Raw genomic sequence first — 71,732 nt, forward strand, 5'->3', positions numbered from 1 at the left:
CTGTTTTTAATTGCAGTGTGGCGATAACGACTATGTGGGTTTGATAAAACTTGTTATAACAAATAAATATAATTATTATCACCGAGAGAAAGAGAGAGACAATGCATTTGATAATAAAGAAATAATTATTACTGAGAGATAGAGAGAGAGAGACACTTATTGCACATAATAACAAAAAAATTATTAAAATAAACTAAATTTAAAGAAATAATTATTAAATAAATTAAATTTTATAAAGTAATTATGTACTTACATTCACACATGTCTATAGTTTTCCCACCAGTTGCCTGTCAACCGGGTAACCCGACTTCCATTTACCCTTATTATTTCATGGAAAATATAATCACGATTTGCAATAGGTGTTTGAAATTGCATTATAAGACTGTACGGAGTCTTTTCAAACGATAACGGACACTTATCGCAATCGTGAATATGGAATATTTTTTTTCCATCAAACAATAAATGTAAAATAGAACCCAAAGTTAAACGATAATACAACCCGTACCCTGTGTACACCCCAAACCAGTGCTCCATTGTCACCCAAAACCACAGCTCTTCATGTACCTGTGAAATTGTATACAATACAATAATATGAATATATAAATAAAAAATAATATTATGAATATATAAATAAGAAAAATTATATCTTCCTTTATCAGCATCTGAAACACAAACACAAAATAATTATCATATTGAAAAAATTGAATATGTACCTGCGACGTTCTGTATAGATGAAGAAGTCGCTTATCCTCATCATGTGGTGGCGATAGAATAAGATTTCTTAACACCACTATCCATGATAGGTATGTCAATGATGGTGCTGAAGGCATTTTGAAGTGAAGAAAAAGTTACGATAATGAAGAGAGAGTTACGACAGTGAAGCAAGTTGTGATATTTTGAAAACTGAATAATTTAAATTTATAATTACATCTGAAAATAGCTTTAAAAGATAGAAAATCGTCTGTCTTTCTTTATGCAACTTATCAACGGAACTTGCATTCAGATAAAAATAATTGGACAATAAAACAAGTAAATTTTATATTAATTTTTTAAGAGATAAGAAATAATATTCGAAACTTTATTCATTCTTGCGTTAACACTCAATCATAACACAGTTTTACATACGGTAGGGTACATACATAATATTAGAGTACATACGTTTTACAGGGTTACCAGAAACGGTAACAAAAAGACACCGTTATAGCCACATATGAAAAGTCCATTACTTTCCTACCTGATCCTAGCTATGCATGGGTTCAGGAACGAGGGTATTGATGATATGGTTAGATGTGACCATTGTCGAATACGCTTGTGGAAGTGGGAAGAGATGGACCATCCATATGTTGAACATAAACGGTGTATGCCATCTTGCCCGTTTTTCGGTTAACCTTTTAAATTGTAAATCGGTCCTTTTCAGGGCCTCCCTAAACCCCCCGAATCGATTACACATTAAATCTTTAACCGATCTACACATGTGTAGATCGATTAATGTTTTATCATTGTTATCCATACGGCCGGGGTGCCAAGGCCGGGATATAAGAGTGGTGAGGCGGGTAAAATAAAGAAATAAAGATCCTTTTTCTTCCTAATCCTATCCAAACACACTAAATACGGTAAGTACAACAATGAACGTCAAGGCGTCAATAGATAAAGAGCTCCATCGTCAGGCGCGTCGAAACTGCCCTACAAGACGCGTTGAACTTAAAAGTATTTCAGACCTATATCAAGCTGCCCTTGTTGAGGTGATACCGTATGTTAAATCGAACAAAGGTTATCGTTACATACTAACGATGATAAATTGTTTTTCTAAACTAGCATTTGCGTACCGGTTAAAAACAAAACCGGTACGGAGATCGCTAAAGCTCTCAAACCTATTTTGGATAAACACAAGATGCGTAATTTTCAAACCGATTTGGGTAAAGAGTTTTACAATCCGAAGGTTACACGACTATTACATTCGTACAATATAAATCACTATTCCACACATTCGGATAAAAAAGCATCGATAGTCGAACGATTTAATCGAACACTGAAAACGATGAAGTGGAGAAAATTTACCGAACAAGGAACTTACAAGTGGTTAGAATTACTACCAAAATTGATCGCAAAATATAACAACACCGACCATCGGACTCTCGGAATGAAACCGAAAGATGTAAATAAGCAAAACCAAGCCGCTGTTCTACAGCGTTTGAATACAGTACTCTATCAAAAGCTTACTATACCGAAATTCAATGTCGGTGATCGAGTACGTATAAGCAAATTTAAAAAGACATTCGCCAAAGGATATTTACTGAATTGGTCGAACGAAATATTTATCGTACATAAAGTACACGATAATACGCGACCGTGTACTTACACGCTGATTGATATTCATGGTGAGGTGGTGAGCGGTAAATTTTACGCTGAAGAGCTCACAAAAACAAACGTTACAAATAATGTGTATTTAGTCGAGAAAGTCTTACGGAGAAAAGGCGATAAGCTATTTGTAAAGTGGCAAGGGTTTGATGGAAAACACAACAGTTGAATACATAAGGAGAGCGATATCAACGGTGGACGGTATAAAGAGATCAGTTGATAACCGGTAACAATGGCAAGCATACACACCTACAAGGACGGTATACCGTACGCTAACGTGATACATTTTAGACAAAAATCAGAAAACAACTTGTGTTCCAAATATTTTAGCGACCGTCAGATGTTTTGCGTTAACTACGTTTGCCGTAAAGTGAACTACTGTGAAAATAAAGACCGATGATGTTGGCGACATGTAAAAAGAATGAATCGTTACTATCCGTTGGTTGTTTTGTTGATGATTACTAGCGAAGGCAAGATTTTCAATAAGCGTATATGGATAAAATTCTTAGAAGAATGCGACAAGTACGAAATGCCTATCGAACTGGTGATCTACGATAAAAACATGTTCAACACAACAGTCCGACACGGATGGAACTTTATTTCAAGATTTAGACCCTCTCCGCTCGTGTACAAAAAGCCTTTAATTGGAACTTCGAAATCGTCATGTATCTATGGACTACACAAACGTTTACGTGCACATGTTGGAATACGGTAGTGGTATAGAAGGAGCGAGATTCTGTATAGTGATCACGGAACGAACTATTCCGATAAGACCGCCAAAACGTTGTACCGCTTAGCGTTATCATACTGTAGAAATTGTTTTGTGGACACGGCTTACGAAGTACAATTTACCGACGAAGTACCGGAAACATTACTGATAAGACGCGGAGGATTACCGTTCGACATCGTGAACAACAGGACTCAGACGCTCTTTTCTGGTGAGTTTCTAAACGAAGCGCTACCTACATTGCAGTTATACGCTGATGTGTTCGGATTGAGGTACAACGAACGACGCGAACTGTTTGAAATCCAAAACGAAGATTTGCTGCGAAAATTGTGCGAATATGCAGGCGCGAAACCGGACAAATTTTGGTTGTTGAATAGCTATCTGTTACATTTACATTTGGGAGGAGACCGTCATCCGATCAGAAGACTTTCCGCACGGTACTTGACAAAGGTCCCACAACGCGATCACTCAACGGTTGTGGATATTCCACTGTGGTTGGAAATATAAAAAGAGCTGTTGTCTTTAAAGACACAAACACAAAACTGTTGATACCGTCTATTGATCAGGGTGTAACGCAATATTACCGCGAATTGTGCAATACCAATCACCGTTCGGTGAGAATGAATGTTTCGTTAATCGATGTTATACGTTTCCTACGGAGAACCAAAAAACATGCAGTGTTCTTTAGATCGGTGTAACTAGGATGGTGATGTGATCGACTGTATTCCGATCATTCGTAACCACGATGTCAAACAAGAACGAGGTCGATATGTCATCGTCGTCTGCGAAGTTGGCAATGGAAATCGATAGAATACGAGATTCGATTATACAAAAACATAGCGCTATTACAAAAGAAATAACGGGATCGGAATAAGTAATGGAAAAGCATTTTAAGCCTATTGTCGATCCGCTTCGCGAACTTAATCAATCGTTTAAACAAAAGTACGATGTTAAAAAAGAGGAAGAAGAGGATGCAAAGGAGGAGGTGGATGAGACACCGACGGTTATGAGAAGACTCTTTAAAACACCGCTGTCGGAAAAACAGTTCGTCAAACCTGTAGACCCATCGACGCCGAAAACACTGGGTTTTCGTGCAGAACATTTCTTGGATCTAGCCGTAACGGATAAAAGTAAGAAAATAGACAACGTCTATGGAGTGACAAACATTGACAATCAATGGATGATCGGAACAAAACCACTCGTGCTCAAAGGAAATAAAATAGTTATCGACAACAAGACGTATAGCGGTTCCAAAGGTTTATATCAATTCATTTTTTTGAATGAACCTGTAGATTATACAACCAATAAATAACCAACCAATTAAATAATTATAAGAAAATATTAGAAACTACTGAGGCGCATAAAAGTCAAAATACCGGTCGCATAATTTCCAGTCGATCATTAAAATACAAGAATATTATCAAAAGACTGTTTCCTCGATCGCATCTTTCATCGGAAAGTGGACAAGACGACGAAAGTTTAATAACCGGATCGGGTCTGTTAATGAGAACGAAGAAAACGGTAAGACCGGATTACTTTTACTGGGACGATCCGAATGAACTGTGCGATAGACTGCGACTTTTAGTGGTTTTGAAGTGTGTGGTTCATACCGGACATAATAACGAAATATTTTCGATCATAGAAGAACTGCAAGAAGGCGGATTCATAAAGGAGGTTAGTAGAGGAAAAGTTTTATTTTAAACAGTCTGAAGATGAGTATCGACAAGTTCGGACGTTCTCGCGTTGGGGGTGCACGCGCAACCACTCAACCACCAACTAGTATTGTTGAAACGTTTGACAAAACCGCCGACGGGAATTTCGATATAAAAAAACGATGTTTGTACAACGTTGGATCGCCTGTTGAAGATGAGGATGGTACAACATTTGGTTACGTTAAGAAAATGCTCGTAAAGCAAAGCGAATTGAATAAAAATACTTACCGTTGGTTTTAACGATGGACAACTACGCACTCTCCTTTTCAAAGAGGCAATTGAGCGATATCGCTGATCCAATTGAAAAAACAGACGTCGTAACTGTCGACTATTTACGGAAAAACCTTTTCGATAAAAATGAAATAATTAACGCGAGAGGATGCGTTATTGCAAATGCTGGTGCACCAATTAATAGTACGGATCTCACTACAAAGTAATATGTAGACAATGTGGAGTCAAATCAACAAAAATTATTGTTTAAAGTGACAGATGGGATTTTAACGAGCAAAAACGGTATTGTGGATATCCAAAAAAGTGTTATAACGAACGCCTAGGCACCTGTACAGTTGAATGACGTCGCGACTAAAGGATATGTCAATATAATGAGGCACAAGTACGTAAAGCATAGCGATCTAAATGATATATTCTTACCGCCAGTTATACCATCAGATGACAACGCAGTCAATTTTGGACATAAGCGAATATGTAAAGTCCTTGATCCTATCGAAAAGATGGACGTTGTTACTCTCAACTATTTACGAACAAACCTTTTCGATGAAAAGAAGATAGTTGACGCTAGAGAATCTGCTATCACTAACGCTGGCATACCTAAGAATAGCACCGATCTCCCTATAAAGTCCTACGTGGACGATATGGAATTACATCTACAAAAATTACTTACTACGACTAAGGGATATATCGATGACACACTATTTAAGTTTTACAAATTTCTATTAAACATTAACATCGACGCTAACAGCCACTTAAATAAAAAAATGCTTATGCGTATATTAACCATTGACAAACATCACCAAAGCGATTCTGCAAACAGATCTAAATAGTAAAAATACAAAGGAGGACGAGGATGTGACAAAAAACATGGTGCGTCCTCCAGTCGTTGATCCGATCACTGATAAGACATTGAAGAAGGAGGTGGAGGATGTGAATAAAAGTATGATACGTCCTCCGGTCTTGGCTTCAAAAATAGATACGACGACGACAACGACGATGAAGAAGGATGAGGAGGATGTGAATAAAAATATGATACGCCCTCCGATCTCGAATTCGAAAATAGATACGGCGAAGAAGGATGATGTGAATAAAAATATGGTACGACTGCCGAACACGGATCCAATGTAAGATGGTGGAACGTTGTAAACAAGTTCATTGTCTGTCCAACATGGCAAGAGTGAGGAGGTCAAAACGTTCTCCTGTTCGAAAGGGTAAGGCGAGAAGATCTAAACGAATAGCCATTAAACGAATAACGATCTTAAACGAGGCGGTGGACTGTTAACAACTCTAACAGCAGGAGCTGCAGGGGCGTTAGGATCTTAAATTGGTGATAAAGCATTAAAAGGTGGTGGGTACGGTTGTAAACAAAGGGATCTATTTATTACCGATAGAGTTACATTTTCCAGGATATCAGTACTGCGGACCGGGGACGAATTTTAAAAAAACGATTAAAGATAGGTGATCCTGGTATAAACAAATTGGACGCTGCTTGTAAAGAACACGATATCGCATACTCTACGTACAGCGATAACGAAAGAAGAGCGGCAGCAGATCGTAAATTAGCCGATAGCGCTTGGGAAAGAGATAAAGCTAAGGATTCGAGTATCGAAGAAAAGGCAACGGCATGAGCGGTTACAACGCGATGAAGTTAAAAGCAATGTTCGGTGGTGGAAGAGTAAAAAGACGAAGAAGACGATCAAAAAGGAATAATATAAAAAGTCTTGTTGAAATGATGAAACGAAAAGCGGGCGGGGATTATACCTTAAGCCCTATCCTTTGACCGGATCGGGGATAGGCGGTAAAAAAAAACATCGTCATCGTCGCCGTCGTCGTCGTCTCCAATAAAGGGAATACCAGTGCGACCGCTATCGAATATAGAACTCTTGTGGTACGCGAGAAAACTAAATATAGCCGATTTTCAAGGAGTCTTCATGTTGGACGCATTACCCAAACAACCGAAGATTAACGAATCTGCGATAGTTAATCTTGATCGCAGTACCGGTTTTTGAAACACACTGGGTATGTTATAGAAAACGTGGACGGATGGCGGACTATTTTGATAGTTTTGGTAATCTAACGAATTGATGGGTTATTTTCCATTCGATTCGATTATAAATTTAAATTGTAACGCCAGACAGAGTATAAATACGGTTATCTGTGGTCATTTATATCTTGAATTTCTCAGTCGTGATTCGTCAGCCTACAAATAAACATGTTCTGCATAAGTGGAAATACGCCGTTATTACACGATACATTCTTTCCACCATTGGATTTGTCTGATGGCGATTGGGAATTGGCGTTGATAAACCTAACCCACATACAACTCGATTCCGAATGTCGAAGAGGGAATCAACAACACAGTTACTGTTGTTCCAAAGAAACCTCAAAAACCGATTAAGCTGACACTACCGACCGGATCGTCGAAGTGGATGATATCGCTAAACGCTTGAGCGATGAACTCAAAGACAAACACAAAATAGATTTACTTATGCGACCGAATAACAATACGTTAAAATGCGAACTTGCAGTGCTACGTTCGATCTGACATCAACCGATAGTTTGGCAGCGCTGTTGGGTTTTGAGAAAACTAATCTAGCGGCGATTATATGGGACGAGTCATCGTAGCCGGTTACCATTAACAACGTGAACACCATACGGGTCGAATACAACCTTATACGAGGCTCCTATACGAACGGATCAGAGGGACACGTGTTGCACGAATTCACGCTAAGCGTCCCGCCTGGTTTCAAAATAATCGAATCGCCGAAGAATATAATATATCTACCGGTGAATACAAGGAGCTTAGACGAGATCGGTATAAAGTTTACCGATCAAGACGGAAAACCGATAAATTTCCGCGGTGAAACCATAATGGTGAGATTGCATTTACAAAGGAAAACGAAGTAAAAGGAAAGCCAACAGATGGGGTTAATATACAATAGCGGTGGTAGTAGTAGCGAAACGACAAGCAAACCGATCAGTCGACATGCAAACACCAAAGCGTTAACATCGCATAACGTGTTGTTTCTTCAGAAACTTGGTTTTACAGTTTTGGTGAACCGTAATGGCAGCAATAGGGGAGAATATGTTGGACGTCGGTGAAAGTGTTTCTTTCGACAACACGATCACCCAGTACGAATATCATACCCACCTACTGTACGCTTTATCGACTTACAACAACAACGATGAAAGCTGGATACCAATACACCAACAGGATGTGTACACGTTACCGCATAAAAGCTATTTGATTGACGAAGAGACGCTAACTACTAAGGCAGGCGATAAAAAGGCAACAGAATCGTGGTTAACAAACAATGCGATACCATTTCTCTTCGAGGAGATACGATATGAGATAAACGGAACGGAGTTGTGTCGTGTACAAAAGTTAGGAATAACGACAACGATAAAGAATATTCTATCGTTGCGTAAAAGCGAAGAATATATTTTGGAAAATTTCGGGTGGAAGTTCAAAGCGTCGGATAAATTCGATTAGGATGAAGCCACTGGAAGATTTTGCTTCTACGTACCGTTGGGTATGCTGATGGGTTTTTCCGAAGACTACAAACACATAATATTGAACGTCAAACAAGAATTGGTTTTGCTTAGATCTTCCAGCGACTTGAACGCATTAGTGTCTTCCAAAGAGGCCTCCGATTCCAAGTTGAAAGTGACTAAGGTAGCGTGGAAAATTCCGTATGTTCACGTTGCCGATATGCAATTGTTGAAGGTAGTAGAACGAAATAGGCCTTTAGCGATAGCTTTTCGTACATGGCAAATCCACGAATATCCGGCTCTACCACAAACAAACATAAACTCATGGACGGCAAAGACATGTGCGCAAACGGAGAAACCGAGATATGTGATATTCGGATTACAGACGGACAGAAAGAATAAAGCTACAAAATCACTGACACTCTTCGATATGTGCGAATTGGTAAACGTTTATCTGTATTTGAATTCGCAATACTATCCATACGACAATCTACAGGGTGATGTGAATATGATGTATGAAATGTTCGCCAGCTTTCGGACCGGTTATTACAGCAAACCGGAGGACGAGTGTCCCGCTTACAGTTTGGTGAATTTCAAGACCAGTGTACCGTTAATAGTTATCGACATTTCCGTCAGAACGAATCGGTTAACACAGGAACCGTAGATGTACGTATAGATTTCGAGACCAAAAACAATATACCAGCCCACACGACCGCCTACTGTCTCATTATACATGATAGCATCGTCACATACACTTCGCTTACGGGAATAGTGAGAAAGCTTATGTAATGCGGGAGGTATTTAAAATCGATCAATTCTGAGGAGGAGGTGGACGGAGAGAAGAAGATAAAAAGCAAATACTGACAGCATGGCAACGGTTTACGAAATGGTTGATAACAGTGGGTGTATTTAAACCGGCGTTGCAGTTGGTATAATTGTAACACTATTAATGGGCGACTTTTCGCATGAATCGTGTAAAACGATGAAACCGATACGATGTAGAGTGGTTTTTTCTGCACCATCGTCGGTTAAAATTCCGTTAATATGGTGTAATTCATCATCCGTGGAAGTGTTGCCCATTTTTACAACGCTACCGTATCACTATCATCTTCAAAAACAAGTCTGTCGACAGTATTAGCAACATCACAGCGAAGCTAATAAATAGTGTTACCAATAGTAAACGCTTCCAATATCTCATTACATGCACATGATTTTGATATTGACAAAACCACATTGAAGAAAACCATGGTGAATATAACGTCATTATTACCTTTAGCGAAAGCAACAGTGTTACCAATAGTAAACGCTACCAATATCTCATTACCTAACATAACGTTACATGCACATGATGATGATGAATATGATGGATTTCTAAAGGATGAATAAGAGGTCTAGGTGGTTACCCCCACCGCTTCTACTTTGAAAGTATAAAAAGGCTTAATCCGACTGCGAACACAAATCAGTAGTTGTTGAGCATTCGTCATGGAAGGAGAAGGTGTTTATTCGCTAGACGGCATTCAATCATTTCTATTCATGGAAGAAACTTTACATAACATCGAAAACCATCCTGAAGTTACAAAACCGACTGAGAAGGAGGTAAAATCGAAACCAACAAAGATCCGCAAAAGGAGAAAACCGCGTAGTAAATCTTATGATAAACCTTCTTCAGTTGAACAGACGATCACAAAGACCAAGACCAATAAGAAGAAGAAGAAGGACACAAAGAAGGCTGATAAGGGGAAGGAGAACGAAGGTATATCCCCCACCATCATTGTGATTTCATAGACAGGTGTTATGTTCGCAGTTCGCTACGATATACACCAAAAGGCTGGAAAAAGTGGAATTTTTGCGTCAGTTTCATAACAATGTTCGTCAGATACCGGACGACGCACCGAAACCGAATTCAAATTATATCGTAAATTGTCCGTACCACACGCACAAGGTGAGTGGAAAATGTGCGTTACAAACCGGTTGTTTCTACATGGAGTGGTTGAATTTGTGTAAAAAGCCGTTGGATCTGGTGAGGGAAGCCGATCGATTGCGATCGTTTGTGAACACAAACGCGGAAAACAAAGAGGAATTGGAAAAAAACGGTTATTACTATTCCTTTAATGAATTGTGCGTAAAATGTTGTTGGTATAACGAACGGATGGATGTGCATCACCACTCAACTCGTTGTCAAAACTGCATCAAGGAAAACGTACCGCTTTCGTTTGAACATGTTGTTCCACGTCGAGTACCGCTGTAGAGCTCAGTCTGCTGCATGATGTTGATGAATCAACATCTTTGGTTGGAGATCTCAATTATAGTTATAGCCTTCCATCTTGGTTTTATGCCAGGAATATTATTTATGCTTGCACTGAAGCACGTGCAAACATTTGTAAAAAAAAACAATAAATAAAAAAAATATAAAAAGAAATTCGAGTGTTTTACAGTAGGCCTTTTGGCGAGAGATTTCACTCATGTAAAAAAAAATCTCAACGTGCCACGGTTACTACCTCGTGGGTGGTGGGGAAACGTAACCGTTTTTCTTATTTAACTGTGTAAAAATAGCAATTGGGAAATGCAGGAAGTACACAGTCGATATCAACCGCACTGATAAGATATATATATTTGTCACTCTGCTCGTTACAACATTCATTTCACAACACAGCTGTACATTAAACGAACATGCACGCTATGGTACGTGCAAATATATACGAAGTGTTATGAGAAAATCCGTTCGCCTGTACAGTTATTGATGGTAACAAACTCTACCGGTTGTTTTGCAAAATTGCCGTGGAAACAGGGGGTAAGAAGGCAAATCACACCTGCAATTGCCATTCGAGTGTGCACCGCGAATGTCAAGATGGACACCGTAGCATTTATTAACGTTTCAACGATGAATATTGTTTTCTAAAGAAGATACCGTTCAATGGGTTGACCGATCTTGATATCGGTGTGAGCTACGTACTGTTGGAAATGAGAAAAATATTTACTCAATACGGCGAGCTCGTATTTGCGTAATATTGTTCGACAGCGAATCGGATGAACCGGACTGCTTTCAAACCTTATTACCAAAGACGTATGCAAACAGATTTACTGACGATGAATTGACCTTGTAAAAAATCGTTCGATGAAATTAACTTATTACGGAAAGAAAAAACTCGTCAACGGTGACGTTGACGAGTTCAACGAGGATATAAAAATAAGTTTGTAAAATCTTTTACGAGTGTTTGTAGGCCTATTGGGGAGAGATATCACTGTCATAAAAAAAATCTCAACGCGCCGCAGTTGCTACCTCTTGGGTGGTGTGGAAACGCAACTCGAACAAATGTATTTTTTTGTGGTGGCAAAGCTTTTTAAGAGACTCATAAAATTTCTTTCATCCTCTCGCGAATGTACCTTTAACTGAGAGGCTTTAAGTCGATTAAATTCTTAAATGTACATAATTATAATTTTGTATAACAGTCTTTTTTGCTTTATTGTTTTGTCTTTATAGGTCTTCGGTTTTCATTATTATTATTGTTTGTTAAAGTGTGTAATACTGAAAAATCTCACCAATATTTGGATCGATATTTTCTTTATTATCGCACTCTATGTCGTACATATAAATTTCTCGTTGGTAGCGAGATCCATTGTGCATAGCGTTCAGTGTACTGTCTCTTTTTTAAATACTTGCTAACAGAACGTGATAAAAAAAATAACGAGTTTGTGGTTGATTTGTGATTACTGTTGTATAAGGAAAAACTAATTTTTAATTGGCACGACTGAATGCAAGTTGTAGATAAGCAATGAAATATTACTTATCACATTGCTGATAAGCAATTTCAAACTTGTTCGTATGCGGTTAATTGGAAAGAAATAAAATTATTTTTAATTATTTATCGCGTTGATAAGAAAAAAAATAATTGACTCAACCGGATGTGGTTAGTTGATAAGCAAGTAAAAATATATTTTTGCGGTTGATACGCAATTAAAATAAATGTTATTCGTCGATTCTTGGAATACCGAATGCGGATGCTGATAAGCAGATGTGAGTGGGTACAAATAGCCATTCGTAACCACCCTAGTCTCATTCTAAAGCTAACTCTTGGACAAATCATCATCATCATCATCATCATCATCATCATCATCATCATCATCATCATCATCATCATCATCATCATCATCATCCTATTTTATGGGAAGAGCACAGTGTGTCGTTTACGAGATGGCGAAGAACCAACATTCAATGTATATTTACCAAGACGTTTTGCCGATACACTTAATGAGGATGAGTTTGATACAATGGTAAATATGAAACTAAACTTTATATTTAAAGGACGCATTGTTAAAGCTTTCGACGTGGTATTTGAGTAATAATTAACAGGTAGCTATTTAAACTATCCTTTTCAGGACAACAACACATTAAACAAACAACACAAAATTACACATACATACACAAAACAAAAAACACTTTAAACCCCTATACAATAAATTGTAGCTAATTGTTGTTTTAAAAAAAACAAAAAAAAACGATATTTATTTACATTTATTGAATGTAGTGGTGAGGCCCGCGACATGATGTGGTAATAGATTTATCTACTATCGGATTATGTTGCAAATGGTGAGGAGAATGTTTAACAAAAACGGGTTTAGTTCTCTGTTCTGTTTTTAAAATTTCTTGCGAGCGTCTTAGTCGTCTGCTAACGACAATAAATTTATTTGTGCTTCAGCATTCGGCGTGAACGGTTGAACATTGGGACAATGAATATTTTATTATATGTACAGCTTTTGTGTTACATTATAATTACTGTAGAATGTCACGATTCGTTATTATACGAAACGTATATGCAAACGTTAGCTTTTCGGTGTAAAATACCGCAACAAAGATCCGTACCGGTAATGAGTCTTTCAAAAGATTTAAATTCTCAAAGATTTACTTTCAGACCGGTTTATGTCGTTCTACATCGTTGTGATATAGGTTCGGGTTGTTGTCATCAGAGTCCTGAATTCGTATGCCAATCAGATGTTGATAATAGCGAAGAAGTGATGTTAGAAATTAACATCACAGAACAGTTTATTAATAACACTTTGAAAATGTATCATAGAAAAATTGTAGCTTCAAATCATACAAAATGCACTTGTCAGGATATCACTATACCTATCAAATGAATTTTCCGAATTGTGGAGGGGAGGTTATGATGTTCTGATTGGTTGATAGCAGGGTGTGGTAGTTGTGTTGGTGGTGGGAGGATGTGCGAGTGGGGGGAAGCTTAGAAATATAGTGTAACTGAGTGAAGTAGTTTATTCGTTGAGAAACGTTCAAGGTGTAAACATGAATCAGTCTAGTGAAGAAGATGTATGCGTGCCCGTCGGTGACCAAAATCTGATGCCTATGTGTTTTAAATTAAAACACAGTTACCTATTGTATATATTGTCGATTTATTTGAACATGATTTCGATAAAAACGGTGATAACTTGACTGTAGTGGTTTTCAATGATGATGATTTCGGATATGGACGAAAATATTATTGCGAATTTGAATGCGGTGAAAAAGCTATCACAGTATTCACAGCAAAGAAGTACTGTTTTCTGGATTCTACGGTGACGACGGTAACGTAAAGGCATTCAAATTAAATCTTTCGTCGAATATGAAGTTGAATGCGACGGTGTTAAAAAATCTCAATACGTCGCATCGAAAAAATAACGTACTCGCTGTAAACGTGTTTGCTGCAAATGAAAAAAGAAGAGTAACTGCTAATGTAGCGTCGGACGGAGGACTTTTCTTCAGGACGCGCGATGAGGGAGATTGTTCTAACAACGACGGTGATGATGATACCCAACCGCTGGTGGCATACGACAGAAATGAAAATTCAGAAATCGATTACGTTAAAACCAATCGATGTATGAGAGGACGTCATATCGCTTCTCTTTATTTCATTTTATACAAGAATACGAAACGCAAAGAAGAGGATAAAGAAAACCGTCAATGATCGTCTGCCCGAATTTTTTAATTTCTCTTATGTTTAAATAAGTCTTTTTAAGGACTACAAAACATTACACAATCAACACAAAATTACACACACACAAAACAAAAACACTTTAACCCCCTATACAATAAATTTTAACTAACTATTGTTTTTTAAAAAAATAAACGATATTTAACTGTTTTTTGAAAAACGATATTTAATTACTTTTATTGATTGCAATGGTTCTAAGGCCTGCGAAATGATCTGGTAATAGATTATCTACTATCGGATTATGTAGCAAATGGTGAGAACAGTGTTTAAATATTTTTCACAACTTATGTATGCGTAACATTTTTTTTTCATGTTACTTCATGGTATTTCTTTACAAGACCATGTTGCTATAAATATCAAACGCCGATGATGGATACTGGTAAACTTGCAACTGTTTCTCATACATACATGAATGTTAACGGGTTTTTTCAGATAGATGTGCAAGTTTATCGTTAGCCATCATCTGCGTTTGATGTTTATCGTATCGCGGTCTTGTAAAGACATATCATGAAGATTTTTTTTTTGTTGAGTGTTTTGTAGACCTAATGGGGAGAGATATCCACATGTGGAAATGCAATAACACTGTAAACCCCCTATACAGTAATGGAAGACTATTTTTTAGAAATAAAATTTAGTCGATCGGCATTACTGGATGAAGGTTTCAAGGCCTGCGGTGTATTCCGACGTTAGATTCACCATCTGCTGTCGATTTATACTCGCAAATGGTGAGGAGAGTGTTACAAATTCATTTAATAACCTTTTTTCTTTTACAGAAACAGACACAATTGGAATTAACCGGTTACAACAATACACAAGTTTGTATTAGTGACTTGATAATTATCAAAAAAATTTCCTTATCGCATCCGCTCTTATTAGAATCGACGATCCAGTTCGCACGTACACACTAACGGCTTGTGCGCATGCGCCGATTCGAATTCCAACGCTGCGATTGGTCAATTGGACAACTTTAGACCACGTCGGATCCACAATTCTTCAGTCGAGCGCTGCATCTGGTACGGTAAACATCCTGCGTCACTCCGCTGACGCACGCACGCAAACACACACGCACACACCGCCTCACGGTGCAATCTACGACGAGAACCTCTCTCTATCGCGGTGACGACTCCCGGTGCTGCCACCGCAACAACCAGGAACATCCTCGAGGTAAGTCTAATGTTTTATTCACATACACACACTGACAATCGTATCATAAAAAACACGACTGCAGCGCCAATGACAGACACCAATAACTTCATTAAAAAATCAACGACTTACATAGAACAAATTTCACTCACGCCGACCCTCATCAACCGTAGCCGAACGGTCTACGACGTCAGTCAACCACAACAAACAACCAACCGTCCTCCGTTCGAAACCTACACAATCCACATTTTTTTTCACTTCAACAGCTGTTCAACACTGCTACCAACCTTTGAAATGTTACCTCTATTATTTAATACAAAATATACAACCACGTTGGCAACACTGACACAATACAAATCAAGTTGGCATCACTGACAGGCTGCTAGTGCCACTGAGTCACTATCGAAGACGGCGGCCATCCGCCATCTTGGATTTTGGCGCTAGTATGCCTATTTCCGTACTACTTTCTACCTCCATAGTCTTTTCTCGTCCTATTTTTATATTCAGTGGTCCATCTACTTTATTTCTATTGCATTTCATTGTTTTTGTTTTTTTCTTATGTATTTTCATGTGGTAGTTTATCCATACCATTCATTGTTTCTTCTAAATCTTTTTTACTCTCACCTAGAATTGTTATATCATCAGTAAATCGTAGCATTTTTATCTTTTAACCTTGCACTGTTATTCTTGATTTAAACTGTTCTTTAACATCATTAACTGATATTCCTATGTAAAGATTAAAAAGTAACAACTCCCTTTTTTTATACTGCTTCTTTCTTATGCTCTTTGATTATTACTGTTACGAATTGCCTCCTGTAAATACTAGCAATTGTTCTTCTATCTCTATACTTGAACCCTAAATTTTTTAAAATACTGTAAATTTTAAACCAGTTTACATTATCAAATGCATTTTCTTAGTCTATAAATGCCATAAAGCATGTGAAATGCTATATTTTTATGGACCCTTCTTCTTCACTCAGGGTACTGTAACGGGCATTTCATATCTTGACGTTCTGGAGCAGTTTGCGTTGTTACAAATTGAGCATAGGCATCCTAATATCCTCTTCCAGCAAATGGGGCTTCCCGCATTGCCTCTTTGAGGTAAGGGAAAGGCTAGATGAGACGTTTCCTGTTAAGTAAAGTAGCATACATCCAGGAGCTGCATGAGAGCGTTCGGAGTGCCATTTAAATCATCATACAAGAAATGCTTCAACGAACATGGCAAGAAATCGCCTATCTGCTGGATATCCTTCGTTTAACTAGTGGGGCACATATGGAAGTGGTGTGATTTTTATTTCCTTGTACGAAGTAAAGGAACTATTGTGATCGCGAAAACTAATGGTCAAAATATCCATTTTGACCATCCCTGAATCCATTTTGGCTAGTATCGGCGTGACGTCTGTACGTACGTATGTATCTCGCAAACTCAAAAACGATTAGCTGTAGGATTTTGAAATTTTGGATTTAGGATTATTGTAACATCTAGTTGTGCATCTCCCTTTTTGTTTGCAATCGACTGAACCAAAAGTGTCCAGAAAAGCCCAAATTTCAAAACAAAAATTAGATTTTGGACTTTTTTTTAACTGCAGTAATAAACCCTCACTGAGAGCTTTTCAATGATCTATCATAACTGGTACTTATTTTGATTGGTTCGAGAGTTACATCCAAATAAAATTTTAATGAATGAAATATTTGAATTAAGGGAAGGCACATCGGTTCGAATCAGACTTTTCTCCTTTTTTTTTTGCTAATTTTTATTTTTTAATTTAAATATATTGATTTATTAATACGTTAACCTCTGATTGTAAAACGATTTTTAAGATAAATAATAATTCAATAATAACAATAAAAAAAATATATATGAAAAATATCTGATGTTATTAATGAAATAAAATTTTATGTAATTTTTATTTTAAATAATTGTGTAAATGTAATTTAATAAGCGAACAAGGAAGTCATGCGGTGTCCATGTCAATTTTTTGTTATAAGATAAGATAGGCTTTTATTAAATTTTTGTTTCATATCAATATGTGTATTATTTTGGAAGATATAGTTAAATAAAAATAGGGCATTTCAAATGGGAGACTCTGTAATTTTATCTAGAATTGCTTTCACATTAATTTCAAATAAAAGATGTCACTTTGTAAACAGTACATTTGTAAGCTGTGCGGCGTTAAATAAGGTCCATTTTTTAGTATATGACTTAATTTTTGTTCTGATTTGGTTCCATTGTGATTTTGTATTATACTAGCAAATACTTCCCGTTTTAATTTTCAAAATTGGAAGATTGGTTGCGAAGATATAACATTTCCGAATAACCGTGATCTATTAGATCCGAGAGTGTACCTTATGCATACAAAAGCTAGCTTTCAACCTGCTAACAAATACCGCGTCTGAATTTTGAAAATCGGACTATTGTTTGCAGAGATATTATAATAGCACCCCATTGCACCGCACAAAATAGCGCCCCAGGGGCAACCCGTTTGTTATCAGTTGATTGTAATGATCGGTCTAGCCTCGCAGAGATGTTCGCATTACCTCAGCAGTCTAGTGTCACACGCAGTCCCAGTCGGGAATCCCATTATTATTAAACGGAAATCTTTATTAAACAGACATTTTTTAAATCTATTTAATATTATTTCATTTTATTTAATGTAAATATAATATTTTAAAGTTTTATGTTATTCGGGAACAACATATTAAGTAAATAGATTTAATAAATGAAATGAACAAGGGATTTTCCAAAGTTTGCAATAAAAACCTAAATTGTGTATTTTCCTATCACCGAAGGTATATTATAGGAAGAAAAAAAACACAAAGAAATCATATAACAGTTCTAAAATATTTTATTTCTTTTTGTTAATGTTCTACTAATATGGTTTCTTAGATAGAATAATTTATATCATTTAAAGTTATGAGGAATTAAATATTGTAAAGAAATTTTAAAAACTCTATTGCAATTTATTCTTCCGCTGAATATTTTCAGCAAAATTAACCATAAAATTAAACATTGACATATGATTTCTTTTTGACAATATTCAATCAACTTTTTTTTTGTTGGTGTTTAGAGATTTATCAAAAATAAAGAAATAATTATAATAGTATAAAAAAATGGTTGTTAATAAAAATAACTTAATACAAATTTTATTTATATTTATTTTATGGTGAACATACAACGGACTGATAAAGCAGAGACAAAAAAAAAATAGTGCTCATGTTCAGTTGAAGTCCCAGAAAAAGTCTAAGAGGAGATGTTATGTGGGTGTGCTGGATTTAGGCAGTAATTGGTCAATTACGTAGTGAAGGAGTGGAATCCCAAGTCATTTTTTCGTTTCTAATATGTAAACACACTTATAAAACATTGCACTAGAGTAAAAATAAATTTATGGAGAAATAAAGTACGTAACTGATTATTTGTGAGAACCGTGTTAAAAAATTAATGTCTGCAATAAGAAACATTATTAAAGCAAAATTTACGTAGTGATGAAAATGTGGGTATTAAATGCAGGAAAGGTTATTAATTAATGCGGTAGTTATTTGGATTTTTTGTGCAAAATGTATGAAAAAAGAACGTTTGATTATATACGTTTTTATGACTTGATAGACAGTTTTTATTACAAAGTTTATTCTTAATAAGAGTACCTGTTTTCATATAGAGTGGTCACGTGCTAGCATAAAAAATTCGCAGAAGCTGTAAAAGTTACTCCAGAGAAAAACTTTGTGTTACCTTGGAACGTCCTCATTTCCCCCTAAAACAAGAAAAAAAGTGAATTAAAAATGTATTATGGATAACCTAACAATCAGATTATGAAAAATTTAAATATAAAAAGAGAATTTCTAATTTTGATAGGACATAAGGTTCAACTTCAGAAAAATTTGTAAATCATGAAGAGCCATCAGAGTTTTGAAATAAATAAATATATATAGATGTATGGTGATTCAAAATTCCACGACAGCCCTTTGGAAGTTGATTTGGGAATTAATGTAGGGAAAAAAGGTCCCTATAATCATATATTAGGAAACGCTTTGTTTTTGATTTACGGTTGATTACATTTACATATTAAATACTTCACCTTGATTTCTGCTTCTAGGATAAAATAAAATCGTACTGAAATTCTTGAAATAAATATTAGGGGATAAATTAAATAATTGTGTATATTTTTGATTTAAAAAAACAATAAAACAGGTCCCAGAACTGTATCCTTAGTAGCTATTGATAAAATTGCTGCAAAGCCCAGAAAATTGGATTTGAAAAAACTTTTATTATTGGTTAGAAAGATCACTTGTCAGAACTTAAAAATGTTTTCCAGAAAAATTGTTTCTAATTTTCTTATTTTTTCTCCTGTACTTTATATTAATTGAATTCGCAGAGAATAAATTAAGAAATAATATTACAACAATTTTTCAAAAATGTTAAAAACTTACTTTATACGTAGTCATACTTTAATCAAATTATTAACATACATTGCATGCGTTTAGTTAGTAGTTAATTTAGATTTCAAAAGATAACACCATGCATAGAAATTTCTAATATATTTATAAAATATCAAACAAATTTTCAATCATCTGTGTATATGTACACACACACACACACACACACACACACATATATATATATATATATATATATATATATATATATATATATATATATATATACATACTGTATATATTATATGAGTGATGACGAAATGTCAAATTTGAAACCACAAAAACTCCCGTACCAAGTTTTTGTATTTTTTTAATGTTAAACGGCTCTCGGACGTCATCTGTGACCCCAAAAATCCCGCATAACCGTTTTTAAAATTTTGCAACTTTTTACATCCACACCCTTAATTTATCCCCGTACAGAAGGAAGTTTGCAAAAGTAAAGGTGGAATATTTTATTGTCATCCGATCTTAGTAACTGTGCAAAATTTCATCAATAGGGGCAATGTCAGGAAGTGTGTTAATTTAAGGATGCAAGATTTGAGGACAAACATGAAAAGAAAACATTTTGAATTAAGGAAAGCAAGTAAAAATTGTTTTGCTTAGAAGTTTGTTTTTATTTTTATAAAATTTATTTTGGCACTTTTCCTTTTATAATTAATTCATGTATCTTTACGTATATTCAGTCGAATTTGGTGTGAAACGTTTGTAGTGTATGATATATGTCAAACATTACAGGGATTCGAACTCGGGACCTTCCGGTGAGAAACAGATAAGCAATCACTCCACTGTAGGTTACACAGAACAATAATCAGGGAGAGTGGTTTATATTATAGAAATAAAATTCTGCGTTCACAGACAATTTTCTAATCAAATTTAAAAAATTAATAAGAAATAATAATTAAAAATGTTTAGTAACAAAATATAAATATTAAAATATTAAAAACAGGACTGCCAAAGAAAAACCATTACTGACAAACATTGCTCTTTAATAAAGGATAATTAAGAGAGTGGGGGTGAAAATTTTGTATTTAGAATAATTTTTTTTTCTAATTTTTAAATTTTTTTATTCGTATTTATATATCCCATGGTACTTCTGATAACGTAAGGATTCCAATGCGGAGTCGGTTCTCCAGCTCCTAAATCTACATCTAAATCGGTTCTCCCGTTTAGCTGCTACAGTGGAACAAACATACATACATACACCAAAATAAAAATACATTACAGTCTTTTTGAGCTACGTAAGAGTTTCTGCGGTTAAGATGTACTTCTTAAATTACTGACGGACACAAAACCTTTTAAAAAAATTATGATGTTTCATGTTTATAATTTTTGTATACAATACCAAAAATTCTTAATTACAAAAAAAAAAAATGTTTGGTCTATATTTTCTTCATTTTGAAGGAGGATGTTCAGGTACCACTGAAGAAAACCTGCAAGTTTGTAGGTATTAATGCTTAGATTGCAGTCTTATCCCCAATCTTATCTAAAACGGCCACCAAAATGGAACCAGAGAAATTCTTATATAAAGTCTCCTTTAGTTCAGAAAAAAAATACGTAGAAGTTAAATAGAAATAGAGAGATAAGATAAAACATGTTAAAGAGAAATGATACCAACCAGATTCATCAGTTATCGATTTGACTTTTTTTATATTGTCTATGACACTGCCTGTAACTTAAGGATTCCAACGCGGTGTCATACATCTAAATCGGTTCAGCCGTTGAGATGCTGCGGTAGAACAAACATACATACATATACTCTAAATACGTTACACTAATAGATATTTTTCGGAATATACCCCCCCCAAAAAAAAAACACAATTTTTTAACCAGTGGGACAAAAATCGATTTTTAATATCCAATAAGAATTGAGTGGAAATATACATGTTTCAAAATAGCAGAAAATAACTCAAAATTGCAGGAATATAGCAGGAAATATTAACAATAACCAGGATGGAGAAATAACCCATTAATCCGATAAAACAGTAACATGCTGGTTTATACAGGTCATTTTAAAATTCTCCATAATAACATTTTAAAAATATAAGCATTATTGCTTATAATTATACTAGGTGTGTGAGAAAAGTAATGAGATTGACTTTTTACTTACCAAAGTTTTTATTTTTTTCGAACAACAATATTATCCCCCTTCAAAGTAGTTCCCTTGGGCAGCTACACACCGGCGGAGTCGTTGTTCCCACTCCTGGTAGCAGCGCTGGAAGGCTTCAACTGGTAGGGCTTTTAACTGGTCGGTCACAGTCTTTTGAATGCTCTCCAGAGTTCCAAAATTACGTCCTTTTAAGACACGTTTCAATTTCGGGAAAAGGAAAAGTCACAAGAACTCAAATCAGGTGAATAGGGGGGGGGGGGTTGAGGAACCGTAGGAATGCGCTTTGAGGTCAAAAATTCGCTAATGGAAATAGCCGTGTGACACGGGGCATTGTCATGATTAAGCATCCACTTGTCTGCAATGTCTGGTCTCAGGCGAATCGCTCTTTTCCTGAGCCTTTCAAAAACACCTTTGTAAAACACTTGGTTGACAGTTTGTCCTGGAGGAACAAATTCTTTACAAATTCACGATACCCCTACTGTCAAAAAAGCAAATCAGCATGGTTTTGATCTTTGATTTGCTCATTCGACATTTTTTCGGTCGAGGAGATGACGGAGTGTGCCACTCTTCGTTTTGCCGCTTTGCTTCAGGATCGTACTCAAATATCCAGGATTCATCACCTGTGATCACACGATTGAAGAATTTTTGGTCATTGTCAATTCTCTCAAGAAGATCAACACATACATTTCTTCGATTGTCCTGTTCCGTTGTGAGGTTTTTTGGTAGAAACCTTTCGCATGTCCAAATCATCTGTCAAAATCTGATGTATGGTGAAAGTGTTTAAATTTAACTGTTCACTCATCATCCTTATTGTTAAATGACGGTCTGATCTCACAAGAACCCTCACACGCTCAACGTTTTCGTCAGATTTTGAAGTTGAAAGTCTCTCTGAACGAGGTTGATCTTAAACGTGTTCTCGGCCTGCCAAAAATGATTTGTGCCAGCGGAAAACTTGTGCTCTTGATAAGCAATGTTCCCCATAGGCCTGTTTCAACGTTTCAAGGATCACACTCGAGGATTCCCCTAGTTTAATACAAAACTTGATTGCACAACGTTGCTCTAAATCCCGACGATCCATTTTTGTAACGCACAACAAAAACACAACTTCACTGATGGCGCTGTCAAAAATAATGTGTTGGCAAATGGAGTTGAAACTCGTACTGAGCATGTGGAAGGGATGAACAAACCGGTCAGAGCGGTAAATACAGCGTTGCCAGATCGCTCGCAGTGTAACCAATCTCATTACTTTTCTCACACACCTCGTAAATATAAATTATAAATATAATCAATAAAACTTAACCTACCCTCTCTTCGATCGCTAACCTCGACTAATTAACAGTAATATTTTGATTATTTAAATAATACATAATAATAAATAATTACTGAATTTATTATTTAAATATTCAAAATATTACTGTTAATTAGTCGAAGTTAGTGAGCGTAGGTTAAATTTGGTTGATTATGTTTATAAAATAAATAAATATGAATGGTTATACCTGGTTATTGGGTTACTTTTCCAACAGGTTATTCTCAGTTATCGAATATAATATTTTCAGTTATATAATAATGTAATATTAAGAGTAATATTTTTAAGGTGAGAAACGAAAAACTATCAATTTTGATATTTTTTTTTGAAACATGCATATTCCCTCCTAATTGTTAATGGATATTAAAAATACATCGCTTTTTGGCCGATTGGTTAAAAAATTAAGCGTTTTTTTTGCCGGGGGGGATTTCGAAAAAGATCCACGCTAATTTTTGGGCAGTCGTGTAAAAACCTGTTGATATAGAATTCCAAAGGTAAATTATAGAGTCCAACATTTATTTCTTCTTCAGACAACCGCAATTCCTCAGACCGACCGTCAAACTGGAAGTTTTTTACACGAAATTAAAGTCGTTCGGGGATGATTTTCATCATAAAAATAATTCATTAATTGAGAATTATCATGAAAACTCATCTACTTTTGCCATGATCAGAGATGAAATACAAAACGTGTGGAGGGGTCAAAATCCAACATTAAATATTTTTTTCACCCGGCTCTGAACGGCTTCATTAATAAGATCGTTGCTTTCAAGCTAGTGATGAAGGAGCCGAATGAAAGTTTCAAAAAAATTTTCTGAAAGCTCATTTACATATAAATAAATAAATATATATATGTGTTTAATCATATTTCGTTATACATTTCGATGATTGCACGAATTTAAAATTAATTTTATCTTACTAAAAATGAATTATTTGGTTCAAGCATTTGTAAGTTTAAAAAGCGTGTTGTAGTATAGAGTACATTTTCTGATAATCCTAAATGAGAGGAGGGGAACACACGTATTCAATCAGTCGAATTGACGAAAAAAAAGCATATATGTTCGAATTCATCGGTACAGCTATTCTGAGAAATTTTTATTTACGTTCTGGGAATGTAAGTTTATAAGAAGATAGAAAAGATGAAGTGGTTTATGCGCCTAATTATAATTTTTCTACTAAATAATACAGCAATAAAAATCATTTAAGTACCTGATAAGCAATTTACTATTTATTCTTTTGGATAGAGTTTCGTTCGAGTAGTTAAAGACTTGAGTTACCGGTAAGTTTATATTAAAAGTGTTTATTTTTATGTTTACTTCTCTAAAGTAGAATATTTTAAGATAATTTTATTTTATTAATTTTAAATACAAATTATTTAAAAGTACAGTTAAACTATTAGAAACAACATTCACATTAATTAATTTAAAAAATTTAATATTTTTCTAAACTAAAAACTTAAATTTCAAAATGTAAACTTTTATATGTAAAGTTTAGATCAATTATTGCACTGTGTAATACAAATGTGCCAATATGTATTATACATATCGCAGTTTTAAAAAAAAAATTATATATATAAATAAATATTATGTATTTTTATTTTGCAGAAATTTATAAGGAATAAAACTGGAGTTAATGATTTAAAATTTATTGTAACCGTTAGACAAATTTAAAGACAATTTTAATATTATGTTTTAAACTACAAAGCTAATCAAATTTTATTGTTTTAATACAATACACTATTAGCTAGGACTTTTATTTTTAAAAAATAATTTTTTTTTAATTAACAAATGCATATCGTATTCATTAAAGATGGTTGAATATGTAACACGTACTGTTGTGTGTGTTTAGCTAATTATATGTTTTGCATTTATAATTCCACGTTTCTTTAACAAAAATGTAAAACTTTATGCTCATTACGTTTTAAACATTTAACACAGATATATTTTTCGAATTAGTGTACGAAACTTATTTTTGTCAATGAAACAAAATTGAATGTCCGTGGATGCGAATATCACTTTCGAACTTATTATTTGTTACGAAACTTTTTTATTTTGATCCGATTAATTCTTACAGTATATAGAATTTTAAAAATAAGAGGGAATATCACCTTGCTCCTTCTGATAAGACATTTGGCTTGAATTTTTTTTTTTAATTTAGTAGACGTTTTATAACAGATTTACACATAAAACGTCTACGTGTAAGCGCAACAGTCTTACACATATGATATTGGAACCCCATTTTTCCGTTCAAAATGAAGATTTTTGGGAAACGATAACTTCCTGAAAGACATAATGATGAAAAACTTTCTAGGCAGTCTCATTTCTCGCAGGAAATAAAAAAAATCCAGACGGTACGAAATAAAGAAAAATTATTTAATCGTTAAAAGGCTGTGTTTAATTTTCTGCCCTAACATTCTTTTGTTTGTTAAGTGCACACTGAACGAGCAAATGTTGAAAATGTATTTTTCTTCTGAAGAGATCGCCCACTGGTAAATGTTACAGTCGAGAACCAGCAGATAATTGCTAAGATATCAGTTGTTACAGGCAATGCCTGTTTAATACTAGTTTATTATCAATGTTTCGATAAACAAGTGTCGTCGACCACTTTCAACCTCATACAAATAGCAAAGTAATTGTAATTCGAAATAATGGTGTCAAGTTGATATAAACAAAGTCATCTAAGCAAAAACTCATTTTTCTTAAAATTTTAGACATATTTGATACAATATACCACATGCTATCAAAAATTACATCACGTTCATCTTCGACATTTAACGATCTGTAAAATGTTCTAACAACTCTGTGGTATCAAGAGATTTTTATCGGTTACTTTATCTCTTAAACGACAAAATTTTGATAACTTTTTATTTTGTTTTAAAAAATTATCATAATGGTATATAATAATTTTTTTAACAAACAAATATGAGTAATCTTTTCGTTTTTTATTGCAATCCCATTATTACGCAAATAAAATTGAATCCAATGCCAATATATTCCATTGTTTTTAACTTATTTTTTAGGTAGTTATATTTAATTAATAATTCGTATGAAAAGAGAGATTTAATATACGGAAAATTTTCAAATTTTGTTAACGTTACCACAATCAATAATATTATTAAGTAAATCCGACAGATAGTATCATCTAATCTCGCAGTATTAAATCCGAAATGTTTTCACAAAATTGAAGAAAAATTAATTAATTAATGACTTTTTTGAAAAATCTTCTTTTTTTTGAAACTCATATGAAAATTGCGATTGAAAAATTGAACACACGCCAATTAAATTTTTCTTCCTTGATTTTTATCATCAGATTTTGTACATTTAGAAGATTTTTTTCTCGGTAACGATTATTTTTTAAAAATAATCACTGCTGCAGTTACAGTTCGCTCTCGGTCTTCACTCCAACATTTAAAAGCTTTTTTTTGATTATGCTTTTTCGGCCGGAAAGTTGTGGGGGATGTAATTATTTCGTAATAATTATTTCATAGCTTAAGTGTTTGTAGGAGATTCATGGTCAAGTCAGTTGTACTACACAAGGAGTCGAGTTGATCGTGGTTGAGGCCGGTCATAAATACGAATTGAAATTCTTAGTTTGAATTAATCAATTGAGTTTAAATTGTATAGTTGGCTAGATCCGGGCATAATCTGATACGAGTCGAGTTGTTTCTTCATCATCATAACTCTACGTATCTCTTTATACTCGTAAGTACGGCACCAAGGATTAAGGGTAGTGCCTAGCAATATTCAAATAATATAGGGTTGTTAGTTTTATCAATTAGATAAAACTTCTGAGTATGTGTTCCATATGATTAAATTTACAATTTTATTGAAAAAAATAAGGTAGTATTATTGTTGCTTTTATCTTTTTTAATTGTTAAATCTGAATGTTCAAAAAATTTAGTTGTTTAATGGAAAATTCCAGATTTCTCAGCTGTTTCATCCTCCCTCCCTGCTACACACAGAATCATAAAATTAAAAATTTTAAGATTTAATATCTTTTTATAAAAACAAAAATAACCTCACTGAATTTTTGAAGAATTACAAAAGTTTGTTTAATGTCAATTTATATAATAAATATTAAAAAATAATCGTACAAAATTTAAGCAGTCAACAAGTAGATACTGGATAAATAAGTATCATTACATTATATCTCTCTATCAGAGTTTTAAACAGAGGTGGGAATCTCCTCTAATTAGAAGTATCGCAGCTAAGAGTGGCGGAGCGAGTCAGTTCCTTTCCTTCAGATATATGTACAATCATCTGATGATTGTTGCAATAGTTAGATAAAAGTATATAATAACGCAGAAGTTAGATAAAAGTAAATAAGGATTAATTAACGTACGTTCACTACGTTGCGACCAACAAATATCAGGTTCATAGTCGAAGAATATGACTGTATGGGATCATATTTCGATTACGTGATAATATCTTCTGTATGCGGTTTGATAGCGTGGATTATTTTTGATATTAGTTAATCATTCAAACTTAGTCTTGTAACTGGAAATATTATTCATTATATTTGTGGTATATGAAAAATTTAAAGGCTTACTGTGGATTTGATCTTACGATCATTCGGATGAAACATGAAAAATTGGTAAACGGTAAAAAATTAAAAGTGTTTTATCACGATCTTGTTTTGTCATTGTGTTGCATACGGAAATTTTTTGAATATCGAGCTCTAATTTAGAAAAACAATTTGAAAATCAGAGTAAAATTAACAATATTAGATGCACGTAAATAAGTAAAAGATGTTCGTATGCAATAATTATTCATATAACACGGAGTAAAGAAGGAATTAACAATGATTCTGTCCGAATAGTATTATTAACATTTTATTTAACCAAGAAACCCTTCATATGTAGATAAAATTTCAAATAGTGAACTCTTGGAAACTTAGAATAAATAATAACTTATCTAGAATTTGTATGATAACTTTTGTATGATAATGGTGTACTGATAAGACAATTTACCGACTTAGTAACAACTTGCATAACTTTGGATAAAAAAGGCAAATATTGAAATCATAGTATTTTTCCTGAATGCTCGATTAAACAGTAAAGTACAGTAGTACGCTAAATTTTAAACATTTTAGTTAAGTGGTTTTATAAAAAAAATAAACGCATAGACACACAAACCATCATAATTGTTTGAATAAAATTTAAAAAAGTATCCATTATTATCAGTACCGATTGCATTCATGAACATGAAAATGATTTTCATTAAAATATTTCAGAAATCTGAATAGGGCTTTAATTAATTTTTTTTAGAATTCCTCTTCTTTTACTTTTTTAAACTCATTCTTTTATGAATACTTTTTCTTCTTATTTTTCATTTACAATGATCAGTATGTTGTTAATAACTATCATGTTAATAACGTAAATAAATATTATTTAAAAATTTATTTTTGTAGTTAGTCGTATACCCCTTATATTAAAAAAATTCCTTTTATTTAATTTCATACAAAAAATTATTACAAGAAAAAAAATTATGTAAATCTATTAAAGGGACAATAACAAAACAATTTTTGGCATTTTTTTCCAGATTTTTCCTGTCGTATCAGAATGGATGCTCAACTAGAGGATAGAAAAGGAGCATTAAAAGGTGACTTACCTAATTCTAATCATAATAATAGCAATGGAAGCGGAGGCACACTGCGATCAACATTAGCACAAGTGAGTTTTGGATGAATTATTCTATCATATGAACTTATGATTTAATTATAATATCGCTGAATTTATGATTTAACCCTACTAAAATTTAAAAAAAATATTGATTCACTATCAATTTCCCGTAAAATCTATGAAAGTTTTGATAAAATTAATTAATTAATTAATAGTGATTTGTTTTTATGATTAAATTTATATTGATTGATGTCATGAGATATGATTAATTACACCTTAAATACCTGTTCAAGTCGTTTAATGTAATAGGAAGACTGTTATTCCCTGAATTGGGTGATGATAAGTTTTTTATATTTTGTTTAAATAAACAGGAGAATTTTAGTATCTGTAAAATTGAATTAATTTTCCATTTTTTTTTCTTTTGTCCCGAGACAAATTTTGAACAATAGCACGTGTTTCAACAAAAATTGCCAGGATCATTCTATACTATTACATAAAGAGGAAGAGGGTTTTTGTCTGTTCGGGATAAAAATAAAAAACTACTCGATCAGTCGCAACCTAACTTTTACCCATGTTTCTTGGCATCACTGAGAAGGTTTTTAGATATATTTCATTTTAAAAAATCTCGAATACATGTATAGTAATGGAAGTTTGCCGGTTTTATTCAGACCTAGGGTCTAGCTCCCTTGAAGATTAAGATGTTAAAAATATTCACTATTTTTTCACTCCCAAGGAGGGTGAAGTTATGAATTAAAGACATTCATTAAGGAAAAAAACTGATGTGGACAGCACATGACCTCCTTGTACGCCCGTTAAATTAAATGCACACATTTTTTTTTTTAAAGAAAAGTACATCAAATTTTATTTCATTAATAACTTCTGATATTTTTTCTTAGTTATATTTTTATTGTTATTATTGATTATTATTCATCGTAAAACGTTTTTAAAATCGGAGGTTAATAATTATTAATAAATCAATATATTTAAACTAAAGAAAAAAGTTAAAAGAAAGGAAATGAAGTCTGATTCGAACCGATGTGAATCCAGGTTCAGGCTAGATGGGTCGGCTAGTCATGAAATATTTGGATTAAATATGTTTGTTCTTTGAGGAGGAAAACTGGCTGAATGTATTTGCAATAGTACTAGCTATCAAGGGGTTAAAAGTGTTGTTTCAACACCATCAGAGACCTAAATTGGATATTACTTCTTTATAATCTATCCTTAATTAAAAATAAACCAAAATAAAATTATTATAAACTTAAGAATTTTTGAAATGAAATAAAGTTTAAAATGTATCTAAGGATCTAGAAGTTTTTCAAATTTGATTTATTTTTACATTGTTGAAGAAAATAAAATAGTTATTTATATACTTTTAATGTTATTTGTAATTTACGAGCACAAATTTGGATAAAAATATTTAAAAAAACGGTAAACAAGAGATAAAATATGTTTATATAATTATAACTATATTCTTGTAAATTATTATTAAAGTTAATAATAATAATTCTGTTAATAAGGGTTTCCAGTTGGTCCAATATCTCATGTATACGGTTGGTTTACCCTTTTTTCCGGCGCTGAAAGAGGTTTAAAGCGGCTTGTTAAATTTGTTGTACGGCTCAATGTGAACATATGCTTGGGTTTTGGTCTGGACAAATGCCGAGTCAATGGCTTCATATTGAAGGATATTGAGTGCCTATGATGGGTGTCCAAGTTTAATGTTATTTGTGGAGTGTGGTAAAACGTACAGATATCTTGACTTTTCTTGGAGGATGTGAGATTGAACGATGGCCATGAGAATAGGCTTTAGCATCTAGCTTCAAAAGTCAAATTAAGGCTGCCATGAATTCCCAGTTGAGTGGTTTTAATGAAATCAAAGGAATAAACATATTGCAATTCCGGAAAATACGAGTAGTTTCAGTATTCCAAAGTGGGCAAAAACAGATCTCGAGGTCCTAAACCGTATCATCCGCGTGATATTTACGTAGATCCACGCTCATTATAGCGTGAGTCAGTTGAACGATTTCATTTAACCAGGAAGAAAAATGGGAGAGGGGTTTTTGATTTCCTTCAGCTACATACAAAACAGTTGCAGAACCTCAGGGATTTCATTAGAGAAGACAGCATACTTAGTTTACTCCACTGGGAGATAGTAGAGGTGATATTCGCTAACTTCCCTAAATGAGGATGATTTCCAATTCTTGGCTGTGGCCTCACGTGAAGCAAATTCGCGCAGTCTTTCATCTGATGTTGAAGGCTCCACGCTGCAGACATGCTTTGTACATGTCTAGAAGCAGACGTGGCCACTAGCTTGAGAACCTCGCTTGGTATACCGTCGGGAACAGGGCTTTTCTGACTATCAGCGCCGTAGAACTCCCTCCAGCTCTTCTATCGAGAAGAGCGGGAAGTCATCAAAATCCCGTTCGTCACGAACCGAGTGGGTGGAACGTCTTAGGGATGTACTCCTCTTTAGCCTCGACTAGTGAGACCTCCAGTCGCCGACTCACTATCCTGTAAGCCAGCCCCCAAGGGTCTCTGTCCACGGTCTCCATCAATTCTTGCCAGCAGCGTGCCTTGCTCATGTTGATGTCCCGATAGAACCGCTTCTTCGCCGCCTTTGCTCAGTTGACCTGGCGTTCATGCCCGAGCGAGTCCTTGCAAGTTGCGCCACTACTCTCAGCCGAAGACAATCTAGCCCAACTCTGCAATCTCCAGTGCCTCGGCCCTCCATGGGGCATGGAGCTGTCGAATGCAGAAGCGATCAGCCGCATCGTCGAAGCAACCACGGGTCCAGCGACAGCGGTCCTCCCTGTCAGTTATGTTCACATGGGTTATCGCCCCTGAGGAGAACTTCTCTGTGAACACTGTTACAGGAAGACAAAAAACGTATCTATGGAATAATAAGAAAATAATAATTTTATTAAGTTAATGAACGTGAATTTAATAAAAAATAATATTATTCATTCTTTTCATATTTTTATACTATCTGAAATTCATACTATCCAAACAGACCTTCTCTTTTGTTCTTAGGTTTTGAAGTTCCTCTTTCATCTGCTGCATTCTGTTTTGTTTTTCAGTTTCCAAATTTTATTAAAAATTTGTTTATATAGTCTTTTTGGATTCATTTAGATTATGTCTGAGGAATTTCATTTTTCTTATTCTAATTGCAGTTTCCAAATATTCTTGGGTCTTATAAATTTCCTTATCTGATTTTAGGCTATACTTAATTTGATTTTCTAGACCATCAGATTTGCTGTTTCAATTCTGTAGAATATTTTATTTACAATGTATACTTAATTTTGATTTTTTCTCATTGCTTAATAGAATGTTTAAGAAAATTAAATTGTTAAAAGACTGTTTTTAAATTCTACAGACAAAAAAAGTGTTAATAGAATGTGAAGAAATTTAGAATGAATGCTTCAAAGGCTATAAAGTATTTGTAGAAATACTACAAGTACCTAGTCAGAAATTAAGTTGGATTACATTAGTGAAATGAAACAAGTTTTCTCAAAATGGTATATCTGTGTGAGAGTATCATTTTCTGTATTAGGTTGTACAAATTGTTTGTAAGAATTCAGGATAGTAAATGGAGGTGCACGAGTTCTTTTTAAAGCTTATAAATACAAAGAGTTCTTTAGCCTCACTAAACTATTTTGAAAAAATGTAGTTATAAATCTTAAAACAAAATTTGGAAAATCTTGGCAAGTGAATATTTTTGTTTCTCTAGGGGCATTATTTGCTAACCATTTGGGAAATTATGGCAAAAAATATACAAATGTATAAAACAAGTATATGTATATTAATTATATGTTTTTAATTCATAGTTCATGAAATGTTGAGTTTTATTTATTAAAACAAATGGGATAAATCCCATGATACTAAATAAAATTATAAAATAAATGGTCAACATTACACTGCCACATAAAATTATTTCATTCCTATTTTAATAAGCATCTAGATTTAAATTTAATTTGATACAAACTAAAATTATACACATCAAACCAGTTAATGTTATTACTACAATTTAATGACAATCGATAAACAATTGATAGAAAGTCTTTATTAATATCTACATAAAAGTAATATTTATCATTTCTAATTTTCCAATCAGGAACAAAAAAATCAAATTTTGAAAAATATTCTGGACAATCAATATGATTAATAATAATTTTATAAGCAAAAATTAAATTACATCTTATAAGTGATGACTATACCGACGGTATACCTAATGCAGATGCAATTCGATTATAATCATGGTCCAAATAATCCACTGTGCAATCAGTTTTATTTGAAACATATCTAAAGAAATGGCGATTCACTATTTCTAGTTTTTTAAAAAGTTCAAGCCCATCTTCTTGTTGGTCATCCAAAGTGTCAACATAAGAGGTAAAATCAGCCTGATGCAGTTTTCACAGGTATATAGGGAACACATCTACAATATCCAATAAAGAGAGTATTCTTCTTTGGAATTTTCTACTTTTGTTTTAATCTCATTTCTTAATTGATTGTAGAAATCCAGTTGTTTAAGGTAAAATCTCTTTATCCATAAACTACCATTGCCAAGCAATCTTTTATTATGAAAAATCCAGTCAACATGTTAACTTTCTTTAAAACCAATTCTTAGTGGACGTACTCTCTTCTTACCCGGTTGATTACTACCTAACCTTTTAACAACAATTTCATTGAGAGTGAATGGTTAATTTAGACCGCAATCTAAAAATAATTGTTTAATAACTGCCAAATCGAAGTAATTAGGTCTTGGTTCCAGAAAGTTTTAGATAATAATATTCTTCTCTCTACGAATTCTATCATTCACTTCAGTGATAATTTCTTCATTCATTGAATCCACATATTCTTCCATTAAACCAATTCTTTCTTCAACTGTATCATTTTTCTCACCCCAATAGAGGCAACATTCAATGTTAGAGCATCAAGGTTCTGAACAATGTGTAGATGCATCCAAATGAGCATCAGGTTTAGCCATTACATAGGATGAAGACAATTTATTAATATTTATAGTTTTTCTACTCAAAACCAAATTGCTATCTTTTTATAGCACAAATTTCTATTACCAGCACTATTTAATGAAATATATTTTGCACAGCTCCCAAGAAAAAATACATGACACAACTTACACTGTACAGCTGCATTAATATTCAAATTGCCACTTTTGTTTTTACAGGAAAAGCATTTATCCATATTCATGATTAAAACAAATAATCAATAACACAATCAAAAAAATAGATATATAATAACACAACGTACAAATTTTATGATGTGTAGTTGTCTCACAAGAAATTGTAGGCATTTTTGGATGATGTATATCATCAAAAGAGCTAAATTACCTTTGTTACTATCAGCTCATTTTTAAGAGTGTTTCATTCCTTTTAAAGTTAGATGTTATGAGGTATGAGAAATTCACTCCTCTCTGCTGATTTTAGAAATTCGATACACTGAGGATTGTTTAGTTATGATCATTATAACTCACAATTTAAAAGGTATGACCCATTTTTATGGCTTAGTATGATTAATATAAATTAATAAATAACTATAACTGGATCAGTTACAAAGAGTACTGTTTTTAGTGTATAATAGTAATTGTATTTTCCAATTGTGTAGTCTTATATTGACTTTGAAATCCTTCTAGAGGCATATTAGTGAGCTCTCCTTAGCTCACTCCCATACCCCTTCAAAGTAGTAATGCTTAGGATACTTTACCAATAAAAAATTAGTTCCCTGTTCTACGGCCAATTAAAATTTTTTTTTATTTTAAATCAAAATTTTATACTATTAAGGAAAAATAGATTATAGTTGTGCTTTTAGGCAATTAACTTTGTTTTTAGATTGCAAAAAATAAATAATAAGTATATCTTTGACTTATAAGTATAAAAACTGTTAAGTGTTAAACTGTACTAATGTTGTTTACTAAAAAAAATGTTGTTGTTACTATATAATGTTGTAAACTAAATATGTTTGTTTACTTATCCTCTAAACTAAAGAATCACTAGGGTAAAGGGATTATAGTTGCTGAATTCACAACTAATGTTACATAAGTGCAGCTGTTGGTAGCACCAACATCAGTCACATTTAATTTCAGGAAGATGAGACACTTGTTGAAACTGAGTTTGACAGTCATTTACAAGGTGTGAAGTTTTACTAACCAGAACTAGATTTGAACCATTAACACTTGGATTAGAACTCCAGTTCTATTGCTTAGTTATACTGAATTTCTGCTTTATATAGGATTATATAAGCCTTATTTATTAAGGCTATTAACTATTGTTTAAAAAACTTGTTTAAAAATGTTAAATATTCAATTGATGAAAAATATTTATTGCAGGTGGTTGCAATGACTGGCTTTGGATTTTTTGTACTTTCAGTTGGACTAGTTATTTCTGTGCCTACTATTATTATAGGAGCTTTGTTGAACAATGATAAAGAAGATTTTTCACTCGATGAAAATGATGCTTCTTGGTTTGGTCAGTTTCAATTATTGGTATTATTATTAATGCTGATTCTCTGAATCTAATATTTTTTACATCTTAATTTGTCACTGTTAACACATATTTCTGTCTCATTAGTTTGGTGTCATCAACCTAATACAGTATATATATATATATATATATATATATGTATAAGGTATATTTATAAATATATACATATTTTTTTTTTTTTAATTCAAACAATTCATCAACACACTGACCACTGTGCTAATAAAATTTAATATTATATGAAACATAAACCACCAAAACACAATAATTAAAGTTAAACTTGCCATATTAATTTCCAAGGATCGATTTTCATGGCATCCTGCATTTTTAGTTGGTATTGGATTCTATAATTACATTATAGGATTCTTTTAAAAAATTATTTTATTTTAGATTGTTCTCTGATTTGAAATTGTGTTATGAATGCATATGCAAATTTTGCTACCCAGTACTAGAATGATGTAATCTTTATATTGTTTTAAAGATTACATCACAAGTTGTATATGCAAAATTTGCATACGAATTCATTATACATTTTCAAAATAGAGAAAAATCTAAAATAAAATAAATTTTTAAAAGAATTATAGTATAATTATAAAATTCAATACCAACTGAAGACATGGGATGCTGTGAAAATTGATTGTTGGAAACTAATATGCTAAGTTTATCTAATTAGTGTGTTTTGGTGGATTAACTTATATTTCATATAATATATATATATATTTAATATATAAGATGATTAAATATTAAATGACTCACTTCCAAAATAATGAAACTTTTTTCAAAAGTACCATTACGCAGCAGTGTCTTCACATTAAATTTTTAAATACTGCATTAAAAATGATAACATTTTGTATAGCGACACTTAGAAAGAAAAGGTTCCATTATTTTTAAAGTTTTCATCCAATATATAATAATTTTAAACTGTTATAAAGTTTACTGTTTGCTATAGTTGAGTTGACTTGTACTTCAACCTTTTGCCTCCTCAGGGCTGACTTGGGTTACATTGCCATGTAATCAATAATGTATAATCCTAGAGGGAATCAAGTTCCTGTAGTTGGTTTGGTTGATGGAAATCACTGTGAGTTGACTGTGACACAAGTAAGATAGTCCCACAGGAATCCACATTTTGTTCAATGGAGTTGTAGATGAAACATTATAATATAACTATTTTTAATAATTTAATCTTTGATAAAGCGTTATAATAATTCAATATATATCATTGTTTATTTATTATTTTTTACAGGAAGTATAATATTTATTACTCAACCTTTAGGAGCTTTCTCATCTGGGTTCTGTCAAGATTTGTTTGGCAGGAAACGCACAATGCTCTTGGTGAACATACCTATTCTTATTGGCTGGATTCTCTTGTACTACTCTTCAAGTATATTGTACCTTAATTGTGCAGCATCTTTGTTAGGAGTAAGCCTTGGTTTCATTGAAGCACCTGCACTGTCATATATTGGTGAAATGTCAGAACCTCGACTACGAGGAATGATGTCTTTATTGACAGGAGTATTTGCCAGTATTGGAATGTTAATAGAATGTTTTATTGGTGCATTAACAGATTGGCGTAGCACTTGTGCTATCAGTGCTGTTTTTCCAGTGGCAGCCATCATATCTCTGTCACTGGTATGTAATTATAACTATTATATTAAGTACATTATTTCTTTTATTACGATTCATACTCTCATATGTCTGTGAACGAACTTTTAAAATGAATATTTTGAATATTTAGTTCAGAGAAAAGCATTACCAATTTTTTAAGGGTAAATGTATTTTATTAAGTGCAGTCTGCCTGCAATAAAATATAGAAGCTATAGATTCTGGAATATCATTTAAATAGAAAGGAAACCTCAGGGTAAATTGTTCATTTTTTTATAGAGTTTTGTTTGTAACTGTATGAGCAGATTTTATAACCTAAAAAAATTGGTTAATTTTCTTTTTTCTTTATGATTGTAAGTGTTCAATGATGAGTCATTAAGTTATCTCCCTTTTTACTCATTATGCTTCCACATATCAATGCTATTTAAATATCTGCATCAGGTATTTTCTAATTTACCATTTGGTAAGTATGCAGTGATAAATAATGCTTGTTAAAATTATAAAGATGAAATAAAAATTGAATTATGTAGGGAAACACTAAATTCTATTTTTATTAAAGAAATGTATAATTTTGACAATCAAACTTGTTAGTTTATAATGGTAATTTTTCTAACCACTTACAAGATCTATAGAAAAAGAAATAAGGTGTGGTGTGTTCAGAACACAGCTTTCAAAAATAAATTTACTAGAAAAAAATAATTTACATGTATTCAATATGAATTAATCTGAAAAAAAATAAATTTACAGTAAAACAATTAACCATGTAGTAAATCTAAAAAAAAAAATGTTTAATTTGGTGTATTTTATGAATAATTTTATACCATATCATTTCAGTTTTTAATGCATATATTTTTATGTAAATTATCACATTATTAACAATTATTCATAAAATAATAAATTAAATTAGTGTCTCCTTCATCTTAGAAATAGATATATTTCATTTGTCTTGATGTAATGAATACTAAATAATATGAAAATGTAATTCAAGGAATTAAATAAATTTGGAATTGTGTTAGATAGCAAAATGTCATGTTAAACTACCATCTCCTTCATCCTTATGTATGCATTTATATTATCTCAAAAAGCAGCCATTTGTATAAAGTAAAAATTTATATTCCAAAAACATAAATCTTTTAAACTGGATAGATAAGCATATTGCATATGTTTGAATTGTGCTATGAAGAGTAGATGTCATGTCAATCACAAAGAATGGTTGAAATTACATTATTTGAAACTAAATTGTTTCAAAGTCTTAGATCAGATACAAAATTAGTAAAATAATAACAGAGATTGCCATTTGCCACAACAAGAAAGGTGGAAGTTTATAAGAAAAGACCAGGATACATAATTGTAATAGGCAGTTTATTTTTTTAAGTTTTATGTAAATTAATGTTTCTTAAATAGTTTTGATAGAAGAGAAAAAAAGTGAGAGGATGGGATTAACCCATTTTTTATCAGAAGAGGGATACAAATTTCAAAAATTTCTTCAGATAAAAGTTTGTTTGGACATTATACACATTTTATATCTTTTACACGTTCAACAAAATGTGAAATCTGTGGAAAAATTAGCCGAAACAGTTTTCCAGAGATGGGATTATGACTTTAAGGGAAATGTCTGAAGTTTTATTAAGGATATCATTCATTCTTCTAATAAAGCTTTCCAACGATGAAGGTTTTACTTAAATCATATTGATCATTTTTAGATTATAGATTAACAAAAGTATTAACAACATAATAAAGCATGAAGGGATTGTGAAACATTACCATAATGAAGAAGTGAGTTGTATCACCAAGTACAGAAATGATCTTTCCACATCTTTTACTTAGTAGTGGCTACAATACATAACAGTAGAAGTTAATTGTTGAGAAACCTTTTGTATACAGCCTTCTCACTCTTAAAGAAATTAAATATGGTGTTTTCCTCTATTTGATCTCCAAGGTCCTAGTGAAACTTGAAATTTCCCTATAAAATGACTATTAATTTGTTCCGTTTCAGTTCAATCAAGAAAATTTGATTCTCTGACTGTTTCTGTGAGCTGTGTGTAACAAAATACTACATTTTAATATTCTTTAGCCATCAGAAGCAGATGTAAAATTGAACTGAAATGAAGTGCAAACCAAAATTTTTAGTCACTGTTCTATGATACATTCAGTAACAATTTCCACCTGTTCATAAAGATCATGAATGATCTGATCTTGATACTTATGGGTGAATATCTACTGACTGACTATTTTGAAAGATTGTGATTTTTGTGTATTTCATTTAATAATGGTAGAATCAAGTGATATTTTTTAGCCCTATGTAGTATATATAAGAATTATCAAGAATCTACAACAAACATTGTTTTGTTTTTCATGCTCATCAAATACTTATAGAATTTTTGACAGGTTCTCCTTCACATCTTATCTAAAATTTACTTAAAATTATTGATGTAACTGCTATTTCATTTAATATACATTTAAAACTGCTATTTCATTTAAATCCCAGCCAAGAGTATTACAGCCTTGTGTTATGCTCCTAGTCAAGAGAATTTGTTATACAACTTCATAAATAGAAGAAAACTGCTAGGACACACTAGAAAAAAATTATATGTCTTGATTTTTTATCTTATTCAAGATATAACTTGCAGATTCAAAAATTATAAATTTTAGTAGATAGAATTAATTATTTATTTACTAATGTACAAATCTAATTATTTTTAGATTCCAGAGTCACCAACATGGCTAGTAACACAAAATCGTATTTCTGATGGAGAAAAAGCACTATGCTGGTTACGAGGTTGGGTTCATCCTTTGAAAGTAAGAGATGAATTTTTATTGTTATTAGAATATACAAAGTCACCTGATTCAAAAGAAATGGAAAGCATTACAGGATTAAAGAAGATCAACACTACTGATAATGGTATGGTGGTTAAGCATTCAATAACTCTAAGTTATCTATTTCATTACTTGATTTCATCTGTTGGTGTCAATGAATTTCAAATGATGAAAATGTAAGCCAAGAAATAAATATTGGTAATGTATATTAAAAAACAAAAATACAGTAGCAAGCTAATCAAATGAAGTTATAACTGGAACTTAGTAAAAAACTAACCAATTTTCACTGTTTTTTCTTTTATTTCACTTAGTTTGAACTTGGTTACATTATATAATCACATTTATTTTTATTGATTTCTACAAATTTACTTACACTTGTAATATAGAAGTTAAGAAACTGCACTTTATTGAGAATATGCTTTATCATTTTATAACTAGAAAGTGTATTTAGACATGTTTTGTAAATAGCAACCAAGATAATTATTATTAAAAACAAAAACTTTAATCCTAATGAAGATGTATTTCATCAGAAAAAATGTATTATTTTACCATAATGAATGAATATAATAGTTATTTGCATCATAACACTGTTAGTGGTATAGATTCCCTAGTGTAAATAAAATTAGATGTCTAATTTACTTGTCAAAGTGAGGGTTGAATAGTTTCCTATTATCTTATTCACTGACCTAGGTGTATAGATGAATTTTCAAGTATGCAAGCCAAACCCAGTAAATTTAAGGTAATATTCAACCTTACAAATTGCACAATTCTTCTGCTCACTACAAGAACTGGCAGTGAAATGAACTTCACTACTCTCAGAAAAAGCAAATCATTTATATCAGAAACAATTTTATATCAATTATTTTACATATGTCACAGGCACAGTAAACTCTGTGGTAGGTAATGCAAGAAACATGTTAATATTTCTCTTTCTATAGAAGATAATGTAATTTCCTCCTCTTATTGGGGAAGTATATACTGGGGTCATTATCCGAGGATAATTGGTTCTGAAAAATTACCACTTAAAATGAAACCACTTTAAACGAGAACTAAATTTTTTTAGGGAGAGTGCCTCGAGGATGACTGTGAGTTAATTAATTATATGGAAAACAACTTTAAACAACATGTCTAAATTTTTAATAATGACTAAGTTATAGTTACATTATATGTGAACAAAATTACTTAGTATACAGTACAAACTAAAATAACAAAGTAAATCTTAAAACATGGATACTTTTTGTATGTTACAAAGCATATGTTCCTAATTTAACTACAGTATTGTACACAGTACAGTATATGTAATAAAATATCAGTCACAAGATCCGTACAGTTCATCCGTTCGGACAGCACGGTAACACGCTATTACCTCATTCACTAGGCGTAACCCGTTACAGGAACGGTCTTGATCTGGATCATTGTTACTAAAAATTGCAAAGCTTCGGTTATTTTTCCGGATAACCTCACCTAATTTCTTAGCAACGAAGTTAGTTTTTTTTAGAAGTGACTGATGAAATTTCCTCGATGACGTCTCTCCGTCGGAATCACACAGCTCCATATCGACTAAATCTTCTTCTTTAGTGGTACTGCCTGAAATTCAAGCAGTTTCCCAATATAATTTTCGTATATTTCACCATATCCTGCATCTTTGCAATTTCGTTTTGTAATGCATTTTCATTTATTTCCTCATGGTCTGTAACAACATCTGGATATCATTTCTTTCAAGAGCTGTTCATTAGCTTAACAGAAATATTCTTTCAAGCTTTACCAATCAGTTCAACGCAATGAAGGATATTGAAGTCTTTCCAAAACTATTCTACGTCATTTTCATTTTCTGTGGCTATTTCATTAATTAGTTTTTGGAACGTGAAGAGTAAGTAATAAGCTTTCATTACGCCTTGATCCATAGGTTGCATTATGGCCTTTGTACGAGGTGGCAAAAACACAATTTTTACATGGTCGCACAAATCTTTATCAATGATATGGAATGAAGCATTATTCACAGAAAGCAGGACCTTAAATTATAAATTTTCTTCCTCACAATTTTTTTTTTACATCAGGTACAAAATAATTAATAAACCAATCACGAAAAATTTCTTTTGTAATCCATGCTTTTCCTTGTGACTTCCGTACAACTGGGAGTGAATTTTCACTGTTATTTTTTAATGCCCTAGGAATTTCGCTCCTGTAAACAATAAGAGACTAAAGCCTGTCATTGGTTTTTTGTCGCAGTTTGCAATTCCACCTACAAGAACAGTCACGCAATCTTTTGATGATTTGAAACCTGGTGCCGATTTTTCTTTTATCCGTTTATTCGTTCTTGACGACGTTCTTTTCCAGTTTAAACCGGTTTCGACGACGTTAAAAACTTGTTTAGGGCTGTATTCGCCTTCGACGATTAATTTTTTATATTCGATAGGATAAGTTTCACTCGCTTCACTGTCGGCGCTAGCAGCTTATCCCAGAATTTTGACATTTATAAAACCATAACGTTTTTGAAATCGGTGAAACCAGTCCTTAGAAGCAGAGAAGTTTTTTCGTTATCAATTTCTCCTTCTAATTCTCTGCAAATATCCGCGTATAAACTGAAAACCTTCTCCTGTATAAGTACCAAACTAATAGGCGTGTTTTTTGGTAAAGATCTCTGTCCACATCGCTTGCTAGTCGCCTTTCCATTGTCTCAATAAGTCACTTCTTTTACGCGTCAATTTAATTTCTGAGTGCCTTACCATAGTCTTACCTCCTCTGCCTTACTTTATGGTATGACCATGGTCTCTGGTATGTTAAGGGAACGAGGAATGTCTATCACACGTTCATTAATTCTCTTCCGACTAATGACATTTAACTTTACTTGTAAACTATAACTAGAACGTTTCCTTTTAAGCACACGTGGTTTTGTGCCGCTACCACTAGGTTTACTGTTCATGGTTGTACAGTATAAATGACTGTATAAAAATAGATAAACAAGTGTACAGTAATAAATTAATAATCAAAATAATAAATAAATAAAACAGCACTGTACACTACCTTCGTATCGTAAACGAAGCACAAATGAAACGCGCACAAAAAATAACACTTACTTTAGACTGCTGCAGTCTTTTTAATCCCGACAACCGAATTAAGAATACAGAATTGTTTAAATAGACCACACAATATCAACTCAAAACACGAACTAGTAATGCACAGTTCGCACATCTGTAACAGTACAGTAGAGAACAAAGGAAACGGCAGGAAGTTGGTTCAGCTATACTTTACGTAATATATACAAAATATATATAATAACAGTTTACTTACTTAGTATTATATAAGTATAGTTTTTGGTAACTTAGCATATGTAATAATATTTAGCGAAATGTATATATTTTATATAAGTTATTTGATTTGATGAAACCTTGTTTATCATTTCTTGTGTGGGTGTATGCATGTATATTAAACATTAATCTACTTGTTTGGTATACATGCATTAATCTAACAACTATTGCATATCGGTGTATTGAAATAGCATTATTTCACACAATGTGGAAGAAAACAATTTATTTCGTATGCTACTAGAATAGGCCTAACACGAAGGGTACTTTCCAAATTGTTGAATCGATTGCCACTTGTTTCATCCGCCTATTAACCGTTCTCGAGATACACCCTTTTCACAACAGTTTTTAAATATTGATGATGAAATAAAATGAAATGTGATAGGTTAACAGTTTTAATAATTTTTTAATTAATTTTAAAATCGGAAATCATTACTTTCAGGGAAAGCAAAAATAAAAATTTCTACTTATGAAGGTTGTTTAATTACTTTGCCGGTTAACGGTGAGTAAGCCACTACATTTTCATATATTAATACACAATACGCGATTGTATTTGGTTTAAAATTCTCTTCAATTTCAATATTAATTTTCAAATCATTAATCTAACAACTATTGTATATCACTGTAATGAAATAGTATTGTTTCACACAACGTGGAAGAAAACAATGTATTTTGTATGCTACTGGAGGGCGTGCCTACGGCACGCCTCTACAGCCAGCCCCTCGGGGCGGGTTGCCCTGGCGGGTGGCGTCTCGGAATGGGATTATTAGGCGTCCAAATTTGATTACCTCTTGTGTAAGAATATTTTTTTTTGAATGATGAAAATTGATATAAACGTTAAATTAGAAATTTTACTCTAGAAATTGAGACTAACGAATCAGGATTTTCCGCTAATGATCGGTACATTCCATTGCCTATTTTTTGGTTATAGGTCAATATTTTATGAAGAAAAACAACTCCATAAATAAAGAAATAAATTATTAATATATATATATAAATATATATGCGATATATCGATATATAATAATATAACAAGTATACATCTGGCCACTACGAGACATGTAATAACGAATCGGGATTTTCTGCTAGTGGTAAGGGCGACCGACACACAGACCCAGATACAAATGCGTTTTAGTAGGGTAGGATTACGACAAATGTAAATTTTGTTTATTGCTTTTTCTTCTTTCTTTAAATTTATTTTTAGAAATTAAATGTTCAGGGCAAAGGTTTTTCTTTTTTACAGGAGGAATTATTTTTCTAAAACATACTTCTCCTGAATTAAGATCTAAGACAACATTTTCTGCTATGATTGTCTAAAATTGTATTTAAACATATTGTCAAATTGTTCAAGGTGAAATCCTTAAAATTTTATCTGAAAAGAAACTATATGTAAATTGAAAACTACCGAGTTATTAAAATCCAAAATAGAATTTTGAAATACACAAACTTTAATTTCTCCTCTGTTTTATTTTTTGATGGTAGTTAAAATGAAATTTTTGTAATATATTGTTAAGATAACCCTTTTTGTTTCAGTGTTACAAAGTTCTATTTAAAACTCAAAGATAGCTAGATGTTTGTTGAGACATGACATTTGTTAATATGTTTTTTGTTTCGTTTGTTTTTGAAACTTTAAAGCTTCAACCCCTACTCTGCTACAGTTATTATTTATGATTTAACACCTCTGTATACAATGCAGTTCATTTCATTAACAATATACAGTTTGAAATATGTAAGTTGTTGTATCTATGTAGACTCCTCTAATAAAAACCCAAATCAAAGCTGTAGTTTAAAATCCATTATAATGAAATTTTCGATTACTGTGTGAATTTTTTACTTATCAAGATATGTTATACATGTTTTAGTTCATTAATGTTAACTATTAATATAGTATAGACTTAATTATTTATTGATATATCTCTTCTTCTAAATATATTTACATAGTTGTGTTATTTAGAACTTATTTATTTATTGTTTCTATGCAATTTTATATTTGGTCTATTACCTGAAATAATAATTTGGTCAATAATTTGGTTTGAAGTAAGAAAGTTGGTCATATTCCCTTGAGATTTTTTCATAATTCCTCTAGGTAAATGCTGAAGTAGTGTCCTTCAGTTACCTGTAAAGTAACACTATACATTCTGCAACATAATCCGCATCCAGGATTTGCATAAATGCTTAAGTTATTATAAATTGGAACTGAACATCAGCTTATTGTTGCTAATAGAATAAATAAATAATGAATAATTGTATGTAGAATTATATAAAACACATTTTGTTTATGTAAGGTGCATATATTTGAATTACTGAAATATTTGAACATTTTCTTCTATCACTATGATTTCATTATGTGTACGACAATAATGTTCCAATTTATTGTTTGAATATTAATAATACACCCAACTTTCTGTATACAATCTTACTGATGTACGCATAAAAGGTTATATCAGTAATAGCAATATGAAGTAAGGTAACCAACAGAGTTGGTCTAGTGGTGAACGCATCTTTGCAAATCAGCTGATTCCAAAGTCGTGAGTTCTAAGGTTCAAATCCTAGTAAAGGCAGTTACTTTTATATGGATTTGAATACTAGATCGTGGATACCGGTGTTCTTTGGTGATTGGGTTTCAATCAATCACACATCTCAGTAATGATAGACCTGAGGCTGTACAAGACTACACTTCATTTACACTCATACATATCATCTTCATTCATTCTCTGAACTAATCCTGATGGTGGTTCCAGAGGCTAAATAGAAAAATAAAAAAAAGATGAAGTAAGATAAACAAAAATCTTGCTTACATAAAGAAGCTGCTACACAACAATAGAGTTATGTAGGAGCAAAGGTATTCAGTGTAGATGTGGAGGAATAGCGGAAGAGTTACAGAGTTTACAACATTTAAGAAATCAGATTCACATAACTGAGAGATGAATAAAAAGAGAGAGAAATGGTCATATTGTCCAGGGTTATGGACAAAACAGATTTGCCACTAGCATCATAGATGAGGAATTTAAAAACATACAGCACTTCTGCAACTGCACTTGAGTGGTAGTAAAATTTATTTCATATTTCGTAGGGTTTTTAATCTTAAAAATGTATAAATAATCACTTTAATTAATAAAATCACTTCACTTACAATTGTAAAAATATCTTATTCTAGACTAGAGGACCTGTGCTGCCCTGCACATCAGTAAATAAATTAACCTTAGTTATAATTTTAATATATAGAATTATAACTTAATGTGTGGTTTGTAAGACTTCTTCCCAGACAACATTAGCTGTGCGTTGACCTTTTTTTTAATCTCTACTTTCACATTTTTTAATGATTTTGAACATGTTAACCGATAACCAACATTAGAATTTTCAATCTGTTCAGTAGCAGAGTGCATTCATCAAGAACATGTTAGTGTTACAGCAGTGATTTTATTAAATAACATGTTTATCTTAAGTTAATTAAAAAGATAGTTATAGTATGGGCGTGATGTTTGAAATAAAGAAAAAAATATTTTTTTTCAGGAACAAAAGAAAATAAAGAAGGTGGCGTAATCAATAAATTAAAAGTCTTAACACAAGCTAGTGTTTACAGACCACTACGGGTGATAATGATATATTTTGTGATATCTCATAGTGTATCATTATGGGGTGTTAGACCATTTCTTGTCTATATATTTAAATTAATCGGAATGCCAATGGATCCAAATTGGGTATTGGTATGTATTCATTTACTCTATCATTACAAATTACGACTGTATTAAGCTTTTATTTACAGCAAAACTAATGTCAAATAAACCAAACGATAAATGAGTTTTATTGTTGAAAAATAATAATAATTTTATTGCTGAAATTGCTGAAAACTAGAATTCCAGTGTGCCAGTACACATTGGTGTACTTCATCTAGATCAGATAAATATTGTGTGAACTCATTTCTGATGGCCTGATCAGTAGGTCTAAATGGAAATTGTAGTTGTTGAATATCTTTAAAAAACATAGTATCACTTTGAACTTATTGAAATAGTTTCAAATTACTTGAATCTGATCATTTAAAAACCTTTAAGATCTAACTGATGTACCAAAAAAAAGAAAATATTATAATAAAAAAACATAGCCTACCCTCAAAGAGATCTTTTTTTAGGTTAGACTTACTAACCTACCGAAAGTGAGTTGATTAATTAACTCTGAAGTATCCTCTTGAAGAACAATTTCTAAGTAATTTGAAAGTGAGAAGTTTATGTTTTTTTTTTACTTTTTATAATTTTAAAGGATTATATATTAATAAATGTAGATATTAGGGAATAATTTAGTGAATGCAATTAGTAAATATATATTAAATAAAGAAAATAAAATTTTATTCTGTTTCCAGGTAATATCTGGTGGCTTGCAAATAATGGGTTGTCTTACTGGAATGTTCACTTTGAAATTGTGTGGAAAGAGGGCTGTTAATTTCTTATCCCTCACAGCATGTATAGCCTCTTGCTTCATAATAGGAATCAGTTTATTGGTTGGGAATGCTACTCCATGGATACCATTTATTTTCTTCAATGTTTTATTCTTTGCTGCTGGATTTGGAGTGATTCCATTACCTTGGACTTTTATTTCTGAATTATTTCCAGTGGAGTAAGTAACTTTTTACTAAGAATGGTATAAAGCTTAAAATGAGTGTTGATGTTACATATTTTCTGTCATGTTTTGTGTAATATTTTGTCTATAAGTATGCTTAAGCCATCTATCATTAATATGTGCATTTCTCACACACAACCACATTAATGTTTATGATTTTTCTCTTGTTAGAATGTAATGAATGTGAATTTGACTTGGGGTTTTATAATTTTTTTAAAATTAGCTTCCTGGTTAGGAAATTGATAAATTTGAAATATTTTTGTATAAACTTAAAAAAAATACTACCTCAAAATGCTAATGTAAAAATAAATATTTATAGTGGCTAGATAATAACATATCTTTGGAATGCTTAAATGTTTTTCATTTAAAAAATTTGTCAACTTTTATTCTGTTTAAAAATGTAGTTTCTGATTAAAGATGAGTAAAATATTATGTATTTATGTCAAAATCAATCTTGAGTTTGACCAGTTTCAGTGTTAAAGGAAAAACATTCATTTTAAACCCCAATTTTCTTCATACATTCACTTATTATCAATTTTTATTTATTTTTTATCTTTTCAACTTTTACAACAATATATATCAGATACAGACACTGTACTAGTATAAAAATTGTAAGTTATTAATATGTTAATTAATGAACGACTGGATGTCATACCTTGCTGACACCCTACAGCAAGGATGTTTCCTTGCTCTTGCTATGACACTCAATGAGTCAGACAAGGATGTTATTCCCTTACTTTTTAATCATAGAAATAGCAGTTAATGATGTTGAAAAACAATGTAGATCCAGGGTAAAAGTGCAAGGTGAAAAGATAAAGATGCTATGATTTGCTGATATAGTATTTCTAGCTGAAAGTAAAAACGAATTAGAAGAAACAATGAATGGCATGGATGAAATTCTATGCAAGAACTACCACATAAAAATATACAGCAACAAGATGAAAGTAATGAAATGTAGTAGAAGTAAAGTATATGGACCACCGAATTTAAAGATAGAACGAGAAAATACTACGGAGAAAGAAGAATTTTGTTATTTGGGAAGTACAGAGAGTGAGCAACATAAAACCGAACCCATAACGTAACCGCTGCAGAATCGGTAGGTTATGTTGGAATGAAATTTTATGAATTTTACGGATAAATTAAATAAGAAAAACATAAAACGTAATTAAAATGTTGCATTTACTTACCTTATTGTTACAAAACATGTTCAAAATGACCATCTTGTGCATCGATGCACTTTTGTGCTCGACTGATCGTATTGATTGACTGATCGTATCTAACGCAAAACGTTGTTGTCGATTTCGTTGAATGTTTACTTTCAATTCATCAATATCGTGGGAAATACTTGCATAAACTCTCTTCCTTAAGTAGCCCGAAAGGAAAAAATCGCAAGTAGAAAACTCTGGGGAGATAGATAACGTGGAGGCCACCGTCCTCTGCTGACAGCTCGTCCATTTGTGAAAGTTGCATGAACGCGATTCAATGAAACGTTGGGTGACACGTTGCTCTGTCTTGTTGGAAGAAGCTGTATTTTCATTATGTGTTAATTGGGCATAGAATTCTTCGAAAATTGTGAGGTAAATGTGTTGACAGTCTGGCCAAAAAATATGGGTCCCACTATTCGATTACCGGAAACGGTACACCAAACACCAGTTTTCTCTTTGTGAAGTTGAAGCTCGAAAATCTAATGGGTTTTCTCACCATTCAATACCTGGTGTTATGCCAATTAACATGGCCGGATAAATGAAATCATGTCTCGGCTAATATGAAATACGACATCGGGTCTATCTGTCCACCAACAATGTTTTCGAGAAGTCAGTTGCAATAATCAAGACGTTTCGGTTTGTCTGTCTCCTTTAGTTGTTGCACAGTTGTAACGCGGTATGGTTTCAATTTTAATTCATGAAGAATTTTACAAGATGTGTATTTAACACCAGACTTTTGTTGTAACTTGTGAAGTGATTTTTTGGACTGGCAGTAATTCTTTCAATATCGGCAAAGGCCTGTGGAGTCCTAACGGAAGGTTGCATATTTCATTTTACATTTGAAACCGAACCTGTTGTACGCCATTTCTTAACTAATTTTTGAAAGTACATACACTCGAAAATTTTTCTACAAATACTTAAAGTGATTCTTCAAACAATTCAGAACAAATATAGGCCTCAACTACAGCTATCCTCTCTTGGACTGAATAAAGCATTTTACACAAACACAACTGCACTCACAATAATGCACTGCAACAAAACGTATACTGCACTGACATGTAACCAACTGACAAACGGCAGCATGATTATTGCTGCCGTTTGTCAGCTGGTTACGTGTCAGTGCAGTCTTTCATAAATAGTGTTGGATAGTGGTTTCATTGTGGGTTCGGTTTTATGCTGCTCCCTCTGTAGAATTACTAAAGATGGACGAAGCAGGAGCGATATAAAATGCCAAATAGCACAGGCAAAATGAGCATTCAATTGAAATATAATTTATTTACATCGAAAATTAATTTAAATATCAGGAAAACTTTTTTGAAAATATATATTTGGAGTGTAGCTTTATATGGAAGTGAAACTTGGACGATCAGAGTACCTGAGAAGAAAAGAATTAGAAGCTTTTGAAATGTGGTGCTATAGGAGAATGTTAAAAAACAGAGGGGTGAATAAAGTGACAAATGAAGAGGTTTTGTGGCAAATTGATGAAGAAAGAGCATTTGGAAAAATCTAGCAACTAAAAGAGATTGACTTTTAGGCCACATCTTATGGCGTCTTGGAATAGTCATTTTGATATTGGAGGGACAGGTATATGGAACAAATTGTGCAGGCAGGCAATGTTTAGAATATGGAAAATAAATTGTCAGGGATGTATGATATAGGGGGTATGCCAAAATGCAATGACTAGCACTAGATAAGGAAGCTTGGAGAACTGCATCAAACCAGTCAAATGACTGAAGAAAAAAAGTTAATTTAGTGCTATTGCATCATTGAATTTATCATATACTAAAATTAAAATGATTTGGTTAAAAATCCATTTCTAATAAATCAAGCTATATAAATATTTTGTTTGCATTTTTATTTAATGTTAGTTCTTCATTTTATACTTTGATGTCAACATGTCTTCTTCAATATTACTGTCAATACTACTGTTTTTTAATACTATAGCTAGTGCTGGGCACAAATAATTTTTAAATAAATTATCTAAGAATTATTCGTTTTCAAACAGATCAGTTTGTAGAAAAAACTGGAGGTGGATGCAGGATCTCCATTTGATTGGGAGTTGATTCTTTGAATTTTGACAGAAAAGAACTAGAAGCTTGGTTTGTAGTCTCACTCCCATTACAAAACTTTTTTTATAAATTTATGTGCTTAATAAAAATAAAAAAATTATCTTATAAGAAAAAATTAGATTCTACCAAAGTTTAAATAGCTTTAGCAGGAAGTATCTTTTTTATTTTCAAATGGAGGTTCTAAGTAACACTGAAATTTCTTTCTTTATAAATGTTTAATGATTTTCCTTTTTTTTATTTAATGTGACGATCTATTAATGTCACAAGTTACTAATTATCAACAAAGTGTAGCACTTATCATCGGAAGGGAAACAAACACTAAATCGTTTTCTGATCATCAGAGATCAATTCATTTATTATGTCTTCTGTACTCATATGTATTTCAGATATTTTATAATCCAAGATATTACTATTGAATTTTCTAGAATAAATAAATCCAGAAGGGTGCAAAGAAATGGAGACTATAGTTTTTCTTAGCACCAAATATCATTTATTTCTGAGTCAAACAGGAGGCAGATGATATTTAGCATTGAAAACAGTTCTAGCTGGTCATAAATTTTCAATCAAATTTTGAAAGTATCTTGGAATGTGATCATATTGAATTGTGTTATGCTGTTTTGTGAACATGCATTATCGTACATATTCAAATGCATGAGAATAAATAATGGCAAACTTATTGAAACCTGTGAATTCTGTAAATTCATGGAAAGCAGCAAACGATAATAAGATACAGAGTGGTTTTGTATTTGTGATAATCATATCTCATTTATTATATCAATAAATAAATGTTCAATAATGCCAGACCCAAGTTTGCTGCATTCATATAAGTTGCATACACTTCTTTATGGTATATTTTAATTTGATTTTATTTATGTTTACAGGGGTCGAGGTGTTGCAAGTGGAGTAGCAGGAGCACTAAGTTATGTTCTAATTTTCATAGTTATTAAAACATATATAAATCTCTCTGCTTGGTTTGATCTTTATGGTACTTTATTTATTTATGGAACAATTGGTCTCTTTGGGTTAGTATATACATACTTTTATCTTCCAGAAACTGAAGGCAAGACTTTACAAGAAATTGAAGAATTTTTTAAAGATAAAAAAACACAGAAGAAATAATAATTGTAAAAGGAATTGTTGAATGTAAGACAAGTTTTGTGTTCATCGATCATTAATTAGAGCAGGAAATGACATGAGTGCTCTTAAACTGAGTTTTTTGCCATTACATATATGCCCTAACATGTTTTCTGAATTAATTTTTAAACAAGATAACATTTACAAAAACAAAATTAAATGTAAATGTATTCCAGTAGCTTTCACATATGTGGATTAACACATGTTAAATGAAAATCATAATATTTATGAAGAACTATTAAAATTGTAATTTTTGTTTGTAAATAATTAATCAAATCTATTTTCAATATGCTTCATGAGCCTATTGAATTCCACTATACCAAATGAAGTTATTTGACAAAGTTTCATCAATCACTTCAACATAGTTCATAGCATAATAATGTTAGACAAGAATCCCACCTATTACTGAATTCAAAATTATTGACTTAAATATTTTTTTTTTATTGATGTAAAAGTCATCACAAAACTCATCATTTATGTGATATGAACACTTTTTTTTACATAACAGTATATTTTATTTATTATGTTTTGGTTGATGAAATTGTGCAGAAGTTTTAATAAAACATTAAAATTATACATTATAATACATTATAATTTTTATTTTTAATTACCAGTAAGGTTAATGATGATATAAAAATTGAATACCTTAAAAGTGGGAAATTTTTCAAACTGGTGTAGGTAGTATTATTACACTAAGATAAATAACAGCTAAGATTAGGTTTATTAGCGTACTAGGATTTATAATTTTATTTTATTTATTGTGATGTAAATTTTGTTTATTTGAATGAAAAACTGCATCAGCTCTGCTGTATTATTTTCTTTCAAAATTAAAAAAAAGGATCATTTGGATAGTATTGTGGAAAAAAGGTTTTCATGAAGTGAATAAGAAATTAATTAAATAATTTGTTTCTTCACAATTTAAAGATTAAAAATATTCCCATAAGAGGGATGGAACCATAATGTGATTGTTTACTGTCACTGAACTTGAAAAATTAATTTTCTTTAAGAGAATGGTATTTATTATACACGGATAACAGGTTGTATTCAATCCAGTTCTCATATTATATTTCTAAAACTTATACTATTTCAAACTGTCAAAAAGTTGTTGTGGTGGTCAATATGCACTCCTGGTCGAGTAAGTAGCTTCCCAATCACAAAAATCTAATCAATAGACAGCCCCTGTCAGTTCTCAGAATTGACAGGGAATTTGCACCAAAGAGCAACGCTGATGAACTAGCAAAACTCTATTGGAAATATCTTTGTGATACAAATAGATCTGAATACAATCGTTCTTCTTTACTCTATTGACTTATTACCATTACCTTTTTTATATGCATGTCAGTCAGATGTGTTAATAACAGCTGCTGGTAAGAGGAATAAGTATATGTATATACAGAGAAGTTAATGGAAATATTAAATAGACCGCATCTAAATAAACCATAGTATGAAATAAACAGTAGATTGGAAATATAGGGGATAAGTTTAAGAATTAACTGTGGATCAGAAAACAGATAAGAAAGTAAAAGAGAATAAATGAATGATTTGACTTATTAAAAAGAAGAGTAATAAAAAAATGCTGATTATCTCAAAAATGTTTATATGTATATATGTTGAGGTATGATTAAATATGCTGTAGAAAGCATCTGAAATTTGGGTATGGAGAAAATTAAGAGGGCAGGAAGGGTGAAAAACAAGTAAATGATGAGGAGTACAATATATCAGAATTGAAATTTTAGTTCATGTTAGGAAAACCTAATTGGTAGGATGTGTGATGAGTGGAGAAGTGTTAATCAAAACACTGTTAGAAGGATCAATAGAAGATGTAAGGAAGATAACAAAGAAAACTAGTATTTGGAAGAAAACAAGTGCTATTAGTAACTCAAAAGTTTTGCTAGAAGTTGAAAAGAAGTGGTTAGGTGAGTAAAAAAGTAGAAAAGACGTAAGTTACAATATTTTGTTCACAAAAGCAGTGTTTGAATTCAACTAATGTATGCAACAGCTGATAAATTTTGATGTCCGCAAATAATTTTTTTTTCCTTTATAGAAAACACACCATTGTGTCCAATAAAATAAACTCTATCTTAATAAAGATTTCCCTGTAGATTTATAAAAAAATATAGTTTTTAAAATAATATTTGTTCTTTCTATATAAAGTATTTTCATATGATATCCCAATGTTTAAATTTTAATTTTCTGTGACATATAAATAATGAAATTAACATATATAAATTAATGAAGGATATTACAAGTATAAAATTATTTGTTCAGAAAATGTATGTCATAGACAATGTATTTGATGCATATTTTGAAATATTGTTTCTGTAGTTACTGGATTTGTTACATTCATAATTATAACAGATTTGTGATATGGTTTAAACTTAGTTTTTTTAGTTTCATAGCATCTTTATAAACATTTTCTGAAATCTGTAATATTGAACAGTCAACAAATTTTTATGTTTTTCACTAAAATCTGAATTTATCTATTTGCTTTCTGTATTATTTCAAACTTTTTGGATAGTTACATTTTTAATAAGCTATGTTTCTCTGTAATATCATAATTTTTTTATTACATAAACTTTTTTTTATTACAAATTAGCGAAGTTAATTATGGAATGGAATGGAAGTATTAACTTCCATTCCATTCCATAGTTGGCAGGAGTCTATTACTCCCTACTTTATCGCAGAACCTGGACAGAGTCCCTTGCTGCTGGATCTTTCTAATCGGGCTTGTTTTTAAAAGGGTTATTTTTTTAATCTCGGATCTAATTTTTCAAGTTTTGTCTATTATTATTTTAGTGAATTTAAGACGGATTTAATTGCATTCCAATCCGTTGTTAAACCAGCGTTATCGAACCCATTTCATGGGCCGACCGCGGAAGGCTAGGCTTATAAAGCCTGTCCTCCCGACGTAATTCCCCTTCAGACCGTCCACTGAAGTCCTTTCGGTGCTAACTCTTTAATAGGCTAGCAGGAATACGCCACAACGGGGCACTAGCTATAAGGAGGGAGCAATGTGTCCCCTTTTCCGGAGGAGTCGCAATTGCTGGGTTATTTTATCTTACTGTAAGTTTAACTTACAGATGGTGATACCTATTCGCGATCGCGGTTTTGGGGCGGCGATTTTCTGGAAAGAAGTAAACAGTAATTATTCTCTCCACGTAATTATTAACCTTCAGACACGCGTGTGTCTGAGAAGGGGTTGGGGGGACCGCGTGGCCGCAGTGAAGAAACCATTTGTTTTTGTGGTGGCTGTTGGCATCTGCAACAAAAGAAGCAGAACACACACACGAGGGGAAAAAAAAAAAAAATTTTTTTTTTTTTTTTTTAGACCGCGTTTTTGTTTTGTGCGCGACTTACCGTATTTGAAGTCTTCAAACTATATAACTCGCGAAAAAACTATTCACTCGCGACCCCGGAAACGCGTCTGACGCACTATTCCGTTTATGGCTCATGCGATATGGAGGCCCCTAAGCCTGGTTTGTCGATTTTCGGCTACCGCACCGCACCATCACGGTGGTTCGTCCAGTACGGCGTGAGGCCGCTTCCTTACAACTGTCGGAGTTGGGTCCTCTCTGCAGATGTCCCGAAGATGACTGTGTTCGGACACAGCCGCTCTCCCGAACAGTCTGCGCGCCTGCGCCACCCCCACCTCGGACACGGATTGAAATCTCGCATCAGATCGGAGAGTGGCGTTCCTGACGAACCACGGAGCTCCAAAGATCGTCCGCAACGCGATGTTTTGGACGGCCTCGATCTTCTTTTGAAGCGAGGAGCTCAACATTGCCCCCCATGCCGGGTAAGCATATGTTAGAATCGGCAGTACGTACAGCCGAAAAATGAGAAGCTTAGTTGCCAGTGGGTATGGGCTGGCACTGTTCAGCACTGGGTATAGTGAGGCTCTGGCGGCCTTAGCCCTCCGGGTCGCATAATTTACATGTTCGCCGAAGGTAAGCCGCCTGTCCAACACCACCCCCAGGTACTTAACTGTTTTCTCAAAAGGGATTTTCTCCCCTGAGATTTCCAGCTCTCTGGTCGGTTTTCGTGTCTTGCATGTGAACATCATGGCCACCGATTTTTCACCGTTGACCCTGATTCTCCACATGTCGAGCCACGGTTCCACTAAGTCCAGCTGCCTTTGGAGCCTCCGGACCGCGTAATCCACATTTGCAGATTCGTAGAAATATGCCGTGTCGTCTGCAGTTAATTATGCTATATAAATTGCAGTTAATTTATACAGCATAATTAACTTTGCTATTTCAGGATAATAACATGCTATAACCTATAAAAAGGTTTTACACCCAGCAATACTCATCTAAACTGATAAGTTAATTTATTAAGTGTAATTTCCGCAATTGACATTTCTATCCTTTGTATTCTTTAACTGCAAATTGATATTATATAAAATTTTTTACAAGTTATAAAACTATTGGTTAATGTTAGCATAATAATATTTGTTAACTAAATATAAAATACATGGATCATTTTTATCAGTATATCATTATTGTTTAAAATAATAAAGATATTGAATAAAATTGATATTTACCAAAAATGTAATAAACTATAAGATTATTGCAGAAGATTATATGGTACATGACAAAATGAAATGCTTGCTTATGCATACATTGTGCAAAATATTTGTATTCTTTCATTATTTATGATTAATTTGATTATTCTACATTTGCAATCTCATGAAAAACTTATAACTTAAATATCTTAAGATTATTATATTATCTCATTATTGTATCTAATTTTAAAAATAATTTTTTGATTGAAAAGCATAGATTATTAATAAATATTAGGCTATACACCATATTATATAGTACATTTAAATAAGATCACTAATTTAGTATAATCAGTTATTAGAATATTTATTTTTGTAAAACACTGAATTACTGTACTGATCATAGTGTGGCAGTACTTCCATTCCCCAAACTTAATACGCAAACAATCATTTATGATTGAAATATAAATTTAGTGTTAATATTTGATTTAAAAATCTCTCTTTTAGATAGTATGTTTAATCTATAATATCAATATTTAATTCTTGTTATCATGTTATATACATTTAAGTATCGAAAATATAATTAAAAAAAAGAAAATAGTGTTTTGCCTTTTTATTATAAATAAACTGATTATACATAAATGCATTTTTTAAAACTTATTGTTAAACACAAATACCATTAACTCTCTTTTAAATAAATATAGATCAAGACAAGGATATCACTGCAAGTAATGTATTTTATATTGGTTTTGTCACAGAGGGTGCTGCTATAAGTGAAAGTGATGTGCATTGTAAAAGGTGAGGAAAAATTGCTTATCTTCTCTCTAAAAGACAGTGGGAGGAAGAAAAATGTTAATGAGATGAGAATGGTAATAATCAATTTAGTAACATTGCCTTAAAAGTTAGAACTTGTGTTGACTACATTATTGATAATAAAGCAGATATTTGTAAAAAATAAAAGGAGAATCAGATAGAAAGAAAAATTTGGAACATTTTTTAAAGAATGAACAACCAGAAAGGTTATTACTGCACACAAGATAAGTACCCAGTACACATTTAACTATTAAAGTTACAAAAGCAGGTATTTAGTTTTGCAAAATCCCCAAAAAATAGTCATCAAAGTAGATAAAATAAAAACTGGTAAGCTGCAGCGTATGTAAAAGGAAAACAATGGTTAACGCTTTTAAAGGAATTAAAGGATAATAATACATAATAAAATTTAGCAATGTATTATTAAAAATTATAAACGACTTGCTTTCAGATTATATGGAAGTTATTCTTCTGGTAGACTTTATAAAGGTAATTTTACATTTTGTCTTCATTGAAGTTATTAGTGGCATTTCACATATAACCTTTTAGTTTGACTTGAAAAAGTCTTCTTTAGTACTCTTTCTTAGTGTTTCTCTGAAGGAACTCTAAGATAAACGTGTTAAGAAGAACTGGTCAGGCTCTGTTTGTTCATCTAGAAGAAAAATATCCGTGTAATCTGGAAGTTAGTCATGTCTAATAATTATTATAACATAGGTTTTACATGATCGAATTCAACAAATATAAAAAACGAAGATGGATCTAAAAAAAAAAAAAGAGGCCATTTATAAAACAATTAATCGAGGAAAAGTCAAAATGGCTATAAATAAAAAAAAATCTAGAATAAACAAATAATGATAAACTTAGATATGAGTGTAAAATTCAATCCACACACAAGCAAATTTGGGCTCCACTTTCCCTGGTAATTTGTTTCTGTCATTCGTATATCCTGATAAAAGGATTCACCATGCTCGTCACTTACATCACCAAGGTTAGCTGGAAAAAAGTCTCAATGTGAATGCAATGTATATTTCTAGATTGTTGCATTGATCTTTACAGATAAGTGAGGCAAAAATCAAAGAATGGAATACTTGCTTGTACGGTATAACGTATTGTAGTAAATTCAATAAAGAATTTACATCATTGCACTTCAATATATTATCTTGTAAGGAGAACAGGTGGTGAAATTCCTGCAGCCATACAGGGGAAAAAATATTTTAGTGCCACTTTGGAGGAGGTTTCACCTTTTTAACTTTGAAGTCAATAACTCTGACTGCATTTTAGACAAATTAGGATGACAAAATAGATCATTAAGTTCTGCTTCAGTAAGTTTATGAGATTCATTGTTTTCACCTTGGAAATTTGGATCCTCTTTTTCTTCAATACATTTTAAAGTTATTCAAGAATTATATCAGATATGAGGGGTCCAAAACTTATTCTGATCTCCTGTTTTACACTTGAATTAGAGTTCATAAGATTTATTTTACCCAAAGAAATAATATTTCTTCTTTGAAATTAATAAGTTATTTCACAAACATGTAGCAAAAATTGCACGAATGATTTATAAAACTATGAGGCATTTTTATAAAAATTATTAAAAATACATAAAAACAGTATGAATGAAGCGCAACATAAACTATACATGTCTGTAAAAAAAAGTAGAATTAATAGAAAAGACCAAATTTGCAATGGTATTTGCATGAAAGTCAGAATGTGATTCTCGATCTGGGTTATTCCATAGTAAAAATAGTGATTAAAATGATTATATCAGTTATGATGTCATTAATAAAGGCTATTAATTAAATTTTATTACTTGATAAATTTATTTTTCCTAAAGAAAATTAACGCATATATAGTTTACATTTTATTAGTAAGCTGTTTCATAATTTTTTTTTTTACTTTTAACATCATCTTTCCAATACATTTTTTAGCATAAGAAAAAGAAAATAATAGTCTTGAGTAGATTTTACCTATCATAAAGAAAAGACCTTTAAATCAAAGATTACCATCACATTTTTTAATTCTGTATGTTAGAAAGAAAATAAGGTCGAAAAATAATAAATTAATAAACAAGGTTAACATTATATCCATAACATGTTCATTGTGTACAACATCAGGAAGAATGTATGATAGAATTAATTACAGCTAATTGTTACTGGAAAATAACACATTAAAAATAACACATGCAAATACTTTTTTCTCGTTACTATACTCTCTTCCCTGAGCTGGACTCATAATTAAGTATAACGGAGCTCAGGGGAGTGTCCCTTATCTCTAACGAACCTTCTCGCCCACCAGCTGAACATCCGGCAAGGTAGGTCTCTCGGCTGATTATCGGAGCTAGCACACCAGGGCACACCGGCCCTCACAGCTGGGGCTGTCTAACACTTCCCGATAGAAATCCCTCCTCCTTCCTCATCATCTTTGGATTGAAATACCGTCCGAGAAAAGAGGCTGAACGCATGTCAGTAAAATGCAGAAGCGATAATGAAAGGTAGCAGGGACGTAGGGTGACAAGCCAGTAATCTCGGCAGGATCCCTTTGTTCAGAGCAGTGAAACAGAGTGTGTTTGACGGTGTCACATTCCGTGCAGTACGTACAATTGGGGGTGTCATGCCTCCCAGTACGATGAAGATAACTGTCAAAATTGCCTTGGCTTGTGAACACTTGCGTGGTGTAATAGTCAAGGTCACCATGTTTTCTCAAACACCACGATCGCAGGTCCGGTATTAAGACTCACGTTTAGGCTTCCGTTTCCCCGGCCAGCCACCGAACTTGTCAGATGTTAGAAGTCGAGTCCCGTACCAATGCAGCCGATATCCCAGTGTACCTATCCGTTCGTTCTTTTACCATAAGATCGATGGGGGAAACACCCGTTAGCACGCAGGCAGCATCATATGAGGTGGTCCTATATGCGCCAATGATCCCCAGCAACGAACGTTTGTGCACACTGCGAAGCCTGGTAAGGTTCCTTTTAATCAGCAACGTTGAGCACCGAAATGGAGCAGCGTACAAAATAATAGATGTGACAGTAGACATAATGACTCTCCGTTTTGATGCTCGAGGCGCCATCGGGGTTGAGAGATGTAGTTTCAGAACAGTAAAAGTGTACTCTGGCCGTTTGCAGACCGCGATGATGTGGTCGCTAAATCTACATGATTTGTTGATAGTCACCCCTAAATATCGGACAACACGTTTTGACGGAATCAGGTGTCCTCCAATGCGTAGGTCTATTTGTCCCACCCTCCTCCGACCGGCGAGGACGATATATTCACTCTTCTGAGACGACAAACGCAGGCTGCGATCTGTCAAACATCCATTTATTCAAGTAAGGACCTCATTGCCCCGAACGCAAAGGTCTTGCTCAGTCCTACAACCAACAAGTATAGCCAAATCGTCGGCATATGCAATTGCCTCCGTCTGCTCTGGAAGGTCATGATTTAAGTGCCCCGTCGAACACAGTGTTCCAGAGGAGAGGGCCAAGCACGGACCCCTGCGGGAAACCACCTGACTTCCGAAAAAGTAGATCTTGTTGCGTCTCGGCAGAGACCCACCTCTCCCGAAAATTGTCCCAAATTTGCTGTAGAAATATGAACTCACTCCCTTTTGCCGTAAAGCGTCGAGAATGGCGTCCCATAGGACCGAGCCGAAGACATTACAGACATCCAATAAGATGAGCTTTGGCAATCCCCTGCTCCGCCAAGTGCCCCTCCTCATGCTGTTCGCCCAAGTTGTAACCTTCAAGAGGGCAGTATGGTCAACCGCTCCTTCCAAAAGCCGTACTGATTCTTATGTAATCCAGAGCAGCGTTAATTTCAGCAACAAGCCGCATGGCCAACATACGTTCAACGGCCTTACCCAGGTTGTTAAGAAGACATAGAGGGAGGTAGGTGATGATCCGGCCACCAACACTCAGGAGGGCCGGTTGGAAGACCAACCGGCCCTCCTTCCAGTATTCCGGGAAAACAACTGTCTGCAGCCGTTCAGTAGCAACGTCGACCATGTCCCACGGAATCTGCAGTAAGAGACCCTTAAGGATCGCAGCTGGTATTCCGTCAGGTTCAGGACTGCGGTTGTTGGGAAGTCGACTCATGACAATAGCCATCACATGTAACGTATATCGCCGCTGCTCAAAGTCAACAGGGCCCAACAACACCCGTTCGGCACTTGGGAGCAGCCGTTCCAGCTCTGTCGTAGTATGTTTCTCCGTCAAGATCGGTAACCTTCTTTCCCACCATCTCATAATCAGTTGGTATGCCCGACCTCAAGGATCATCGTCTACTTCAGCATAGAGTTCCTGCCATTTCTTTCTCTTCGAGTTCTTGATGGCGTTCTGAAGGTCTCTCCTACACTGCACATAGTGTTGGGATGTGAGGTCACAGTCATCTCCACCGCGACGCCGCGAGTCGCTGCATGGTTCTCCTGTGCAACTGGAGATCCGTCCTCAGACTGCTGATCTCGGGGGTCCACCAGTAAGACGGCCGATGACGGTGATGTCTAACACCCAACCGAGCAATCGCCTGCTTAACAGTATCCTGTAATACTTCAGGTGTAAGGCGAAGACCACTTTGTACGGCGTGCGAAACCTCCTCGACGATGTTACGCACTTCTCGAGATTTCAAGCGAGTAGGAGGGCTTTCATTCCGTGGACGGAAGGAGGCATCCCCAAGGCCAACCAGGGTGGCCAAATGGTCGCTGCCGGTATCATCTAGCAACATTCTTCAGGAACAACAATCGCGATTCCACCTCCCGTCAAGATTAGTGGGATCTAACATCTAGGAATGACCACGGACGGAGAAAGTCGGCGTACAATCCTTTATACAGTAGAGATCTACAGTACTCATCATGTCAGCCAAATTTTGTCTCTCCTATTGGTGTAAGCATTATAAGCCTCTACAGACTTGCAGTTGAAGTCACCTACCAGCAAGAGCTCTACACTGACCAAACAGCATGTAATGTTATAAATAATACAAAAAACACTCATATGTGAATGATTATCCTCTCACAACTTTTAAATCAATCCTCATGTAATCTCAGTAATTCTCATGCAACCTTTGAATAAACTTCCAAAGTCGTTTTTTAATAAACTTCCGGTACTGTGCAATAGGAAAGGTTCTGATTGGACCTCATGTCCTTAATTGTCGACTTACGGAGATGTCTATTTAGATTTTCTTCAAAATGAACCTTTTCAGCATTTAGGGGATGTCACTCTGATAATATGGAATAAATATGTATGTATGGATAGCTGACTCATTTTGACAATGCAACTCATTATTTCAATGAAACTATTTTCAAATGAGTGAACTGATCGAGGACACTAATGTGATCAGCTAGATCCTCCTATTTGAGTTCTTTAGATTGCTTGGAATGGGGAAAAATTATGACATTATGATACGCTCAACAATGAAAATAAATTTTTACATAGAATTATGTTTGTCATCAAAGGAATTAAAAAAAAACAGCCTATGAATGTTAGAAAAGGCATAATTCGTGTCCATAATTCATTGTGCTGAAATGTTACTAATACTGGTAGTGGACATTTTGAGCAGCTAATACTTTTTTCTTAATTTTAAATGTAAAATTGAATATTGAACCACTGATTTTATTTAATAATTTTTCTCCATAAACAGCTAATGTAGGATTATTTGATATAAGAACAAAAAATTCAGCCAAATCTTTTGATAGCCCTATTTGATCTGTTTTCAAATACACCATAAACAAGGCTTAAGGCTTTCCACCTTAAACAAACCATGTTATGTTATGTAATTTTTCATTATATTCATGAGAGGAATATATTTATGAAGAATAACAGAAACTTCCTGTATATATATATATATATATATATATATGATACATTTTTTTATACATCCAGCAACATTATAAATATATCCGGCTCCATGAAGCAAAGCCAGATATGTATAATGCTGTGAGGCTCACCATCACAGCGTCCGCTATAATGGAGACCTCTCTTTTTCTGTTTGGCCTCCAGAACCACCGTAAGATATTACTTCAGAGGATGAATGAGAATGATATGTCTCCCCTTATATGATATGAGACTTCCCTTCCTCTTAAATACCTGCTTACTTCTTGATATTCTTGTTTTAACTTTGACTGTGCAAGTCAAGTCATCAGTTATAAAGTTCCCTAAGTACTGAAATTTCTTCATCTGCTCTAAAACTTTATTCTCTCTCTTAATTTCAATCCTCTCCTCTTTTCTACCTAATACCATACATTTTGTCTTCTTTTTGTTGATCCTCATACCCTGTCTTTTGCAAGCTTCATTTAAATTATAAAGCATTTCATTTAATTTACTTTCATTTCCCACCAGTACCGCCATGTCATCAGCAAAATGTGTATATTCTTTTATTTTTCCCTCGATCTTTATTCCTTTTTTCCCATTCAAACAGCATTTAATTATTTCTTCCAAAAAAAAACACTAAACAGTGTTGGTGACATACAGAAATCTAGCCTCACTCCACTTCCATACCCTATTTTTCTTATCAATTAGTCTCCTAAGCTCACTTTTTTTCTTTAAATGTAGTACAGCTCTTTTATTAGGCACCTCTCTTTCAAGCCAACTTCCTTCTTTTTCAAAATTAAGAGTAATTTATCCCAATTCTGTCAAATGCCTTTTCTAGGTTAACACATGCAACATATACTTTCCACCTCCTCTCCATGTATCTTTCACCTATTACTCTTATCAAGCACTTAAAAAAATATCCTAATACCATTCATTATTAAGTAGTTTATAATTCTGCATTTGCACCACTGCAATCTGTGTGTTGTAATCGACTAGAATTAAAACTAATTCTGGGGATTAATACTCCCCAGTTTTGTTTAAAATTATGGTAGTAAATTTTGCTTAAATGTAATCTTTTTTGTTAAAAAATATTAAATTTATTTTATTCTATTTTTACCAAGATGATGAAAAAATTGACTGATATGAATATTATACAATCTCTCGTAGTTGACAGTTTATAAGGCCTTTAATTTACCAAAATATGAATTTTGGAACTCTAATTAGCTATTTTAATATTATGTTATCTATCATATGGTAAGTGCAGAACATAATAGCTGATATTTACTATTTGGTGTTTGAGACTATTTTAACTTTTAGATTATTTTAACTTCTTTTTAAACATTTTTATTAAATGAAATTATATTATTTTTTTAATTCTTAGAATTGTGGATCCAGAAGAGGTTCGTGCTGCTATTTCAGAGATTTTCTCTCTGTATATTATAAGTGGGGCTGAATGCTAATTGAGGTGATTTTTTAGCTGGTTGGGAAAACCTCTTGATTTGCTGTCAAATAGTAGTTTTAATATGTGTTGTGCTGATAAAACTTTTGTTAAATTTAGAATATTTTTAAACTTAACATTTTTTAAGTATATTGAGATCATGAATTTTATATACTATTCTTAAAATTTACATACTGCTTATATATATGCTTGTATGGGTCCTTTACCTATGAGTTGGTTTGTATAGTTGATACGGTACTTGCGTGTAAAGTTTGTATCTCTGGATTGATCCAGTTTGCCTGATGCAGTTTCTAGTACAGTATAGTATAGAAAAAATGCGTTTTGTTAATGCTTGAGTACTCCTTCTAGAAGCACAAACAAATCTGTTTTGATTACACTAAATGCTATATTTAGTGTAGTATAAAAAATATACCATCTAAAGGTAGTACATACAATTTCAGAAGCCACTTTGCCTTGGTAATTTTTTGGATTCATTGTCAAATTAAAAATAAAAATCTATCAGTGACATACTCAATATTAATTTGGAGCTGACATTAAAAGACGGAAGTTCAAAGAATCTAATAGTACCGTTTTTTCTTTGAAGTGTTTAGCATGTTCGTTCTTATTTTTAAAACGATTATTTCTTAAATATGAATATTAGTAATAAAAAAATTTTATTACTAAATATTTATACTAAATATTTTACGATTCCATTTCAGTGTTTCCGAAATGTGTGTCCGCTGTAGACTAAAAAACTACTGTGCCGATTTACACGCGCGGGAAAAGGAAGAAAGGAAAAAATTGGAAAAGGAAAAACGGGAAAAATCGAAAAAGGCAAAAGGAAAGAAGGTAAAAAAGGAAAACGGGGAAAAGGAAATGGAAAAGGGAAAGGAGAAAAAAGAAAAACAGATAGAATGAAGGGGAAGGGGAAGGGAAAGAGGGGAAATGGAAAATGACAAAAGGAAAATGTGAAAAGGGGGAAAGGGAAAGAGGAAGGTGATAAGGAAAGGGGGAAAATGGAGAAAGATTAAAAGGAAAAGTATATGTATGGATATACTCAAATCTAGCAATAGCAAAGCATTGCCGGGTCTAGTAGTTAAATAAATATATACAAATAATAAGTAAAATGAATATACTGAAATGTATTTGTTACTGTGAAAAAATAGCAGCGAAATTAATTATTAACTCTTTTGTTTTCATTTTTAGATCAAAAATTAAAAAAGAAATTAGTAATTTTAGATTCCTAACAAATACAGAATAGAAAACCATTTTATAAGAAAGATCCAACCTAAATTCTAAAAATTGCTCGTTTAAATGAAGAATAACATTTTTAATTATTATAACAGTAATATAGTGAATAATTATTATACTGTTTGGTAGGTCCGTCCTAAATTTCTTCTAGGTAAAATCAGCGCAAGATTTTTTAAAGGAAAAATTATTTTTTACATAGACGATTTGCAGAATTTTTTTGTCATCATTACCAAGTCTGGATATAGGTTATGATATCTAGCCTTATGTTATTCTGATATTTAAACTAATTTCGCACAAAATGTCCAGTAAGTTAGCTTGTCCAGTAAGGTAGTTAGCAAACAAGTAAAAAAAAAAAATACAGATTCTGCTGCAGCAGTCTCAGCTCAAACACTGTTGTTTAGTGAAAAACAGAACTGTTGTTCAGCTCCTTCAGTGATCTCGCTGTTTGTTAACCCGAAACGAGATTAAATATGTTGATTGAATAATATTTTTAGTTATTTTTACTTTTTTGTAAATTTTATGTTCTTCAGAATTTGAAGATTATAGTTTTATGTACTACAAGTAAATTCTACATATAACGGTAAATATTCGTATTTTTATTTGCCAGTTCTGATTTTATGAGATCATCTGCAAAGGTGGGTTGTGTACTTGTGCATAGTACCTTTAGTTGTTATTTATACCTGTGCGTGCTGTTCAATATAGCATTTAGTGTAATAAAAACTGTTTTTTGTGTTTCTATGCGGAGAACTCGAGCGTTATCAAAACGCACTTATATAAACTTAATCCAAAAGTAAACAAGTTGAAGTACAGTGGCTACACTAAAAACTGCATCGGACAAACTGAATGCACATCGAGCCAAAGATACAAATTCTACGCACAAGTACCGCATCAACTATACAAACCAGCTCATAGGAAGAGGCCCATCAGCAGACTACCGACTAAAACCACCCCCCTTTCTACCAGGACTCGACCCGGAAACGTTTAACACATTACTTCCGGTCGAGTCCTCCTATACTAGCCTGATTAGGTGCTAACTAATTTTCAGGACTATCCAAACTTTTTGGCCCTGAGAATGTTGCCGACGAATCGGGCTACACTCTCCCAGCTGCTCAGGTCACGGAGCAGCCACATCGCAACCACGTTGTGGGGACTCAGTGCTCCGAGATCCGCCTCTAGTGTCCCTCGATCTGCCGCCCACCAAGCACATTTGAAAAAGGTGTGCTCAGCGTCGTCCCGTACACCGGGGCAATACAGGCAGTCGGGGGACGGCGCTTTCCCTATGACATGTAGGTAAGCGTGGAAGTACCTGTGACCCGTTAAAAATTGGGTCATGTAGTACTCCACCTCTCCATGCCGTCGCACCGTCCACGGTCTGACCAGAGGGATAAGCCTTGCGGTCCATCGTTCTCTGGTCTCATGGTCCCAGGTCTCTTGCCATGCGAGGAACGTGCGAGTGCGTTCTTCGTTGGCAATGGTCACCCGGTCTTCGCCTGCCCGCCGCCTCCTGTAGATCACTTGGCGCTCCCTTGCTAAAGTAGCAATGGGTATGATGCCTGCGACCACAAGTACTGCAGGCTCGGAGAACGTCCGATACGCGGAAGCAACTCGCAAGGCTGTGGTGCGTTGCACCTGCGCGAGCCGCTTCCGGTTTCTTGCAACTCTTAATGCCTGGGCCCACACTTTCCAGCTGTGTCAAACATACACAATGGGCGGTAGAGGACGGCGATTCTGGGTTTTCTTTTCCCTTGGGAATTAGCGCAAGACGCGTGGTCTTACACCTGGCGCTAAAAGACCTAGTCTTCAGACATGCATTATACACGTCTAGTAGAAGCCGGGGCCTGCAGCGCCCCACTAGTTTGAGTACCTCGGCCGGTATACCGTCGGGACCAGGGGCTTTTTTACCTTTCAGAGACCGTAGGACTCCCTCCAGTTCCTCCATCGAGAAGAGCGGGAAGTCGCAGAAGTTCCGCTCGGCACGGACCGAGTGGGACGGGAACAACATCTTAACGTCGTGCTCCGCTTTAGCCTCGTCTAGTGGAGCTGGTGACCGCGAGACTCCCAATCGCCGTGTTACTATCTTGTAACTCAGCCCCCAAGGGTCTGCATCCACGGTCACCGTCAGTTCTCTCCAGCAGCGTGTCTTGCTCACGTTGATGGCTCGACGGAGCCGCTTCTTTGCCGTCTTATACTCGGCTGACCTGGCGTTCGCATCTATGCGATTCCTTGCACGTTGTGCCACCCGTCTTAGTCGAAGACACTCCCGGAGCAACCCCGCAATCTCCTGTGTTCACCAGTATACGGGTAGCTTCTGGTGCCTCGGCCCCCCGTGGGGCATGGATGCGTCGCATGCAGAAGCGATCAGCTGCATGGTCGTAGCAACTACGGCTTCAGCGTCAGCGTTCCCCCCGTGCGCGATGTTTTCAGAGGCTACCACTCCTGAGGAGATCTTTCTTTTGAATTTATTCTCGTAGATTTCATTAATGTTATATCTTTTCACTAAACGTGGGGGCCCCGGGTGCTCCCGTACACCATCTAGGATCCTAAATGAGATATATTGGTGGTCGCTACCGGTGTAATCCTCGACAACTCTCGAGTCCTGGACGAGCGTGACCAGCTCTTCGGAGGCGAGGTAAATATTGGGAATGGTTTCCAAATTTCCTGGACTGCAGAACGTCGTCGTGTTCCCTGAATTGAAGATCACGAGTCCAGTACGTGCCGCCATTTCTAGAATGTATTTCCCTCTGGAGTTGGTATGCGCCATACCCCACTCTACCGCCCTGGAGTTGAAGTCACCAGCTTCCACCAACCCACCAGCGGCAGCGAGGATAACATTCTCCAGCGCGTCAACTTTCCGGCGAAAGTCCGCTATCGAGTCATTTGGGGTGAGGTAACAGCTAAAAATCGTCACTTCACCGCAGCAGATCCAAACGAACCCCTCGCCTGCGCCGTGCCTCCGAACTTGGGCTCTGCTGCGATACGGAATCCATATCACGGCAGTCCCGAGCGAGTCTCGAACCATTGGGAGTCGTCACGGTCCCGGTACTGCTCGCTGATCAGCACCAAATCGGCCTCCCTGTCTCTGGCTAGCTGCAGCAGCAAGTCATCAGCTAGCCGACTCCTGTTAAGGTTGGCCTGTATTATGTCCAACATTTTAACGTATCCTTCTCTTCGCCTGCTCCAGGGCTGCCCGGAAGACCTGACACTCTCTTGTTCCAGGTGCGTCAACCAGATGCGAAGCGTTCACCCCTTTTTCTTGGCAGAGCATGCACCGAGGGGGGCGGAACACTCCTTAGCCTTGTGCTCCCTATCCCGCACTTATGGCAGAACCGGCTTCTGTCAGGCCCCTTACATCCACAAGCCAGATGCCCATACCCATGGCACCCGAGACACCGTGGGACTTGTGCCCTGGGTCTAATTTGGCAGTATTTTTCTGCCCCCTGGCATTAGCACTGGTAACGCTAACTCTGCAGTCTCCTATATCTCCGAGATCTCTTCTCAGTGCTGCTTCCACATCTTCCTTCCCTGTGACGCAGTCTAGATCTAGGATCTCCAGTGAGTCCCTCGGTTCCAGATTGTGGACTACGGCTCCTTCTCCGAGTACAGTCTTCAGGACAGCGCTGAAGGTCTTTTTGTCTCTGGTAGCACTGCCGATTTCAATCAGAACATCTCCCGCCCTGGTTTTTTTTATTGCCCCCACCTCTGCCTCAGTCTCTTCCAGTTTCACCCCCTTCCGAATTTGACTGAGCGTTTCCCGTCGGTCTTTTTAATAAGGATAGCTTCTCTAAGATTCTTCCTTTTTCAAATTTTTCTTTTTTCTGCTGCCTCTGGAAGATTTTTGTTGTTTCTTTGCAACCTCTTTATCTTCAGAGCTCTGGCCTTTCTTTTTTCCCTTCTTATTTTGTACTAGTGTCCACGGATGCAAGGGTACTCGGTTGAATCCCGCTCGTGGATGGTAGGACTACCTTGTTTCCACCAGAGTTTCTTTTCTTCTTCTTCTTCCTCTTCTCTGTCTTGGGCTGTTCCTGTCTGGTCGATATTGCACTCTGCAATGTTCGTGGCAGCAACGACTCTGCAATGTTCGTGGCAGCATCCACCACAACTCCCGTACGTTTGATCCTGCTTTCCGCCTCTAAGTCTTCTATTAAGGCAGGAAGCTCAGCGAGCCCGTTCTTTATCTCCATGGACACGTTTTTTTGTGTGCCTGTAACAGTGACCATATTTTTAATAATTGCCTTGCATCTTTGCAGATGTTTGGCAACGCCTCCTTCCAAGGTGTTTCCAGAGTAAGAATAAGTATCTTGGCTGTTCACCATTTTGCCCAAGATGTTATTATAAAAATGTTGTATATAATTATGTTATTTAATTTAGCTATATTTATTTGGTTAACAAAAAATCGAGAAAGTGAAAGAAAAAAAGAAAAAAGAAAGTTATAATGAGGAAGAGGAATCGTGTAACACTCTATATATGGTTAAACAATTTTGAACATAGTCTCCCCTTACGCTTGGGCAGGTGAGATTTGAGATAGGCTTAACCTCCTCAACTCTCTCTGCAGTATGTTTATTTATTATTCGCGAATAAATATAATATAAACTGAACGTTAGGGCGTTTCCTGTACGCACCAAAACGTAAAAGCGTTACGTAATAATAATAATATGCTGGAGGCCCTGTTAAGGAAATAAGGAAAACCTTTACTGGACTTCATGTGGAGACTGTAACTGATGCACAGTCTCAGAAGATCCTACGGCTCAAAAAGATTGGAGATTTGACTGTACACGTCGATCTCCACGGCACGCTCAACACCTCAAAGGGTGTTGTTGTCTGTTGGGATCTTCTAAATTGTTCGGAGCAAGAAATTTTTGAGGAATTGGCACCTCAGGGAGTAATACAGAGTCACCGATTGAACATGGGAAGGAATGGCGAGGTCCTACCTTTAGCCTCGCATGTTCTCACTTTCAACCGGCCTACTTTGCCGGAGAAGGTAAGAGCAGGGATTCCTCGATTGGACTGCGAGCATTTATCCCACAGCCAATGAGATGTTTCAAATGCCAACGCTTTGGCCACACCGCTGTTAGATGTGAAAGAACGAAAATATACGTGTGCGGTGATGAGGTGCATGAAGGAGAGCCGTTTAAGGAGCCTCCTACATGTATCAATTGCAAAGGACAGCATTCATATAGATCCAGGAACTGTCCTGTCTACAAAGACGAGGTGGCTGTGCAGGAAGTAAAAACCCAGCAGAAAGTCAGCTACCTCGAAGCTAAAAAGATAGTAAACGTCCGCAAACCTAGAGCAACAACAACTTATGCTCAGGCTGCGGCTGCTGTTCCACCTCCTGCTCCAGAACTTGCTGTTGATGAAAGTCAGCTCATCAGCAAACTTGCCCCCACTTTGGATAACATGATTGAAAGAATTATTGAAAATAAAATGAAGCCTTTCAATAGTAAAGAACTTGTTAAGCCAAAGGTATTAGTACAGCCTCCTGAAAATACATCTCCGAAACCGAAAGTAGAAAACGGACGCCAAACCAGAAGCCCACGACCGTCTTAGAGAGATTTTAGATGATGATGAGAAGAAAGTAACTGTTTCGCAGTCT

At 34.0% G+C, this 71,732-nt stretch overlaps 1 protein-coding gene across 3 annotated transcripts; it reads left to right on the forward strand.

Moving 5' to 3' along the window:
* The first annotated feature begins 27,032 nt into the window (after positions 1 to 27,032).
* LOC142321429 (facilitated trehalose transporter Tret1-like) lies at positions 27,033 to 55,962 on the forward strand. Of its 3 annotated transcripts, none has more exons than XM_075359518.1 (8): positions 27,033 to 27,189; positions 29,029 to 29,159; positions 35,446 to 35,584; positions 36,840 to 37,225; positions 39,902 to 40,100; positions 46,834 to 47,027; positions 47,678 to 47,931; positions 52,090 to 55,961. In XM_075359518.1, exons 2-8 carry the CDS (start codon positions 29,049 to 29,051, stop codon positions 52,325 to 52,327), a joined length of 1,521 nt encoding a protein of 506 aa, XP_075215633.1. In that variant the 5' UTR covers positions 27,033 to 27,189; positions 29,029 to 29,048; the 3' UTR covers positions 52,328 to 55,961. The 3 variants fall into 3 exon arrangements, with proteins under 3 accessions (XP_075215633.1, XP_075215625.1, XP_075215616.1); XM_075359510.1 differs by having other exon boundaries at positions 27,188 to 27,327; XM_075359501.1 differs by lacking the exon at positions 27,033 to 27,189 and adding an exon at positions 27,892 to 28,088 and having other exon boundaries at positions 52,090 to 55,962.
* Positions 55,963 to 71,732: the final 15,770 nt, after the last annotated feature.

Source organism: Lycorma delicatula, chromosome 1 (genome assembly GCF_047948215.1).
Source record: "Lycorma delicatula isolate Av1 chromosome 1, ASM4794821v1, whole genome shotgun sequence".
In the NCBI taxonomy this organism is placed as follows: domain Eukaryota; kingdom Metazoa; phylum Arthropoda; class Insecta; order Hemiptera; family Fulgoridae; genus Lycorma; species Lycorma delicatula.

Bases quoted from the DNA above. Each gene is read 5' to 3' on its own strand.
- LOC142321429 (XM_075359501.1), top strand. From the start codon at position 28,016: ATGAAAAATTTAAAGGCTTACTGTGGATTTGATCTTACGATCATTCGG. The intron at 29,160-35,445 runs GTGAGTTTTGGA...TATTTATTGCAG, and splicing joins TGCGATCAACATTAGCACAA to GTGGTTGCAATGACTGGCTT. The intron at 35,585-36,839 runs GTCAGTTTCAAT...TATTTTTTACAG, and splicing joins AAATGATGCTTCTTGGTTTG to GAAGTATAATATTTATTACT.